The 72,089-nt window shown below is 42.2% G+C and overlaps 2 protein-coding genes across 2 annotated transcripts in view; both read right to left on the reverse strand.

Annotated features, from left to right (window-relative positions):
* Positions 1–2,788: 2,788 nt before the first annotated feature.
* On the reverse strand, positions 2,789–52,170 carry smad1 (SMAD family member 1). Its single transcript, XM_062995277.1, has 7 exons — positions 52,137–52,170; positions 21,491–22,078; positions 14,037–14,300; positions 11,527–11,628; positions 8,153–8,374; positions 4,946–5,202; positions 2,789–2,945 (listed from the first exon to the last, which is right to left on the reverse strand). Exons 2-7 carry the CDS (start codon positions 21,888–21,890, stop codon positions 2,802–2,804), a joined length of 1,389 nt encoding a protein of 462 aa, XP_062851347.1. The 5' UTR covers positions 21,891–22,078; positions 52,137–52,170; the 3' UTR covers positions 2,789–2,801.
* Positions 52,171–72,012: 19,842 nt separating this feature from the next.
* LOC134314616 (ATP-binding cassette sub-family E member 1) overlaps positions 72,013–72,089 on the reverse strand; it is a 20,457-nt gene continuing 20,380 nt past the window's right edge. The window contains exon 18 of the mRNA XM_062995278.1: positions 72,013–72,089. This exon is cut by the window's right edge and continues 190 nt beyond it. The gene's annotated coding sequence lies outside the window, so the exon portion shown is untranslated.

Here is a 72,089-nt window from a genome sequence, read left to right on the forward strand (position 1 = left end):
TGTTTAGTTTTCACGTTAAGATGCTTTTGGGTTTGAAGTGGACACTGGATCTTGCTGTGTTGTGGAAGAGATTTTCCAGAGCTAAAACCTGGCAATCATAGTAAAAGTCATGCCTGGGTTGCCAAGTGTTTAGTTTCTAAGTTGTGATGCATTTGGGCTTGGATTGTACGCGAGATCGATTTGTTCGGCAATCTGGCAACCATAGTTGTTAAAAAAAAAAAACAACAATAATAATAATAAAAAAAGACATGATTGGGTTGCCAGGTGATGAGTTTCTAAGTTTAAATGCTTTTGGGTTTGGACTGGACACTTGATCGTGCTATTGCATTAAAGAAATTTTACAGGGTTGACATCTGGCAACCATAGTAAAAGTCATCCTGAAATTCCTTACATAGGTATTTAATAAAATACTAGAATCATCATATTTACCGAGGTGTTTTAGTGTATTTACACAGAAACTGCCAGATTATAGGTTTAGAAAGCTAATAATGAATTATAAGCAATTAATGAAACATTTTCATGCATATTCAAACATATCTTGCCAGACCAAAAAAGTGGGTAATTTGAATCTATTTTTTGGGAATAGGATTACATCCTATCTGTAGAGACTTAAACATTGGACAGCACAGGCTTTAGCTTGCGGTGTGTATAATGATGTTGTCAGCAATCTGTTTATGTATGTAAATATCTTAGCTTTTTCTCCTTATGAGCATTTTCATTAATTACTTACACTTGTTTATTTGATTTTTTTATATTTTTTTCTCCCACTACACTTTGCTGCATTTTCTTGCAAAAAAGAGCATAAAAACAAATGTGATACATTCTGTGTTACTGTAATCATTACCTCTACAAAGATAAATTCATCTGAGGTGTAATACATACATCTACAGTTTTTTACTCATTCTATCTCTACGCAGTTTGACTTTAAAAATGGTTTAGAAGGAAAAAAACGCGATTTTCCATTTCATCCAAATGTAGTAAATCAGATTGGACGCTTGGTGTTCAACCAGCTAGAAATGCAACGACCGCCGGTTTGACTCGGGTTGGTACAGTTACATTAAAGATTTAACTGGAAATACTGCAAAAATACTCAAAAATCATTTGTTGACCTGCTTTCAATGTGGTGTGTAACTGGACAGTGCAGGATGAATGTTTTGAAGGGCAGATTGAGATGGTTTGGGCATGGGAAATCCAAAGAGGAGATTAACAGATGTGGTGAGGAAGGACATGCAGGTGGTTGGTGTGACCGAAGGACGTTTAGAACAAGGCAAGCTGGAAAAAGATTTTGGCCGTTTTACACAAAAAAACAGGATTCTAGCTCAATAAAAAGATTTTATTTATTTTTGTGTGGATAGATAAAACTCAATAGAGATCAGTGCATAACTCTACACACATAATACTGAGTGTGATACATGTGATCTCTGTGTGAACCTGCTTCATACAGGTGAAAAGAAGCGGTTGTCTACTACACACGTGTAGGAGGGGGTGTGTACTAGGTACAGCACTCCTGTGTCAAGTGGATACGACTAGATTGGTAGAAAAAAACAGGGAAAAAAAGTCCACTAGCACACCAGCAACGAGATTCTGAGCTCCCGGGTTTGAATCTCGGCTCTGCTACCGGTCGGCTGGGCGACCTCTACCAGGCACAATTGGCTAATACCTGTCTAGTTTGCTGGGTGGGAAAGACCAGACTAAGGGGATGGATTGCTTGCCCAGGGCGCCTGTAAAGAAAGTGGAGAAGCACAGAGATCTGGGCGTGGCTCTCCGTACGTGAAGCCGACCTCACATGCAAATCCAATGAAGTATGGGAGAATAAGAAGGGATTGGTTGACTGCGCACATGTCCGAGGGAGTGTGTGTCAGGCGTATATACACCCTCTTGGGGTTGGGGTCTCCAGCAGCTGATTGGCTAAACTAAATTGGGAGAAAAGGGGGGTAAATGCATATAAAAAATTAATTAAAATAAAAAGTGATCTGTACCTTTGTGGACAAAGCCAGAATGTATTGTTTAATACTGATTTATTTGAACGTGAAGTGTAGTGGAGTGTAGAAGGTTTATCAACGTATACAAATACAGTCTACACATAATGACTGTCGTTTATGTAATGCATGGTAATGACTGTTAATCAGGGCTTTAGTTTGTTCCCTTAAAAAGAGAGTAACACTGATTTTACTAAATACTGAGAATACACACCCATATGCTAGGTAACAAGCTTTACACTATACCACAAAGCTATATCATCTAAGTCCTAATTAAAAATTTTCTTAAATGGCTTAGATTACACACTACCTGTTAGCAATATTAGCACAATAGCTTAGTGCTATTGGCTAACTGGAGTGGACACCAAGCACGTCTCTGTTGATTTTACTACATTGTGTGGATAACCGTGTGAAACTGATTTGTTAAATCACACTATTCTAATAAGTCAGATACTCTTTTATTTAAAAATGTACAGAATAATTACTGTACCACCCTATTTTTCCCCTTATTGGAATACTGGGATGGATTTTGTCAAAAAAAACAACAACCAAAAAATAAAATAAAATTTACAATAGAAGGAAAGCGCTCGCTGCTAAGATCAGAGGAGGATACTTGCAACCTGAATGATGGCCTCATCGATGAATACACTTGGTCACACAAAGTTATCAAATCAAGTATCTTCCAGATGTTCGCTCCGGACTCCGGCCTTCACCAGTCAAATCACATGTATATACACCCTCCCCCTCCCTCAATAACCCCACCCACACCCACCCCTCTCCACCCTCCAATCCTCCGCACATCTACACGGAAACAGGACAGATTTAGGACACCGAGGAAATAGGATTGTTAGGAGAGCCCATCTGAGTCAGCACCTTGTCCAGCCACTGCAGAGGCCCATGCAGGTGGATTTCGATCCAGCACGGGGTGCTGGTCACATCCTGACGATGGTACTCCGAACCCCAACCCTAAGAAGAAAAAAAAGAAAGAAAATATTAATATTTGCGCTCCATGCAGATCTTTTGATCACCTGACAAACATTTTCAAATACAAAACCTGACTAATTTTGTTAATTTGTTGATGTATTTTTTCAATAACCAGACAATCTCATTAAGGATCATGGTGAGTCTGGTGCTACACAGAAACACTGAGCACTGGGCATAAATAGGAATGCACTTAAAACAAAGCACCAATCCATTACAGGTAAATCCATTCCATCCAATCCATTATTTGTAAAGCACCTGTCATACACAGTGCAACACCAAAAACTGAGACAGAAACATCAAAAATTGAGAACTTTAAAATTAGAGATGCATGAGTACCGATACTAGTATCGGGTATTAGCCCGATACCGCGCTCATTAACTCGTACTCGTACTCGCAAACGAGGCTCCGATACTAAACATCCGATACCTTGTGCCTAGTGCACGTTGCTGCGTTAACGCAGGGATTTTCAACCTGTGGGGCACGAGTGCCTGACCGGGGGGCGTGAGTGCCTGACCGGGGGGCGCGAGTGCCTGACCGGGGGGCGTGACATTACGAGATTTTTTTACTTCTAAAACTAAAGCAATTCATTTTTCACCCACGGGAGACAGATTGAATTATTCTCACTGACCACGCTCACACGCACGTTTAATGTTATTTAGTTCCGTTTTTTTTTTTTACAATTAGTGATGGCAACCCAAGCAACTGTTCCACTGCACTATTTTACACTAAAAACTACACTATTCCATAATGCTCCAGATTGCATCATTCTAAATAGGTATCGGTGAGTACAAAAATACATGTACTTGTACTCGTACTCGGTTGGGAAAAAATGGTATCGATGCATCCCTATTTAAAATACAGTGAAACCTCGATTTAACGGTTCCAGCATTTGGCAGTATAATGACTGACTGGTTTACATTCCGGGCACCCTAATAACAGGCAAGGTCTATTAAGTTTGTATACTTCAAGCAGATCAGCAATGTATTTTAGGCCAAGGTCGTTCTGTGATAAAGTGGCATCTATCACTTGGAAAACAGAAGTACTTAAAGGAAACCCACATGGACATGTTTAGAACATGGTCAAGATGCCAGAACCCTACACATCAGTTAAAAATGTCAACCTGTTTAACTAGTATGCATAATCAAAATAGAAACCCCAGAGAAAACACGTATTCGACCCAATTTCTACTTTTTTTTGTTTGTTCATTTTTTGTGCCAATCTACTTTCATTTCATTCTTTTTTAATTGACAGGTCTTTTGACTTCGTACTTATAAATATGAACAGTTTGCTTTTTAAGCATACATTTTTTTTTATTTTTCCCCCAATTTTCTCCCCTAATCTAGTCGTGTCCAATTACCCTGATCGCATCCTCCACTGATTCAACCCTCCACCGCTGACTGAGGACGCTTCCAACTGAAACACGCCCCCTCCGACACGTGCTCAGAACAGACTGCATTTTTCACCTGCACGAGTCGAGTTCATATACACCGATCAGCACTGTGCACTACTGTGCATTATGTGCATTATTCCCCAGCCCTGTGCAGACGCCATCAATAGGCCAGCAGGGGTCGTAATTGCACCAGTTATGAGGACCCATTATCTGACTTGTCCCTAACCCTATGAACAACAGCCAATCGTTGTTCATGCAGCCGCCCAGCCCAGCCGGATGACAGAGCTGAGATTCGATGCAATGTATTAGAAAACCCAGCTCTGGTGTGCTAGCGTATTTCACAGCTGCGCCACCTGAGCGGCAAGCATAAAAAAATGTTTAAATTATTAAAGGAAAACGGTGTTCAGACATTGCACATTCACAGGCTGTTTTTGTGATTACAGCTTAGCAACATCTACTCGAGAAAAAAAAGTATGTGTGTGTGTGTTTTTGTGTGTGCAATATTGTGTGTGTTTTTTCCCCAAACAATCTACCTTCTGCATGTGTATGGTGGGTATCAGGTCTATGCTAAAAACTGACGAGCTCACACTACCTTGACGAAGCTCATGCGGATGGTGCACATCTTGGTGAGCTCATATACAGCCTCGAAGCCGTGGTTGACGGACTGGGCGAGCAGCTCTGCGAATTCCTGGTTGTTGAAGATCTTCAGGCTGCAGCCGCTCGGGATCTTGCAGACGGTGGTCGGATGGAAACCGTGGTGGTAGTTGCAGTTCCGGCTCTGCACGAAGATGCTGCTGTCGCTCAGGCACTCGGCATACACCTCGCCCCCGACGTAGTACAAGTGCACCCCTGCGAAAAAAAGGAAAGAGAATAAGCAACGAGGTCTAATATATTGCACATCTGATTTGAGATGTTGTGCAAAGGTTTGTGTCCCTTTATGATTTTCTCTGCTTGTGCACATCACATTTATTAGTATGAGGATATGACCCATAAGTAAAAGTCCACAGGTATTTTTGTTTAATGCATTTTTCCCCCTTTATCTCCCAGTGTAGCCAATCCACTGCTGGGGACCCCGGCGACGTCCAAAGAGGGTGTATATTCGCCTGACACACACTCCCTCCGATGTGTGTGCAGTCCACCAGTCTCTTTTCATTCACTCATACTTCAGTGTGGGTTTGTCGTGTGAGGTCAGCTTTGCGTACAGAAAGCCACGCCCTGATCTCTGTACTCCTCCAATTTCTGTACAGGCAACCCTGTGCAACCAAGGTCCTTACACAGTAGGGGTGTAACGATACATCGTTTCACGATGCATCGCGATGCAAAAATGTAGCGATGTGCATCGTGGACATCTGCGCGATTGTACGAGTGCACGTACGTTCTGTAATTTATTAGTGATGGGTCGGTCGCGAACAATCCGGCTCTAAGAGTCGGCTCTTTAAAGTGAACGACGGGATCCGGAGCTGATTCGTTTTTTTTTCCGGGGTTTTTTTTTTCGTTAAAGCCGCACGTGATTGGTCAAGATGCGTGGTGACGTTTGTGTGTTTACACTGAGCAGGAGGGGCGGGGTTACATACACACACACACACGGACAGCGTGCACATGAACAGGAGGGAGAGAGAGAGAGAGAGTGAGAGAGAGAGAGCACTTGAAGTTTTACATTGCGCTTTACGTAGCCAGACATTACACGCTGGAAAGGTGAGGAAAATGAGTGACAGGAAACAGTAAAGTTTGGACACGAGGAACCACTTTAACAGAGAAGTTCAGACCCACTGAGACCCACATGTCACTGTGTATTGTAGCAACATCTGTCCCCTCAGAGAGAATCTTTTCCAAAACAGGGCAGATCATAACAGAAAGGAGAAACAGGATCAACCACTCAAAGATGAGCTCGGTTTTTCTGAATGTTAATCTTCACTAAATGCTTACAAATACTGTCACCTAGATGCTGCTTTTTCTTTTGCACATTTTCATTTGTATTTTGTTGAGTGATGCTTTGTTGATGTGTTCTTTCACTCTAGATGCAAATTTACAAGTAATTTTGTAAACAATTGAGATGGGTCTTTGTTTTTGTATTTTATAATTTATTGTTGTAGCACTCTGTTCCATGTTGAGTATATAAATAAAGCCATTTAAATAATAAACATTTGATACAATGTTTTTTTTACATTAGTAATTCATTTTACATGTAATTTGTTAATACATTAGTTCAAGCAACAAAGAAAATCTGTTTAAAGACTCAGCTCAGCTCAATGAGCTTGTTTGATTACTTTGATTTTCAATTTAAGATGGCAATAAGTAACTTAAATTTGGTAAACCTGTTAGGTTACAGTAAAGTACTCTGTTCTTGGTAATTACCTTTAATTGCAAGGGACTGAAGTTTTTTTTTTGTTTAAAAAATGTACAAGAAAATGTGCATTGTTTTGCACTGTTTACACTTAAAAAAAAAAAATCGTGAGAAAATCGAATCGTGAGCTCAGTATCGTGAATCGAATCGAATCGTGAGCAGAGTGTATCGTTACACCCCTATTACACAGCGTTGCTAACCCCACTCCTTAGTCCGGTTTTTCCCACCCAGCAGACTGAAAGCCGATTTAGTCTGCATTAGCCAACTGTGCCTGCTAGAGGGCGCCCAGATGACCGGTAGCAGAGGCGAGATTCGGACCCGGGAGCTCAGAATCTCGGCGCTGGTGTCCTAGCGGATTATCACACCACCTGGGCACCTGGATTCCTTTCAGGTCAGTGGAAGCTCAGACTAGTAATCAGAAAGTTGTCGCTTCAAGCCCCACCACCACCGAAAGGCCACTGCTGTACCCTGAGCAAGGCCCTTAAACTTAAATTCTTGAATTTTTTTTTGTCATAATAGTAAAATGTAAATGGATTTAGTGCCCACTGGTGATTAAGTGCTCAGATGTTCAAAACCTGTTGAAAATCTTTTGTTTTAAAGCAGTTTAAACATTTTAGTGCTTGCCGTTGTTCCTCTGTTTCCCCCGATAGTTACGGTTCATGATGGCAGATAAAACCGAGGTAATACGTGTTCCAGCTTAATTGATGGTATCAGACACACAACGTGTTGCTGCTTCACACACTTGTATGAATCACATCTAGTTGTCTGGAAAATGCAGTAATCTGACTCTTTTCATTCACTCATTACCAAACTTCTGTATCTATCTATTTCTGCGGCTGCTTCCGTTAGGGGTCGCCGGTGGATCGTGATCCGCATTATTGATCTGGCACGGTTTTTACGCTGGATGCCCTTCCTGACACAACCCTCCCTATTTATCCGGGCTTGGGACCGGCACTACGATGCACTGGTTTATGCATTCTAGTGGCTAGGTACCTATAGGACAATTCAGTGTCTCCAATTAGCCTGGCTGCATGTTTTTGGAAACCGGAGCACCTGGAGGAAACCCACGCAGACACGGGGAGAACATGCAAACTCCACACAGAAAGGACCCAGACCGCCCCACCTGGGGATCGAACCCGGGACCTTCTTGCTGTGAGGTGACAGTGCTACCCACTTAGCCACCGTGCCGCCCATTACCAAACTTCTGTATAAATACACATTAAAAAACTAAACTGACAGGATCACTTTCCTCTAATGTTTTTTTAAGAAGACACTGTTATCTTGTGAAAGACACAAGCAGTGCAGGTGAATCTGGAAAATGTATTCAGTACTAGATAGTAGCACTTAAACAGATCAGTGCAGTTTTATCTCTAAAATTAATACAAACTATAATAATTATTTTGTTGTTGTGGCCATGCCCCTATAAAATCATCACATCAGTGTACCATTTCATACCTTTGCCTATATGCCTGCGCGTGTTTTCGATGGTGGAGTTGCGGTTAACGTTGGACAGCAGGCCCAGACAGAAGCGGTTGCGGTTGTTAGAAGGGTCGGTAAAGCCGTCCACAAGCACGCTGGTTGAAGATGCCAGGAAAGCGTGTCCAACTCTGTTGTTTAGCTCGTAGTACATGATGGAGCACCAGTGCTCGGGTTCCTGATAGGCTACTGACTGCACATCTGTACACACGCAGACACACAGACACACACCAGTTATTGTAGGATTATACCATATCACCACTTCTGAGTTAAAGGTGCAGCACATCGACCATCTAATAAGAAATCATTTAAATATAATAGAAGTCATATTAAATATTTGGAAAAACAAACAAGCTCATCAACAGACAGACAGCCTGACAGACACACTGACAGGCAGACAGACAGACTGGCAGAAAGACAGACAGACAAACAAACAGACAGGCACACCGACAGACACACCAACAGACTAGCAGATTAATAAAAACACACTAAATGGCAGACAGAATAGCAGGCAGATGGACCAACAGGCAAAAAGACAGACAAGACAGACAGATCAACAAACACACAGAGAATGGAAGATAGAATAGCAGGCAGACAGACTGACCAACAGATCAACCAAAAGAGAGACAGGCCAAAGGAGAGAAAGACACACCGACAGACAGACACACAAAATACCAGACAGACGGACAGACATGCTGACTGCCAGAAAGGCAAACAGACAGACAGGCACACCGACAGACAGGCAGATTGACGAACGCACAGAGAATGGCAGACAGAATCGCAGGCAGATGGACCAACAGACAGACAGACAGATTGACAGACAAGCAGACAGATTGACAGACAAGCAGACAGACAGAATGACAGACAGGCAGACAGATTAACAGACAGATAGGCACACTGACAGACAGGCAGATCGACAAACACACAGACAATGGACAGACTGACAGACAGATTGACAGACAGGCAGACAGAGAGACAAACTGACAGATAGGCAGACAGATTGACAGACAAACAGACAGACTGACATGCAGAAAGACAGACAGATAGACAAGCAGACTGCAGACAGACAAATTGAATGGCAGGCAGACAGATGGACAGACAGGCAGATAGATAGAAAGACAAGCAGACAGATTGACAGACAGACAGATAGACAGGTAGGCAGACAGACAGACTGACAGACAGGCAGACAGGCACACTGATAGACAGGCAGATCGACAAACAGACAATGGCAGACAAACAGATTGACAGACAGGTAGACAGAGAGACAGACTGACAGGCAGACAGACAAACAGACAGACTGACATGCAGACAGACAGGTAGATTGACAGACAGGCAGACAGACAGATTGACAGACAGGCAGATCGACAAACACACAGGCAATGGCAGACAAACAGATTGACAGACAGGCAGACAGATTGACAGACAGACAGACAGACAAACAGATAGACTGACATGCAGACAGACAGATTGACAAACACACTGAGAATGGCAGATAGAATAGCAGGCAGACAGACTGAGAACTGGTTGAACAGATCAACCAAAAGAGAGACCAACTGACAGATAGAAACACCAACGGACAGACACAAAATGCCAGACAGACAGACAGACAGACAGGCAGAGCAACAGACAGACCAACTGACAGACCAACCAAAAGGCCAACCGAAAACACAGAGCAACAGATTATTGATCCAGAAGGACAATTTGGATTAAAATGTAACCAGTGCAAAAATGATTCACACACAAAATCCTCATTTAAATCGGAGCTGAAATCCCAGACTGAGTGTAAATATCAAAAACATATCAGATTAATTTCCTCTGTGTGCCCGTGCCTGTGCCGTGCCCTATGTTTGCACTGTGCGGGTCAGCGTGCCGGCCTGCACTCTTCCCTGAGGGATCTGAGGTTTGAGGTTTTTTTTGGTTAGCACATAGCTCATTCCAACTTCCTGCACAGGGTGGCATTTGGCTGCAGGTGTGTTTTGTCTACTCTTTTCCCATCAACACTCCCACAATGGGGCTGTGACTGCTGACACACCACAGGATGCAGCTTGAGTTGTACTGCTGTTACACTTCCAAAAATGTTTCAACAAGCCCTGAATTTGCACATGAATTGGTCTATAGGCTCCTGCTTGTAGGTCCAACAACGATCCATTTTTAATATTCTGCAAGAGACAGTCAAGAGCATTCATTTAAAATCTTCTGGTAATTCAGGAAATCCATATGTCAACAGAATTTAGGATCTTTGGAAAAAGAAAAGCCCTAAAATGTCTCAGAATTATTATAATTCTTGTGGACAGTAGGCATTAGGTTCTTATTTTTACACCAGATTTTAAGTGTATGATGCCAAAAGTTCATTTTCCAGCAACATCAAACAAAAAAATGACTGTAGTCCATCTGTTTCTCTGCATGCTTTGTTAGCCCCCTTTCACCCTGTTCTTCAATGGTCAAGACTCTCCCAGGACCACCACAGAGTAAGTATTATTTAGGTGGTGGATCATTCTCGGCACTGCAGTGACAGTGACATGGTGGTGGTGTGTTAGTGTGTGTTGTGTCCACTCACTGTCCACTCAGAGACGATCGCTCATCTATTGCTGCTGTTCGAGTTGGTCATCTCCTAGACCTTCATCAGTGGTCACAGGATGCTGCCCACAGGGCACTGTTGGCTAGAAGTTTTTGGTTGGTGGACTATTCTCAGTCCAGCAATGACAGTGAGGTGTTTATAAATTACATCAGCATTGCTGTGTCTGATCCACTCATACCAGCACAACACACACTAACACACCACCATCATGTCAGTGTCACTGCAGTGCTGAGAATGATCCACCACCTAAATAATACCTGTTCTGTAGTGGTCCTAAGAAAGTCCTGACCATTGAAGAACAACATGACAGGGGGCTAACAAAGCATTAAGAGAAACAGATTCCCTACAGTCAGTAATTGTAGAACTACAAAGTGCTTCTATATGGTAAATGGAGCTGATAAAATGGACAGTGAGTGTAAAAAACAAGGAGGTGGTTTTAATGTTGTGGTTGATTAGTGTATGTTCTTTAACAAACTTTGGTGCTTTCAACTGCAACTTTATCCCTGGAGGGAGATGTTAGCTGGCATGTTAGCGGGTTGTGCTGCCTCAGCCCGTTGGTTTGAATGGCCTGAGGCTTGGTAAGAGAAAACTGTAGTGATGTAATCGGCGTTATCACTGTCTAAGTAGTGCGTCTAAATAATCTGCCTCATGAGTTGGATGTCTTATTATAGAGGATAGGCACTAGGCAGGAAGGCAGACAGACCCACACTTAAAATAAACTATCTTCTGAGTGTGTGAGTGTGTGTGTGTGTGTGTGCATGCGTGTGGTGTTTACCTGTCAGGTTGGGAGCCAGCAGGTTGGTGTCCATTGGTTGGGGTTGGGGTTGTTCTTGTGTCATCGGCTCCTCGGGAGGCATATAGGCTGGTGGAGGAGATTCTACAGGGCCACCAAAACAAACCATAATATTTTTATTGCTGTACATAAAATATTAGCAGTGAAAAATGCTGTTTATAAATGAAAAACATTGTGAAAAAGTAACTACCCATATTCTATTCTGTCAAAAATTATTTAGTTTAGGGGCACCTAGGTGGCTCAGCAAATCTCGGCTCTGCTAACGGTCGGCTGGGCACCCACTAGCAGGCACAATTGGCTAATGCATACAAAATTGGCTTCCAGTCTGCTGGATGGGTAGGAGCAGACTTAGGGGTGGGGTTAACAACGCTGTGTAAGGCGCCTGTACAGAAAGTGGAAGAGCACAGAGATAGGGGCGTGGCTCTTCGTACGCAAAGCCGACTTCATAGTGAGAAAAGCTGGAGTACGTTGCTTTTTTATGTATCCATTTTCTCCCCTTTTTCTCCCTTTTAACGCATCATGCTTCCTCTCCACCTATGCCGATCCCTGCTCTGATTGAGGAGAACGAAGCTAACCCACGCCCCCTCCGACACATGGGCAGTAGGGTTGGGCGATATTGCCGATTTTCATACCGTCATACCGTCTTCAGGAAATACCGCGGTATACGGTATTACCGCGGCGGGGGGGGGGGGGGGGATTGGCGGGGTGATGTCGCGGACAAACTTTACAGTGTACACACTTGAGTGTAATTACAATATTTAAATGTTTTATTATAAAAAGATTTAACAATCTGAACGTCAAACATTGCTTATCTTGTCTGATCTATAATAAATACGCATAAGTATAAATGCATGTGTATCAATTACACTTTAACACAAACATTAACACACAACATTTTGGCATTGTAATCTCTCTCTGCCCACACAAAACAGAATAATAGCAGCTACACACTTCAATATATTTCAAAAGTTAACTGCTTAGTTTATAGTTACAGATATTTCTTAAAAGTGTATGAACGTGTACGATTAGTTCTGCCTGTAATCCAGAATTAAGTTCTATACCGTAACAAAAAATATGAATGTAAATGTTCATGTTGCGATGACGGTGATGTAAAGTAATGTTAAAATAATTCAAAGTCCAAACATTTGAGTGGTTAACGAGAACGCTACTTTAAATGTCACACAAGCTCAGTGCAAAACACGAGCACGGAAACGGTACAAATCCGATCTATTCCCTACACACTCGCTCCCTACGCCCTATAGTGCGCTTCACTTTCTTAAAGGGCCAGACAATATATTTTATAATTCACATTACACGACAGGTGAGACGTTCTTCTTTCTTAATATAGCGCTTTTATTTAGGAAAAAATAGTTCTTACATAGGCAGGAAAATCAATGGCAGACAAGAGTCAGAACAGCGGATTGGGCGTAACGTTATTATTACTGTTTGCTCCTTTTTCTCAACACTTGTGCTCGATTTACACTGAAGATATATTTAGTAAATAAGTACATGTCCGCACATGCACGCGCTTGTGTTCATTTCCGGTTGAACTGATAAAAAATGTTGATTTTGAAAAATTAAAAGACGAGCCGTTTTTCAGTTTCTGCTTGTTAGCTCACAGCTAACGCTAGCCAGTGTGGCTCTTCACTCGTCTCTCTGTGTTATCACCAGTGAGAACCCCACAGCCAATCAGCGAGCTCCAACCGCCTACCCCTCCCACCCCTGCCTCACTGTGGATGCGCGCATGTCCTAAAGTCTCAGTTTTCAAGGTAAACCTGAAGCAGAAATTTGGCGCTTCACATTTAAAAAATACCGTCACCATTTTTGAATACCGCGGTATACGGTAATATCGTCATACCGCCCAACCCTAATGGGCCGTATGCATCTTATCACCTACACTTTCACGAATGCAGTGCAGATCAGCACTGTGTACGGAGAGACACACCCTGAGAGCACTCTTTTCTCATCTCTGTGCAGGTGCCATCAATAAGTCAGCAGTTTTGCACCAGTCATGAGAGAGAGACCCCATCCGGCTTATTCCCACCCATATCTGAACAACAGGCCAATCGTTGTTCATGTGGCCGCTTAGCCTAGCCGGGAGGCAGAGCTGAGATCAAAACAATGTATTCGAGATCCCAGCTCTGGTTCCAGCGTGCGTTTTTACCGCTGCGCCATCTGAGCGGCCGTAGCTACCTGTTTTGCTATTAAGTTCTAGCCTGTCAGATTCAGGTAAGCACTCCATATTAAGTCCATGAATTGAAATGGGATGTGTATTGTAATTGATTTTAAAAGCTGTGGGTTCGTTTGCGTCGTGCCGATGGCTTTTCATTACTTCCAGTAGGAGAGCAGAAGTATTTCATAAAAAATTTTCACTGTATACCAAAGAAAAAAGGTTCAGTTTCAATATGAAATAGAAAGAAAAAAATGCCACAGTACCATCCGTGGTGGCAACATACTACAGTAGAGTTCATCAGCACCTTCTTTAGACTCACCTGGCAATGGAAAGGGGCTGCTGGGTTCTGAGCTGCCTGGTGAGCGTGGAAAGGTGGAGCTGCTCGCTGTTCCGCTGTTGGGTGAGCCAGGGAAGCTGTTGGAGGGCGAGTTGGGGCCGAACGGCTGCTGGGTGAACGAGGCCGGGTACGTGGCGTTCGGGGGCATGTGTGACTCCGTCTGGGTCAGCGGGTTATGGAAGCGTGGCAGCATGGTCAGTTTGGCGTTGAACTCGCTGTTCCGAGGAACGAGGACCGGCGGAAGAACTGCAGCAAACGAAAGAAACACACATCAGGTTTAGGCGTTCATGAGGTGAATGTACACCCTGGTGATTGTACGTAAAATAAATTTTTTTTATTTATTTACTTAGGATTTTAACATCATGATTTTAACGCATTGGTTACATTCATGACAGGAACAGTAGTTACTCATTACACAAGATTCATCAGCTCATAAGTTTAATACCATTTACATTTACGGCATTTAGCAGACGCTTTTATCCAAAGCAATTGAGGGTTAATGGCCTTGCTCAAGTGCCCAGCAGTGGCAACCTGGCACTGGTGAGGCTTGAACCGGCAACCTTCTGATTACTGGTCCGGTACCTTAACCACTAGGCTACAACTGCCTATTTGGATTTTAATGTCACAAGGTTATATCGAATACAGTCTTGGTCAATTTAGCGTTGCCAATTCACCTCACTTGCACGTCTTTGGACTGTGGGAAGAAATCGGAGCACCCGGAGAAAACCCACGCAGACACGGGGAGAACATACAAACTCCACACAGAACGGCCCCGGACCATCCCGCCTGGGTATCGAACCCAGGACCTTCTTGCTGTGAGGCGACAGTGCTACCGTGGGGTAGCGACCGTGGGGTAGCACAGTCATGGACAATTTTGTATCTCCAATTCACCTCACTTGCACGTCTTTGTACCGTGGGGGGAAACCGGAGCACCCGGAGGAAACCCACACAGACATGGGGAGAACATGCAAACTCCACACAGAAAGGACTTGGACCGCTGCACGTGGGAATCGAATCCAGGACCTTCTTGCTGTGAGGTGACATGCTGCCCATGTTAAACAGTAAGATGAACATAAACACTGTGAGGCCAGTATTTGCAAGCGGAGAGTCACACACTGATCTCTGTGCTCCTCCACTTTTGATGCAGACACTTCTAGCTACTAACCAGGGTCCTTGCACAGCGTCGAAGACCCCACCCATATTCAGTCCGGTCTTTTCGCACCCAGCAGACTTTAATGTCCAAATTTGTCTGCTGCAGGCATTGCCAATTATGCCCACTAGAAGGCGCATAGCCGACCGGTAGCAGAGCTGAGGTTCGAACTCGGGGAGTTCAAAATCCCAGCACTAGTGTGCTAAATTTCCTATTTTTGTGCTCTCGCAGGCCACATAAAATGACGTGGCGGGATGGATTTGGCCTGCGGGCCTTGAGTTTGACACGTGTTCTAAAGGAACTAGGTGTTGAACCTACACATCTTTAGCCTCACCTTAATCCACAAGGTGAGTTCATATGTGGATCAGCTTTGTGTACAAATCATTATCCCCACCATCAATCAACCAGCAGAGGTTATAAGTGCATCAGTTATGAGGAATCTCCTCCGGCACCCTTCCCTGGAAAAACGAGCCAATCGTTGTTTGTGTAGGTGCTCAGCCTGCCGGTAGCAGATTTTCCTCTAAATTTAGTCGCATCCAATTACCTGATCGCATTTCGCTTCCACTAATGCTGCTGACCTCCACTCCTGACTGAGAAGAGCCGTAACTAACACACTCCCCGTGTCTTTTGACCTACGCAAGACGGGTTCATATGGAGACCCGTATCGCGCACGGACAATCACACACCGATCTCCATTATCCCCCGTCCCTGTCCAGGCGCCATTGATCAGCCAGGAGAGGTTTTAACTACAGCAGTCATGAGGGAACCCCATCCTCGGAGGAGCCAATTATTGTTCGTTCTGGTAGCAGAGCTGAGATTCGAATTCTGTTTTGTGAATTTCCACACTGTGGGACTAATAAAGGTTTATCTTAGATTCGAAACTGTGAGCCACATCCACGCTAACAGGTGTATAAACTCAATTGCACATAAAAAAAACTGTGCTTCCAACTTTTAGGAGTTTTTTTTCCAAGTGCATCATCATCAAGGGCCAGTGATAGCTCAGTGGTTAAGGTACTGGACTAGTAAACAGAAGGTTGCCGGTTCAAGCCCCGCCACCACCAAGTTGCCACTGTTGGGTCCCTGAGCAAGGCCCTTAACCCTCAATTGCTCATCATGTTCCGCTCATTGTGTAAGTCGCTTTGGATAAAAGCGTCTGCTAAATGCTGAAAATGTAAATGTAAATCATGATGATAAAATCAAGATGATAAAACACAGTTGGTGTGGAGGAACTCCAGTGTCCTTTACAGATCTAGAACTTTACCCATTGAACACCTTTGGGATGAATTGGTATGTCAATTGCGAGCCAGGCCTTCTTATTCAACATGAGTGCCTGACTCTACAAATCCTCTTTTAACTAAATGTACGAATTTCTAGGGTTCTAGACACCCCCCCAAAGAAGAGTGTGTGTTTATGGGGATTAATGATCTGTTCAACTATCCCCTCCGACAATGGTCTTTTAACCTACGCGAGACGGGTTCATATGGAGATCCGTATGCGCACGGAGAATCACACACTGATCTCCATTATCCCCAGTCCCTGTCCAGATCAGCCAGAAGAGGTTTTAACTACAGCAGTCATGAGGGATCCCCATCCTCGGATGAGCCAATTATTGTTCGTACTGGTAGCAGAGCTAAGATTCGAACCTGTAAGTTTGGGAAGACTGCTGCACCACCCAAGTGCTTTGTATGTGCATTTTTATTTTATTTTTTTATTTTGTTTATGCATTTTCTCCCTTTTAGAGCGTCCAATTGCCCGATTGCGTCAGGCTTCCTCTTCACCAATGCCGATCCCTGCTCTGATTGAGGAGAACGAAGCTAACCCACGCCCCCTCCGACACGTGGGCAGCATGATGTATGAATCTTATCACCTGCACTTTGATGAGTGCAGTGCAGCTCAGCGTTGTGTACGGAGAGACACACCCTGAGAGCACTCTTTCTCATGTCTGTGCAGGCACCATCAATCAGCCAGCAGAGGTCGTAACTGCACCAGTCATGAGAGAGAGACCCTATCCGGCTTAGTCCCACCCATATCTGAACAACAGGCCAATCGTTGTTCATGTGGCCGCTCAGCCTTAGCCGGCAGGCAGAGCTGAGATTCGATACGATGTATTCAAGATCCCAGCTCTGGTTCCAGCTCTGGTGTGTTTTTACCGCTGTGCTACCTGAGCGGCCCCGTATGTGCCTTTTTCAACCCAGTCAATTTTCCCAAAAATCCCAAACCCCCCATTAAATAGTTTTTTTTTTTTCTCACAAGTGTGTGTAAACTTTATCTGTCAGCGCAGCCGGTGCACATTTAAGGTGGCTACATTTACATGTACTACCTTCATTCTAACTCTACTGCTACAATGCAGCTCGCATCATTTCATTTCATTTTTAAAACCAGTAATGAAATAAAATTCAGATCTTAGTGTTGGTATCAGATTTTGGGATCTGCTCTAGAGTGTGTCGGACAGGTGCTGGGCGAGTGTGTGTGTTTCTTGGCAGGCCTCCACTACTTCCTTCTATTGTGTGGGCTGCCTATGGGACTTCCTGCTGCACTTTTCCTCCTTAAGGCCACATGTTCGCCCGCACACGCACCAAATATACAGACACACTCATGCACACACACACACACACACACACACACACACACACTCGGCAGAACAAAGCTCTTATTCTTCCCCTCTCTGGAATTTTCTGCTCCTGCTCTCCTACAGAACACACACACACACACACATGGAGGACAGCTGTTTCTGTCTTGTCAGCTGACCCTCATCTTCTGCTTAGCCAACAAAAAGATGACTGTGTGTTTGAAGTCCTTGCACTTTTCCCAAAGTTAGCCTCGAGGCCAATACATGTTTTTTAAACGTTCTTTGATGGATTTGGAGGCTCCATCCATTTCTTCTGTACATACCGAGACCTTGCTATGGTTGATGCAACCTCATTTTTAAAACATGCTGATTAATGAGACAGACAGAATGGAATGTTCTTGACTCATGCACCCATTGCTAAAACGTATTTATTAAGAACCATCGGGTGGGTTCATGCTCAAACAGGTTCCTCATTGCTTAGTAGGTAGAGCTTTGGGCTATCAACTGAAAGGTTCGAGAGAGTTCGAATCCCAGCTCTGCCATGCAGCCACTGTTGGGCCCTTGAGCAGGGCCCTTAACCCACTCTGCTCCAGGGGCACCCTACTATTTAACAAATTTTGTTGTACGCTACGTCTGTTTGTTTAATAGAATACTTTTATATATATATATATATATATATACAGTGTATCACAAAAGTGAGTACACCCCTCACATTTCTGCAAATATTTCATTATATCTTTTCATGGGACAACACTATAGACATGAAACTTGGATATAACTTAGAGTAGTCAGTGTACAACTTGTATAGCAGTGTAGATTTACTGTCTTCTGAAAATAACTCAACACACAGCCATTAATGTCTAAATAGCTGGCAACATAAGTGAGTACACCCCACAGTGAACATGTCCAAATTGTGCCCAAATGTGTCGTTGTCCCTCCCTGGTGTCATGTGTCAAGGTCCCAGGTGTAAATGGGGAGCAGGGCTGTTAAATTTGGTGTTTTGGGTACAATTCTCTCATACTGACCACTGGATATTCAACATGGCACCTCATGGCAAAGAACTCTCTGAGGATGTGAGAAATAGAATTGTTGCTCTCCACAAAGATGGCCTGGGCTATAAGAAGATTGCTAACACCCTGAAACTGAGCTACAGCATGGTGGCCAAGGTCATACAGCGGTTTTCCAGGACAGGTTCCACTCGGAACAGGCTTCGCCAGGGTCGACCAAATAAGTTGAGTCCACGTGTTTGGCGTCATATCCAGAGGTTGGCTTTAAAAAATAGACACATGAGTGCTGCCAGCATTGCTGCAGAGGTTGAAGACGTGGGAGGTCAGCCTGTCAGTGCTCAGACCATACGCCGCACACTGCATCAACTCGGTCTGCATGGTCGTCATCCCAGAAGGAAGCTGACGCACAAGAAAGCCCGCAAACAGTTTGCTGAAGACAAGCAGTCCAAGAACATGGATTACTGGAATGCCCTGTGGTCTGACGAGACCAAGATAAACTTGTTTGGCTCAGATGGTGTCCAGCATGTGTGGCGGCGCCCTGGTGAGAAGTACCAAGACAACTGTATCTTGCCTACAGTCAAGCATGGTGGTGGTAGCATCATGGTCTTGGGCTGCATGAGTGTTGCTGGCACTGGGGAGCTGCAGTTCATTGAGGGAAACATGAATTCCAACATGTACTGTGACATTCTGAAACAGAGCATGATCCCCTCCCTTCGAAAACTGGGCCTCATGGCAGTTTTCCAACAGGATAACGACCCCAAACACAACCTCCAAGATTACAACTGCCTTGCTGAGGAAGCTGAAGGTAAAGGTGATGGACTAAACCCAATTGAGCACCTGTGGCGCATCCTCAAGTGGAAGGTGGAGGAGTTCAAGGTGTCTAACATCCACCAGCTCCGTGATGTCATCATGGAGGAGTGGAAGAGGATTCCAGTAGCAACCTGTGCAGCTCTGGTGAATTCCATGCCCAGGAGGGTTAAGGCAGTGATAATAATGGTGGTCACACAAAATATTGACACTTTGGGCACAATTTGGACATGTTCACTGTGGGGTGTACTCACTTATGTTGCCAGCTATTTAGACATTAATGGCTGTGTGTTGAGTTATTTTCAGAAGACAGTAAATCTACACTGCTATACAAGCTGTACACTGACTACTCTAAGTTATATCCAAGTTTCATGTCTATAGTGTTGTCCCATGAAAAGATATAATAAAATATTTGCAGAAATGTGAGGGGTGTACTCACTTTTGTGATACACTGTATATATAAAAGTATTCTATTAATGCTGCTAGCTGGTCTCTCCATACGCGATACTGCTCTCTGTATAAGTCTCTGGCAGGTGAAAAGAAACGGTCCAAGGCGGAGGCGTGCCTGTGTGTCGGAGGCGTGCCAGTGCTCTGCATCTCTCATTTAGAGAGGGGTCCGCAACAGCGGAGGAAGTTTCAATCTGGGAATTGGACATGACTAATGACTAAACTGGGATGAAGTGGGTGTGAAATTAGTCAAATGAAGAAGACATCACATATATTTAGACAATGCTTATTCTGTCTGTTTACCTGATCAATATAATTAAACATTTCTATCCTGACTGAAGATGTCTCTTCTAGGATGACAATGTCCTAATCCACAATCCATCAGAGTGGTTTGTAAATCTTGCTACTGCCTGGACACATTCTCCAGATTTCAAGGAAATGAAACACCTACAAACTTTCAAACAAACCTTTTATCAATATGTGTGGCTAAAGTACTTAAACCCAATGATTAGGAGAGGTGTCCACATATTTTTGACTATATACTGCACTTGTTGTATAAATGTTGTTATTATTATTACTATTACTTAATGCCTTTAGACGTGTAATTCTGGAACCTTGTTGGGCCCATGTAGTTCACAAACTGTATCTTTAAACTGCATTCACTATATGGCCAACAATTAATGGACACCTTATAGTTATTGTAAATCAGGTGGTTTAGCCACACCCACACTAACAGGTGTATAAACTCAATTCCACATAAAAAAACTATGTGCTTCCATCTTTTAGGAAAGGCTTTTTTCCAAGTGCATCATGATAAGATACTAAAACATGGTTAGACAAGTTTAGTGAGGAGGATCTCCAGCGTCCTTCACAGATCCAGAACCCTTGTCCCATTTAACCCAATTGAACATCTTGGATTGCGACCCAGAACATCTCATCCAACATGAGTGCCTGACCTTACGAATGCTCTTTTAACTAAATGCACACATTTCCGGGTCCTAGACACTCCAAAAGTTTGTCAGCAAACCCAAAAAAGAGAGTGTGTGTTTATGGGGATCAACTATCCCATGGTCTGGTGTCCACAAACTTTCGGCCATACAGAGCAGATAAAGTAATTATTTATACTCACTCACTCAAAGTGATTTATTATGATTGGCGTTGTGTTGGACCCTGCAAGTTCCTCAGAGGGCACCACGAACTTAATTATATCCTAATTAACTCACATCTTGGGGCAATTTAGAGCAGCCAATCCACCTTCTGAATGTTTGTGATGTAGGGAGAAAACCTAAGTGCCTGGAGAAACTTGCAAGCTCATAAGAAACTATGCAAAATTTTTCATGAAAACTCCTATGAACCCTGGAGCTGTGCAGCACCCACACTCTCCGCTGTGCAACCAGACCAACAAATCACTTCAGTCTTCACCTACACACACTCACACCGGTCATTCAGCACTTACCAGGACTGTCCACCCTCTTGTAGTGGTAGGGATTGATGCACACGTCCTTCTGCTTGGATCCGAAGGGGAACTGGCAGCACTCGAGCGCTTTGAGCTCGTGGTGCGACTGCAGGTCAGGCCAGCGCCACACGCGGCAGTAGATGACGTGCGGCAGTCCCTTGCGGTGCGACACCTGCAGCCGGCCGTCCAGCGAGCGCGGGATGGTCACGCAGCTGCTGGGCTGTCCGGGGCAGCTGAGCGCCCGCTCCAGCTCCTCCATAGCGCCCTTCTTTTTTTTCAGCTTCTTGACCAGCGCGTCGACCGCCTTCTCGGCCCATTTCTCCTCCTCGTCCCCCTGCTTCCAGCCCAGCAGGCGCTTCACCGCTGGGCTTGTGAAGGAGAACAGCGACGTAACGTTCATCCTGCAGGGATGAAGGACAGAAGTCCTGGGTCCGAGTGAAAGAAAAAATATCCAGCTGTGACTGTTTGCAGAATGAGGTCTTTCTCACAGGGCGACGCGGGCAGCTGGACAAAGTGCGTCAGAAGGACTCGGGTTGGAGTCAGCAAGCAGGAAGTGGTGCCAATAACGGACCCGGATATCCAGCCAACCTGCAGAGAGAAAGATATTATTCGTTATAACACTCCTGCCCAAAGGTTTTCTCACGGGAGGTCCTGAACACAATGCCAGAGCAACAGCACAACAAACAGGAGAAGCGACTGGCAGCACATCCTCCGTCCAGCTAAGTGACATCACTCGCTCGTACATCACAGCTTCTGGGAAATCACGGTCATCACAGTCACAATGCACGTTTTTCCAGTACGTCCACTCGACACCGCATTCTCCAAATGGTTTCCGGTACGGCCGAGCGTTCGCACAGAGATCTCAGATATCACCGGTCGCACAAATCTCCCGGTTATTCAGCGCGGCTTCCAATGACCCGAGTCACTACCGGCCTCATCTACACCGCCACGTCAACTCCGAGGGGTCTCGAACGCACATGGCTCGTATGATCAAACCCGGGGGAAAAAAACAACAGCACATCTGACAGATTTAAGAGCATCTGCCCTCGACAATCGGAGGAAATGCTGCTTGGATGAGGATGAAAGTGGCCGTTTAGTCAGATCCCAGGACGACTGTTCAACAGCAGCCGGCACCAAGAGGAGCACAGAAGAGAAAACACACAAAAGAATGGCATCACCATGGTGAAAATTAAGGAAGAAAAGAAAAACAGCCTTAAAAATCCCAACACGCAGCCAACACCTATTTAACATTCAGTATTTGTGTAAACCCCATTTCCAGAAAAGTTGGGACGTTTTGTAAACCAGAGTAAAAAGAAAAATCTGTGATGTGTTAATTCTCTTGAATATTTAACTGATGAAACTTCATCGCATTTTGTAAATATAAACACATTGTTTTGTTTGTTTGTTTGTTTTATGCATTTTCTCCCCATTTTCCTCCCGATTTAGAGCACTCAATTTGTCTTCCGCTGCTGAGGGATACCCGATTGCATCCGTTGAGAGCACGTCACTGTACACGCCTCTTCTCGCCCTTGCACTCTGCCAATCAGGGTCCTTACACAGCGTATGAAGATCCCACCCACACACAGTCCGGCCCCCACCCTGCAGATACGGTGGCCATTTAGTATCTGCAGCAGGCACTGGCAATTATGCCCGCTAGATGGCGCCCAGCAGACCGGAGGCAAGGCAGAGTTTCGAACCGAGGAGTTCAGAATCTCGACGTTGGTGTGCTAGTGGAATATCTCACTGCGTCACCTGGGCGCTGTTTTGTTTTATTCTTAACGCCATGTCAGCTGCTGTGGCTATTATCATGGCTAATTAATAAGTTTAAAGTCGAAAAAGTCAAAAGTTCAAAGTGGGGGTCAATTTGTTTCTTTATAGGAATTTATGAAGATACTTTATAGGGATTAGGGTGTTGTGTGCATGACTGAGGGTGTAGAGTTTAATTGATTTTTTGTTTATATTAGGGCGTTTTTAAGTCCTGCTGCTTCTAAAAATTTAAGCAGATGAACACATATAAAATGGGAAGAAACTGAGGAAGGGAAGACGGTAGGGATTCCTCATAACTGCTGCAATTACGACCTCTGCTGGCTGACCCGATGGCTTCTGCACGATAATGGGGATCAGTGCGTGACACGGATCCCCACATGAAGCCACCATGTGCAGGTGAAAAGAAGCGGTCGGTTACTGCACACGTGTCAGAGTGGGCATATCACCCTTTGTTCAGACCGATTTTACACCTTGTCGCCCGAGTTGCTAATCTCCCTGTGTTCACACCAAAAGCGTCACCATGTTTGTTTGACATGGTTTAACACAGACCTGGGCATTGTACGGAGACATCCCCAACCGGCCCGCGCGAGGTCCGTGGCAATTACAAAATCAGCCGTAAATAAATGTACAACATACATGCCATATAACAGGACTGTTTTTATTTTTAATTTTTTTATAAATTTTGACCCCTTTTTCTCCCCTTTTAGCGCATCCAATTGTTCAATTAGCATCGTGCTTCCTCTCTGTCTATGCCGAACCCTGCCCTGACGGAGGTGATTGAAGCTAACCCGTATCCCCTCCGAAACACGAGCAGCAGCCAGATGCATCTTTGCCACCCACACATTGACGAGTTTGGCGCCACCTAGCGTTGCATGCGGAGAGACACACCCTAAGGGCACCCTCTCCCATCTCTGTGTAAGCGCCTCCAATCAGCCGGCAGAGAACGCAATCGCATTCTGACAGAGAGAGACCCACATCCGGTTCTTTGTCCCACCCCCCACATGAGCAACCGGCCAATCGTTGCTCATATAGCCACTCGGCTTCGAACCGGTAAAGCAAGGCTGGATTCGATACCACGCTCTCAGAATCCAGCCCTGGTTGCAGCGCGTTTCTTTTTACCTGAGCGGCTAACAGGACTGTTTTTGACGGGACCGCTATTTCTTTAAATTTCCTTTAAGTTTTCTTTAAGTTTCGATTTAGGTGTGTGCGAGTGTATTCAGCTTCACCGTAATGTGTCGACAAACAGAATCGAGTTTGATTGACGGTCGAGTTTTAACAAGACATAAACTTTTGAAGTATTAATTTACTGAGGTCAGAAGTAAAGCTGTTTAAGGATCACAATTTAGGCTTTAAATCGCTGTTACACTATTAAACATAGAAATACAACAACATGAACGATGCGGAGCGTCACATCTAAAGCTTCGCTAACTAAACTGCAAAGCAACACGGACTTTTTATAAAGTTTAACACATTCAGGACTGGAGCAGTCAGGACCAGCTTTGTGATTTTAAAAAGAATATCCAACAATAACAAAGCACTGAAAAACAGCAAATGAGGTAATTAGACTCCAATCAAAATAGTGTAAAGTTTAAAAACCTGCACATTTTGTTCACATTTGTTTTTGAGAAATTAGTTGATTAAATAGTGAAATAATGTTGATGTTTTTACTCTGCCTACTTCTAATCTGAACAGTAACAGATTATCAGAACTGTTCATTTTACTGCTTTTTATAAAGAGATAAAATTAATATTGAGCAGAATTAGGTTCACCTTATTGGTCCGGCCCTCCACAACAGTCCCAGTTTCTTATGTGGCCCCTTGGAAAATTTAATTACCCACCCCTGGTTTAACAGATGCCAAGAAAAAAGATAATGCCATAGCAGTACAGCCTAATATACTGACTAGTATCTAAAGAGCATTTAGGAAAAACTATGTGATCAGAATTCGAATTCCTTTCCACCCAAATTTACCCACAAATCAGTTCAAATCAATAGAACTCACTCGTCTATAAATGTCATCCCTTTGCAGTTCATTACTGTCTGTGCAGTAAACTGTCATCTATTTGAGGAATTTTGAGGATGTGTTTCTCTAGCATCTCTAGTTTGGAATCAAAAACAGAGTGTACCGTTTCACGGAGGTGAAGGTAATGTATGTACCTCTTTGTTCAATGCTCAGTTCCTAATAGTAACTGCTGCATTGCTTTGCTCCTAATTAGCATAAAGTTAAACTTTGCTCACTTTTCTGCATCTTCGACTTCCACTTCACATCACTAACGTTTGCGCTGCCTCCTGTCGCCGGAAATTGCGAGCTCTAATTGAAATTGGATGATAGTCGTCACTTTGTCTCATCTCATCGCTGCTGGTCTGAACGTAGAGTTCGTTACGACCCTCCTTGGTCAAGAGTGGAGGTCTGCAGCAGTAGAAGTAAAACACGCCAGAACTGTGTCTCCCAAATTTTTTGGCACCACGGACCGGTTTCTTATAAGATATAATTTCACGGAACGTTGGGGAAGGGAGGATTTAATAATATTGCTCACAAACGATGTAAAATGAGCTTTTTTCGCTACAATGAGACGCTGCTCCCACCTAGGGGTGACAATAAGACAATAATTAGATATAGCTAGAAAAGCAGTTTTCACTGCTTCTATTTCGGGTGTTATTCATTCTTTCTGTGCAGCCCGGTAATAAATAGCCCCGGCGGTTGGGGACCACTGCGCTAGCACACCAGAGCTGACATCTAGAACTCCTCGGTTCGAATCTCAGCTCTGCTTCCAGCAGGCTGGGCGCCTACACGAACAACGGTTGGCTTGTTGTTCAGGGGGAGTGCAGAAGGGTATTCCTTAAAACTGCATAACCCTGTAGTGACGTCAACCAGGCGAGGTGAATAGCGCCAGTGCACTCTGCTGTTTTAAGTGAATATTGATTCATTATACATGTAAACTGATTTGAATCGGGACACGTGAATAGATTTTTAACTGTCTTGTGGTGCATCGTTACATCCCTAATGGGGTCTGATGAAAGCTAATGGTCGGCACACATTCAGACTTTCAAACATGCCACATTTTTACATTTTAGAATCAGTTGAAGAAAGGCAAGTATTTGCCGCTCATCACACAGTAGGGTTATCACTAAAGCTATTTGTAAAAGTCAAAACTGCAAACATGGGGTGTGTTCAAAAACCTAGTGAGCTCTCTACATAGACAGCATTTTACGTCATCCTACACTCCCGAGAAGGAGGCTGTTCGAATTCGTTGATGCCTTAAGATGCTGCCTAGTAAGGCACCTTAAATCTGAATGGTAATTTGACAGAATGACGAGGAAGCATCCGATGCTGCCTCAGTGATGAAGGCAATCCCAGCATTCAGTGCGGCACAACTTTTCTCACAGAAAAACAAAAAACCTGGTGGACGGATGCTGAGCAATAAACGGAAGGGGATTCCTCATAACTGATTCAATTACAACCTGTCCTGTTTTCAAGTTCAAATAGACAAATATTTAAAGCAAAACACAGGGTCATACAAGCTGCAAGAAGAAATGCAACAGGGGGAATTGACAACGATTAGATTGGGTAAAATATGGCAAAAATGCAAAAAAAAGAAAAAAAAGCATTTATTGTTTGTGTAACTAGGAAAGCTTTAGCTGTGTCCACTTCTGTGTGTGTGTGTGTGTGTGTGTGTGTGTGTCACTGCCCTTAGATACTTCTTAAAGCTCTGAGAGACCCACATTCTGTTCAGTTCTACATTAAAGCTTCTTTTTCAGCTCTCACGGCGGTGGTTTTGTGCCAGTGTAGCGCTGGCTTTCTCTCTGCAGCACTGTGAGCTCTTCAATAGAAACAGGTGCTGTTTATACTGATTGTGGAGAGCAGCATGACAGGAAAGCTAAAAAGTTCCTCCTATATTTAGAGTCGCCGCTCTGCCAGAAGCTAATTTAAAAGCCCGGGAACTAGTGCTGTTGTCGGGGAGGAGCGGAGGAAAGTGGGAAGCACGTCTCTCGGAGCCAACTGCAACAAAGCGGCAAACAGAGACGCTCATTTAATGTGGGGCGCAAATACTGACGGAGTTCATAGAACCACGAGAGCGATTAATCAGTGTCGGGTCAAATAGCCGAGCTTATTACAGGGGTGGGTAACGTTGCAAAATATCAAAGACGCTTTCAGGATATACTTTTTCTTCTCCAAGCTAAGAGCATTCTTGTATGGGGTCTAGGGATGTAATGATACACTCTACCCACGATGCAATGCGTTGCTGCAATGCTGGGTTCACGATACGATTTTTCCCCCGATTTGTTAAACAAAAAATTGAAGACAAATTATAACAAAGTTTTCTTTTATTATTTCTCTTTAAAAAAATTTAATTAAATACTGTATTTGTGCTTATCTTTTATTTATCTAAATAATGATTGTCCTTTTATTTCTGAGGTACAAACTATGCAAAACAATGCTGCACCTTTCCCTTTTTGTGTAAAAAAAAAACTAAAATGAAATTTAAAACAAATCCCACATTAAATAAATAAATGAATAATACAAATACAGAAAGGATCCTCACATAAATAAATTTGGCTGGAAAATTCCGAACCTGGCTAACCTGTAGTGACGTCAACCAGGCGAGGTGAATAGCACCAGTGCCCTCTGCTGTTTAAAGTGAATATCGATTCATTATACTTGTAAACCGATTTGAATCGTTACACATGTGAACAGTTTTTTAACTGTCTTGTGGTGCATCGTTACATCCCTAATGGAGGCTAATGGTCTTGGTTGGCATACATTCAGACTTTCAGACATGGTACATTTTTACATTTACACTTTCAGCATTTAGCAGCCGCTTTTAGAATCAGTTGGAGAAAGGTAAGTCTTTGCCGCTCATCACACAGTAGTGTTATCACTAAAGCTATTTATAGAAGCCAAAATTGTGCAGCTATGGGGTGTGTTGGAAAACCTAGTGAGCTCTCTACATAGATGCATTTTACGTCATCCTACGCTCGCTCCCGAGAAGGAGGCATCGAATACTTAGATGCCTTAAAATGCTGTCTACTACGGCACCTTAAATCTGAATGGTATTTTAACAGAATAATGAGGGAGCATCCGATGCTGCCTTAGCGGTGAGGGCAATCCCAGCATTCAGTGCGGAACTCACAAAAAATAAAAAACATGGCGGACAGTGCGGAGCAACAAACAGATTATTTAGAGGTACAGAGCACTTATAACTAGGGATGTCCCGATCACGTTTTTTTGTTCCCGATCCCGATCATTAAATCTGATCCCGATCCGATACCGAGTCTCAAACCGATACTTGTATTTTCTAGATATTGTCTAGATAAGAACTAGATAATAGTGTTCACACAGTGCACAGTTATTCAGAATAATCCAGTGTATATGTTTAACAACTGAATAGCTCTGCGGTGATGTAGGAAAAAAAATTGCCTGCATCCAAGCTATTGCTTAATGTTCTTTTATTTTTACAAAATAAAAGTAAACAAACTTAGTGCAGCATTGTAGTAGTAAAACTAGAACACTCAGGGTGCCGTATCAAATCGGTAGTAATTGTAGATCGTTTGGTTAAATGATATCTGGTTTGTTTCTTATGAGCCACCGTACTTGTATGTGTGTTGTAACTGTAACAAACTTTTCTGTGGTACTATTTTGACAATGGTTTGATGGACGTTTCTACGCGAAGTGAGTGTGTTTTGACCCTTTGGGGCTTCCATAGTGCATGGAATAGCGTGCTTGGCTAACGCGATGACTCTAGCTGTCCGCTATTCGGTACCGTAACAGAAGAAGTTAATAAAGTGTTCTGCTCCCGACAATTTGTGAATATACCGTGTATTTATTTCTTTATTAAGCAACGCATCACTACGTTATTTTATAAAGCGGAGTGATCCTTGACTCACACACCATATAAACAGTAAAATTCTACAGTAATGAACGCAGCTCTGCTCCCACCGCCTCGTGAAACACTCACATTGCAGACATTACACTTCACTGTTGGACTTGTTTCACTTTCCAATTTAAAGTATTTCCACACAGCGGACATGCTGACGTAAAACAAAGGATCGGGATTAGTATCGGCCTTAGTAAAGCCCATACCGATCAGTTGAAAAATGCCTTGATCGGCCCCGATTCCTATATTTGAGATCGGATCGGGACATCCCTACTTATAACCAGTAATAACGGAGAGAAATTCGAGTGTTCCTATGTAGTCGTTTTAGTACATTAAGCCCCGTTATGCTTTATTTAGGTGAAGCTTTATCAACTCTCCAGAGATTCAGAACCCCGAGCTGCAAAACCACCACACATGAAGTTCATCCAGCTAAACACAGATAAATGTGGAGCTTTTAGACTGGATTTGATGGTTGTTTCACACAGATGGATGTTCGTGTCGTGGAACTTTAGTGATGTTTTATAGCTCAAGTCGAGCGCTGAGCAAATCGGCTATTTATGCCGAGGGTCATGGTGAGAGCAAAGCGTAAAACACTTCTCACGTCAATGAACTAAAGAAAACAACAACTGCAACAAACACGTCTACGTCTTCTTATGCTCTATGCTTTTTGCATAAAAACAAACATCTGTAACAACAGCACAAATGCTCACAGGTAATCTACACACTCTGTCATCATGTTACTACACTTTACTTTCGTTGTGTACCGCCCACCGTTGATCACGCAGGCTTGGTTTCCAAAAACTGGTGGAAACGCGGGTCGGTTCTCTACAAAACACCAAGGTTTGAAGAGACATGAACCAGTTCAAGAACCAGAGTTCTTACGCTAGCTCACCAGAGTTGGGGTTCCAGATACATCATATCGAACCTCAGCTCTACCTTTCCGACTGGGTTGGGGGCGGCAGTATGAACAACGTTAATTGGACACAACTAGATTAGGGGAGAAAAATGGGGGGGGGGGATAGATCATTAAAAAAAAACAATTATAAAAAAAAAAATACAAACCAGAAATACCTGCTGCATGGATGTACCACCTGCCACATTAATTAATTGCACTCCCGTAGGTGAATCAGTACCTGTCCCAACAAACACAACACCAACAGCATATTTGCGCCGACCATTAATAAATAATGCAGCAGAAATGAGACCTGTTTTGCGAGAATGTAACCAACGTTGCATGCTAAAGAGTCGACATCACCACCTTCCAACACAAAAAACCTCTCATGCTTCATGAAAAGGGTGTCCGGCAAATAACCCATAACATGGGTCAGAAAGACCCGGCCTTTATTGTTTATTAGATCAGTAGGATATTCTTAGCTGAGCGGGGACGGGCAGTTAGCATTCAGAGGTAATGGATGAAAACTGACCTTTGCAGAGACATTCCAAACACTTCATGTAAAAAGATCACAACGAAACCGTAAGCTATAATTAGACTCCCGAAGATAAAACGTCGACCCAATACCTGCAGAAACACCTAAAGGACATGAAAAGGACACACAGACAGTAACCAGAGATAAAAATCAAATCCTGGTCCCCCGACACTCTGAAGCTTTGCCACGCCAATTGGCTACATAGGGCGGCTTATGATGTAATTGGTTTATTATAAATATGATATGATGATATTAAAACAAAAAAGAAACAATTTGAACAATGACAGCAGAGCTGCAGATCTTTGAACACCAAAACGCTAAGAGTTTCTTTTATGAGCCAGTTTCTTTCAAAACAAGCACTGCTGTTCTAATCTGAATTTTTTCGCTTTTATATTCATTAAATAAAAACGCAGGAACTATTGCACACACATCACAAACGAAAGCTATTTTTTGTCAGTATAGAGTAGTGATCGACCGATTAATCGGCCGGCCGATTAATCGGGCCGATTTTTGGCATTTTTTTAGATAATCGGCATCGGCCGATATATGTGCGCACAAGGCCGATATTTAAACATTGCCTCCGTCAGCTCAGTGACTGTATACAGTCATTGGTCTGGCTGTTGTTAGAGCGCCCCGTGTGTCCATTTTGCCACTCTCCAGGCAGACATCAGTGAATGCACAAGAACAAGGATTGTAATCCTCCAGCCTGGAGGTTTAAGCATGTTTGTTCATTCTTAAAAACAAAAAGATACTGCTATCTGCTTGTGTATGTTAAGTGCACTGAAACCTTTGAAATAATTTGTATTTTATTTAAAGTTTTTATTTTTTTTATTTAATTTTTTGAACGGCCAAAAGAGCAAACAAGAATATACAGTGATAAATAAATGTTTATTTAAGATCATTAATTCTGTTTTGTTGTATTATTATTATTATTATTATTATTATTATTGTATTTTTTAGTTGTAAAAAAATGGTATTATCGGCTTTATATATCGGCCATCGGCCACTTCTTTCGTCTAAATATCGGTATCGGCATCGGCCATTAAAAAACCCATATCGGTCGATCACTAGTATAGAGTCGGACTGCATGTTAAACCTGTGCCGTGAGCTGTGTGTGGTTATTTTTCTTTTTTTATCTTTTATAAAAATGATGTGGATGTTTTGCATCATGTTTCAGTATGAAGACGAAACTCTCATAATAACAATAGTTATGTCGTCAGAAAGAGCTTCGATACACCAACTGCATTTCTAATCATTAGTTTGCCCTTGTAATGAACTGTTTGATACCGACTGTGTATAAAATCTACATTCGGTTGCTGAACTGATTCTGTTCAAAGTGTTTAAGGTTAACTTACTATGTTACACTGTTTATTAAGCAATTAACTAATTAACTGGAAGCTTGTTGGTTATTGTTTATTATCAAACGGATAGTTCCGGTCCTAAAATCTGATTGGCTGAGCCGCGTTCGAAGCCGTTGTAAAATCCCCGATAAACGCACACCTATGACCATCTCACATCATTCCATATTAATACGCCACTGAAAAGAAAAAGTGAATGTTATGTTCGCCCTCATGTTGCCTAGCAACGCTGTTAACGAACTACCTGGGGTCGCGGAAGAATGCTTTTTGTAAGTGTTTTTGTAAATAAAAACATTAATAAATTGAACATTGTTGTATTTTATTATATTTTATGTTGACCGCAGTTTTATAAAAGCAATAAGCCACTCGAGACCGTGCGTTACTGCTATGATTTTATCACGGGGAAAGACGTTTTAGGCACTCCGCTTCGTGCCAAAACATCCTTCCCCGTGATAAAATCGCAGTAACGCACGGTCTCGAGTGGCTTATTGCTTTAAAAGAAATCTGCATCCCGATCACCCTGTTACAGGGAAATACAGGTAATCTTTATGACCTCATTTCATCATAGTTACAGTCACAAGTACAAATATGGTTAATTGTACACTATTGTGTAGAACTTTTTTTCAAGCTACCTCCATTTTGTTCATAATTTTTACTGCAACCCAGGCAACACAAACAATGCATCAAAACAAAACACAAAACAAAACTTAATTAATGGAAATGGTGGTAATCTGGTCCCATTATCTTGTGGAAATTATCTTTTGGTCTTACAGTTTTGGTCTTATAGTTCTTGGGAGCTCTGCCAAACCAACACCTACTGCTAAACTGTCTTTTATATGCGTTAGCTTTATAAATATATAGTTTCTAACAGCAAAAGCCAATGTATACTGATCAGCCATAACATAAACAGCCAAAACCACCTCCCTAATATTGTTCAGATCTCTACAACTTCTTTAACTCCTTGTCCTGAACATTTTTTGCAGTGAAGGAAAACACAGTCATTAGGGAATTGCACTGTCATAAAGGGTACAATAATCAACAATGTTTAGGTTGGTGGAACATCGCAAATGCCAGGACTTAAGGTTTCCCAGCAACATTACCCAAAGCATCCCACCTCCTCCACAGGCTTGCCTTCCTCCCCAGGTAAGCAAGAAACAAGCACCCAGCCGTCCAGGCCACCTTCCTCCGCTGCTCCATAGTCCAGCTCTGATGCTCATTTGCCTACTGTAGGCAATTTCTGCAGCTGACAGGGATCAGCATGGGCACTCTGACCGGTCTGCGGCTACACAGCCCCATACACAGCAAAGCTATGATGCGTCGTGTTCTGACACAATCATAACCAGCGTTAATCTTTTCAGCAATTTCTGCTACAGCTGCTCATCTGTGGCATCACTGAGCTTTGGCTACCCAATAGCAGTGTCACCGGATCAACAGTTGATCTTCCTTTAACCATTTCTGATAAATACTAACTACTGCATGACGGGAACACCCCACAAGTCCTGCCGTCACCATTTTCGCCCAAAGTCGGAGCATTAAAAATTCAATTCCTTCATTCTGATAGTTCACAGTCTGTGTGATCCACTGCTGCAAAAGTAAAAAGGTGCATCGGCAGCAAAGTTCTGCTGCTTTTCACCGCAACATTATATTTGTTTCTCTAATTTAGCATGTAAGTAGGATTTCCCTGTGTGGAAAAATGTCAAATAGTGGAAGAACATTTCAACACCTGTGCTGTCACAGCACTGCAGTCCACATTTATCCGACGCTGGTTTTCATTCTCAAGGTCTAAGAACCACGGCAAACCTGGACAAACATCATCCATCCAACTGTTCTCCTGGAGAAACCCGGTGAACTTCCAAACCGCTTTGAAAACACTCAGTGCTAGCATAACACGCTAACAGCAGGTGGGCTACGTAAAGCTCTGTTAACTCGTTGTGGAGCCTGTGTTGTCTATCAGGATAAGGCAAAGCTTCAGACCACCATGTCCTTCAGCACCTGCTGCTTTCGATCTTCAGTCAGTGCTCAACATCTGGCCTGCAAGACTGACAAGGACAAAGCCGGTTAGTGATCTGACAAATGTTTTGGCTCAAATGTTTTGACCATGTTTCACTCCAAACCTGAGTGCGCTAATGGCTGACCACTGTGCTGGTCAACACCTCATTGTGTTCAGGCTCTGGACCTATTACTACCAAACAGGATGTGGTAGATAATGAAGATGAATGAACGAATCAATGAACAGGCTAATATAAACAATATAAATCAACAGATTGGAAGCTGCCACTGTTACCCCTTTTCCACCGACGCGGAACAGGGGCCGTTCTGGTTCGTGAACTTGATTTTGAGGTTCCAGACAGCGAACTAGCGGGCCAATCTGGCACCACAGAATACTTGGTTTTTCAGCCCGAACCGTGACATCCATCTGTGGGCGCGTCATGTTGTACAGCATAGCGTTAGCAATAATGGCGTCCACTGGTGTCTCGTATGGAGCTAGATGCTGAATTTTTATCTTTTAAAGTTCACCTGATTACAATTTTGAGCCAGTTTGCCGCTGGTATTTTCAAAGCGCCTTTTAAAAGGTGAATTGTGTGATATGACGTAATAAAAGTGACCCGGACAGAACGGAAAATGCTTAACATGAAAAATAAAGCGCGAAGCTTTTTCGACTCCCCGAGCTGCATCAACACCACACGTGAAGTAAATCCAGTTAAACACAGATACATGTTGTATTTTAGAGTGGATTTGATGTTTATTTCACACAGATGGATGTTCGTGTTGTGGAACTTTAGTGATGTTTCACTGCTCAAGTCGAGCGCTGAGCAAATCAGCTATTTGTGCCGAGGGTCACGGTGAAACTGAAGCGCAAAACGCTTCTCACGTCAATGAACTAAAGAAAACAACAACTGAGACAAACACGTCTACGTCTTCTTATCACCAATAGTTGAGCGATGCTTTTTGCATAAAAACGAACATCTGTAACAACAGCACAAATGCTCGCATATAATCTACATGCTCCACTATGATATTACTACTCTTAACTTTTATTAAGCAACACCCACCGTTAATGACGCTGCATGGTTCTCAAAATCTGGTGGAAACGCGCGTCGGTTCTCTACAGAACACCAAGGTTCTGAGAAACCTGAACAGAACCAGTTCAAGAACCATGGTTCTTTTGGTGGAAAAGGGGTATGTATGGAGCCCCTGGAACTGAGACTGTTAAGGTCCTTGCTTAATGACCCAACAGTGACTGCATGGCAAAACCTGGATTCAAAACCACAACCTTCCGATCGATAGCTGAAATCTCTACCCATTAGGCTCCAACTGTGCCAACAGCTCAAAGGGAGCTGACATGAGAATCGGGGTGACACGGTAGCTTGGTGGGTAGTACTGTCACCTCACGACAAGAAGGTCCGGGGTTCGATTCCCAGGTTTTTCTGTAAGGAGTTTGTCTATAAACACAAGGTTTGGGAATAAAAGGATGATTGTGGGTTATTTGTACATCTGAAACCAGTGTTTAGCTTCCAATCCCATTTACACATGTGAACATGTGAATCATTTAAGCTTCTTTTATTTTAACAACAAACTGTACGGCAAAATAATACGGCACAAAACTAAATTATTATACAAATTCTCAAGTGCTCCACATTAAACTAAGTGCAACAGATCGTAACCTACACATTCACTCAAAACTTACTTTAAAAACTAGCTTTTTTGATTTGTGTCAGTCTTAAGTATTCCCAAACTTTGGATGATTTGGGTCTTGGAAAATGTTTAGCTTTTTTTTTTTTGAAAGCTCTCTACAATCGGCCTCTGACTGCTGCAGACGGCATTTTTTTAAGACTGCGCTTAATGCCACCAACCAGTGACTGGACCAAATACAACTTAGGTCATGCAGTAGTGCTGAGGGAAATCATGTGAACGCTTATATGAATGGAAACACTGTAGAAATTAAAAAGGATCATTTATAAACTTAGTTTTAAAAACGATGCATCACCTAGGTCGACTAATTGCGGCAGCCCTACAACGAAGTGCAAGCCTAATACTGAGTAAAGATTTTCTTACTCACTGTACTTTTTTAAAATTGTTCCAGGAGTCCAAGAGAGCATTTGTGGGTCTGCAATCTTGCCGAGATAAACAGCATCGTTTTCTCCCAAGTTTAAAAAAGAAAAAGTGACACTAGTGACCAGTCACACATATTTGTTAACGTGTCCTTCTCATCTGTGACGTGGCATGAGCTGCAGTTTGAAATGGCATACCGACCTGACCTGGAGGAATCAAATCTAGCTCGAATCTTTCCAGACTGGTAGCTATTATAACGTGAATACAAATTAGCTACTGAAATGGGTATCTCAGGGGCTGCTGTGAATTCAAATTAGATTACACATCTAGGGAAAGTCTTAGCAAAATTTGGCAAGGAACAGTCCTGAAGCAAGCGTGGGGATTCCTACACACCTTCTGACAGAGCTCAGACTTTTCCTAGACAAAGAAGGTCAAAATTCAGTGAACATCTTCAAATGAATGAGTTTAACCCTTTAATGGGTTGTTCATCCATTTGGTTGAGCTTACTTTGAGTCTAAATACTTGGGTAATAAGCTGTATTTAAATAATCCTGTTTGGGTCGTACCTACTCCTTGGTTGACATGTACTGGTAAATGACGACGTATTAGGGCCACTGTAAAAAAATATATTTTTAAGTTTCGATTTCGAGAATCAAGTCATAATAAATTCGAGATTAAAGTCAAAATGACGGATGTTCATGATGTGGTAAAGTATACTTTCATATCGGTTTCACAAATAAAGAAATCCCCAATCGCCTGGCACATCAGTACCAGTTTGTTATTAGCGTAAGCAAGCTGAAACGGCTTTGCAATAAACTGTGTTTATTTAAAAGAATGTGCACCACCGGAGCGCTCGGCGTCTGCGTAGGGCTGGGCGGTATATCGCAAATATTGATATATTCAATATTACTTTTTACATGATGTTGAAAATGACCATATTCGTTATATCGAGTATGTCTAGGATACACAGGTTACCATTTGAGAACATTTAAAACTGAGCACGAAAGCGTGTTTACACAGAACGCTTTCATTTGCGTATGAGCGGGTAAGCGTGTGCGCACACACACACATGCAAACTGAATCACTGAGTCAGAAATGACTCTTTTCAGACGAATTATTCATTGGAATCGAATTAGGTAGCTGTGCTCTTATCTATGGTAAAGATTCATTCGTTTTGCTCACTCTGTTTCATTATGATGTTGTGCGTAAACAACTCTAAGAATCAGTTCATTTATTAAAGAGATTCAGATGCGTAAACCAATCAGAGCTTCCGAATTCAGATTTTGGGCGGAATTTCAATCTCTCTCTTCATTGGTTGATGTATAAATGACAGCTTAATGAACGAATTATCAGTTTCAACTTTTTACCGCGAAAGCTGAGAGAATAAATGAACTAAGACGGTTTTTGTTAGTTAGGTGGACAAGTTAAATAAGGATTTTTATATTCTGGAAATATTCTGGAAACCTACAAGACGGCCTCCAAGAAGAAAAAAGTGGATTATATCTCTAATGGAACAACACACGGATATAGAGAAGCTCAGGTAGGCAGCGGTTATGATTTTATGCTGATGTGTGGTTGATCTGGGTCGTGGTGCTGTAAAAATTTTTGCTGTTTCATTTTGCGATTTCATTTTGCAATGATAGCAAAGCATTATCAAATATTGAACTTTTTCGTGATTTTTTTTATGCTCATTTATTTGAAGTAAAACAGAGCAGAAATGTGATTGTGAGATTCTGCTGGTTTGTTTGATACATATATTGTCAATATGAATACAAATAGAGCCGTGTAATAATACAAAATATAAACACTAAATCAGTCTGAATTTATCAGAATTACATTGTTTTGTGTTTTTACGGTAAGTGGTCTGCCACTGTACTTTAAGTTTACATTATATCGTATCGTATATCGCCACTTCTCAAAAGCATATCGAGATATGAATTTTTTTAGTCACATCGCCCAGCCCTAGGTTAATCGTCATGTCATGTGGATGGAAGCGTACAATACAAACAACGACCCAAAATTTTCTATTTCTATATTGATCAATATCGATAATTATCACGATAAAGATTTTGGCAACAGTCACACTTTTAAAAAAATAAAAATCAAATAGTACTGTTTTAAAATATTTTAATATTTATTATATGAACATAATATACAGTACATGCAACATGGTACACAAATCACACAAAGCAACGCAGATAGAACAAAAACGGACTTGTTGATACCTTAAGTCATGTACTTTCAGGAGGTTTTTGAAGGCTCTTTCTCCACCGTACTAATAGGCATCATGACTTTAGCCATGAAATTATATTTAAATTATAACATAAATTGGTAGCGTTTCCCGACTTAGTACTGGACGGTGACATATTTTGCATTTTGGGGTTAACTGCGCTTTGTCAGAATTAAGAAATCTGAACGACTGGCCTTTCTAGAGTACAACGTCATCAAAATCAGACGGCTCACCTTCGCCTTCTCTTCGCTGTCCATCTTCCTGTAGCTTGCTACTGTTTAAGTGCTATTCTTGTTCAATTTAGCGTGCAGCCTGATCGGCTATTGTGCCGGCTTCATGCCTAATGCCTAGTTCACACTACACGACTATTGCCCAGATTTTCGCTCAGCGACTGGTCGGTTCTAGATTTGCCGGCTCGGGAGCAACTCGGCATTCGCTCGGCGATCGAAACTTGGCTCTCAGTCGCTATGTGAGAGATCCGAGCGCTCGCCGAGTGAAACGAGATTTCTAGCATGTCAGATATCTCAATCTGAGTTGCACAACTGGCAATGAGTGCTATGTCGAACAGCCAATGAGAACGCAAGATACAGTGTGAGGGGAAACACATGGGAGGAGTGTAAAAGGTGGGACAGGGGCATAATATAGTTTATATCAGAATACACCAGCACATACACAAGTTTTACAGTATTTCTGACCTTATCGTTCTCTACAAAACATAACACCAACATTGCAAAAATATTTATTAACCTCCAACTCACTACAGAACAATCCAAACCAAATCCACTCAGATTCATTTTTCCTCTTTGATTTTACTCTGCACATCAGCGCACAAACTTTGATCGCTCGCTACTTGTTGATGTGCATTTTTGGACGTGGTATCATTGAACCTTTCGTCACTTCTCGCTTTTGTTTCTGTGACAAAACGATATTCGGGAGAGCAGAGAAGCTCACCTGTGATTCCAGTAGGTGATAGATGGTGTAGTGTGAAACCCCCTATCGCCGATCAGTCGTGTAGTGTGAAATATAGACCGACTGAAAAGACTCCCAAGTGCAGGAGATTCAGTCGTACAGCGACCCGTGTGAACTTGGCATAACCTACGTGCTGCGTGATTAGGTGCTTTCTGCGTTTTTCTGCGCTAGTGAGGAGGAAAAATAGAATCGATAATATGCCCAAAGCTTATCATCATAATCGAGGAAAAGTTTATCACGATACATATCGACATCGTTTTATCGCCCAGCTCTACATTAAATAGGCTTATCGTTTGATTCAGTTTTCGCATGTGTTATTTTTGCATTTTTTAAGGGTAACATGGGCTGTCTTAATATCACAATCGTGTCAGGCCTGCATACAGAGTCAACCTGATTAGTGTAAGAGTATCTGCTGCTAATGTAAATAACAGGATTGTGCATTGGTCATTATTAGTACCCGTCTGTGTACTTGTCAGTGAAAATGATCCTTCAGATGGCAATAATGGTACCAATGCGGTCTACTTTGAAGCTCTTAATCAATTATAAAGACAGTAATGTGGATTTAAAAAAAAGGAATTCCTAATTGGACAGCTGATGCAGAATGATGTATTGGCCACCCTGCAAACCACCAGTTGAAGAATTGCCCAAATGAGCGAAATGGCAGTCTCAGATGCCCCGTCTTGAGTGCCGGGATCCCATAAAAGCCCAATCATCTTGGCCAAATCACTCTGAGCTTGAGTGCATGTAAATATTAGCAGTGCCCGAGCTAATGTGGCACCCATCAAACGCCTCGGCCGAGCCCGACCCCCGCATCATCTCAATGTATCATTCTGCGCTGCTTTAATGCCATTAATCAATTTAGGAGGCAGTAATGATGCACTCTCGACCATCTCCAGGGACTTTGCATTATGAAGAACGTACATTATTTATCAAAGCCTGAAGCCGGGTGCTTCCATTATGCCTGAACTGAGATGTTCACTCAGTGACTCAGTGAGTGGAGGGAAGGAAGGAGAGCTGGAATGCAACACAGACAGGGAAGCACCACTGGTTTTCTACACAGAAAACGTCTCTATAAAGGGATGTCGATCGTATTCACGGTTTAAATCACTGCGCGTATGTTGAGCTGAGCTGTGCAGATAGTGGCGCAGATGTTGAGTCAAGTCACGCCAGATGATCCAAACAGCACAGATGCAAAGCAAACGTTAGGCATGGCAAATTAACAGTCATCTGGGGGTGGAGGTGGGGGTTAGAAAGGAAAAAAGATGTGGACATGGACACACACAAAACAATCTGGTCTTTAATTTAAACGTCTCTTACATTTTAAGCGCATTAAAAAAAGTTTGCACGACCAGATGCAAATAAATACTCTACATGTAGACTCCTGATCATAAGCTGTTTAGACATTCTATTCCAAAACTATGTGCATTAATATGGCATCGGTCCCCATTTGCAACTTAAACATCCTTTAATCTTCTGGTAAGACTTTTTACAAGATTTTGGAGTGTGTCTGTTGGAATCTGTGCTAAGAAAAGGCCAGTCGTAGAATCAATTCATTCCAAATGTGTTCACTGGAGTCGAGCTCAGGGATCTATGCAGGCCGTTAGAGTTCCCAGGTATGGACTTTAAGCTTTGTGCAGAGAGACACAGTAATGCTGAGAAGCACAGGAAAGCCTGAATTGGCTGAAACACCTGAACTCAATAATTAGGGCAGGCGTTCACATAGTTCTGGGCATATACAGTAGTTAATGTTTGCCGCTTGCACCACCCCTGCCGTGACTGAGAAGAGCTAAAGACTAGAGATGGAACGATCTATCGGCTATAAGTTGATATCGGCTGATTTTTTTATCAAAATATGCTATCGGCGATCGGCGATATTTCCCAAATGTAGCCGATCCGATCGTGTGATATATAAAGACCGTGTTAAGCTTAACAGCTCAGTGGATTGATCCAGACTTTGAGCTACAAAGCACCAACCATCACATCACCATTCATCAACCATCGTACAGAAACCATCGTGAAAGCTCTTCACGACCTAAAATAACATCATTAACGTTGTGCATCATACATAGTTCAGGATCATCTGCTCTTACTGACAGAAAACTTTTAGCGCCACAGACGGAACGAGTCTGACTCGGTTACAGATCTGTGGTAATAGCAGTTTAATGAAGCTTTTTAATGTAAGAGAGTCACACAAAATGTTCTGTAGTAGCTGGTGTTTATTTAAAACCACGACATTAATTAATAACAGTAAACACGGAGAGATAACTGAGAAGAGAAACTTACGCTTCGCATAAAATGAATCGACTCATGAATCACTTATATCGATACTGTGAACAGAGCGTCTCTCTTAAAGACACACACACACGTCAATGCTTCCGTCACCGGTTTATCTTCACTGTTCGTCCTATTTTTAAGGTTTTTTCAGACTGAACTGTATAACATCTAACCTGCGTGCGTGTGTGCGTGGTCAGTTAGACTAATGAGATATGTCTCACGTGGGTGAAAAATTAATTGCTTTGGTTTTAGAAGTAAAAAAATCTCGCAATGCCGCCACACCCCCTGGTCAGTGTTGTGAAAGTAAGGGGTTAATGTTTTGAAAACACATTGCATTATGGGTACTGTATTGCATGTTGTTGTAGTCGCTGCGTGCTGTAGCCGGGGGCAGCACGTGAAACTTTCTTCTCTCGCTCCTTCACTCTGTTTATATTTATTTTCTTTTATTTAACGCAGCCACTCAGTTTTATTTTCGGTGTTATAACCAAGCTGTTATAATAAACACAATGTGCTTCGAGTGAATCCTGCTTTTGACTCATCTTTGCTGTGAAAAATGAACTGAAAGTTGGGTATTACCCCAGAACGGGTGGAAAGTAAAACAGGTTGAAACTGTAGCGACCCCTAAATATGGGACCAACCCAAAAGAAAAAAGTCACTCATTTTACTAATGCGCTGATGCTGTAATGTAGGTTAGTAGATGCTGTAATAGATGTTGTTGAGTGTATATGAACATGCATGTGTGTTTGTGAGTATACACGCTTGTATTATTGTTTTTCGTTTGTTCTTTAAACATTATTATTTTATTATAAATTTTTGCTTGTTTCGGTTTTATCTTTACAGTTTACTTCCTTATACATGTATCTGCAAAAGTGTTTGTCCTGTTTTCCATTGTGAAATGAAGTAAGGAAAAACTACATGCCCATAAATTCTGAAACCTTTTAAACTGCCCAATTCGACACATTATTTATTGTTTATATTTTAGGGGTGGGGCGACGCGTCGACGTAATCGAAAATACACCGATTTGCAAAAACGTGCTTCGGCGCGTCACAAAGATGGCCACGCCCACTAAAAACATGGATTTCTCTGGGGAAGCTCCGGCAAAAAAACTCGCACACGAGCATCTAAAGTGTGGAAGTGTTTTTGACAGAGAACCATCAATGTGGTGCTCTGTAAACTTCGCAAAGTGAACCTGGTTTATGACAGCAGTACGAGCACATGAAGCGCACATGAAGCCCAAGCCTCCCGGAGCGCATTTTCAACACGTCAGCAAAACACGACAGTAAGTTCTGTTTACATTTACTTCTCCATGCTAGCATTATATATTAGGGTTATTAACACATGTAGCTAAGATGCTTGTTAGTAGTAGTTAGTAGTCGCTATAAAGTTGATTTATGTTTCCATCGCCCCATGTTAGTGAAATAAATTTAACAATTAAGATAGCAATTTCTGCACCGTTGCTGTTGCGGTAACGTAACGTAGCACCAGGCGTTTCATATTTTTCTGTTTACTTTAATGGCGCGTTGGAGGAAGAGAATAGTTTAATCTAACATTACAGCCTGTTGCTACAGCCTGTACATCGTTTTATTTATTTTCTTTGCATTTTGTCACATAGTCCGGTCCCCCACCCTGCAGATACGGTGGCCAATTAGTATCTTCTGCAGGCACTGCCAATTATGCCCGCCAGATGGTGCCCAGCCGAGCGGTGGCAACACCGAGTTTCGAACCGGGGGGGTTCAGAAACTCAGTGCTGGTGTGCAAGCGGAATATCCTGCTGCGCCACCTGGGCGCTAAGTTTAGTTTTTAAGTAGAATATTGATACTATATTTCAGGTAAAGAGTTGATGTGGTATACAATAATAAAATAAAACTGTCACAGCAATTTAAATTTGAGATCGAGTGTATTTCTTATAGGACATCTGATAACACAGTAGTGATTAAGCCACTGTCATTGTAATTCTTAAATGATTTATGTTTCTCTTTTTAAAGGTCAGGCAAAGAAGTGTGGAGGACTTTTCAAACAAGAAAGAATTCCTGTATATGTATACATCACAAATACACACACTCTATATTCCTTTACTTGAATTTTACAAGCTCTTGCTTTAATTTTAGGGAGATGTTATGTTTGACATTACAATAAATAAGTTTAGACTAATCGATTAATCGGAAAAATAATCGTCAGATTAATCGATAAAATAATAATAATAATAATAATAATCGTTAGGTGCAGCACTATAATATTTAGAAATATTTTATATTAGATATTATATATATAAGAAATTCATCATACAGTCCGTGTTCTGCGCATTGCAGATTAACAGGGTTCAACACCAAGCATACTTCAGAAACTGAAGCACACTGTAACACTCCCAAAAATACTGGATACATATAAAGAAAACTTTATACCAGAAATAGCTAGAGAGAAAGTACCACATTCTAGAAATTTATTTATGGCCAAATAAAAGAGATCAGCAATAAACGGTGTAGCTTATTTTAACAAGGACTGACAGGAATGATTTGTACTGCTGTGTCGTAAACAACACATTTAAGGTCCTCATCACAAATCCTGTTCTTACAGTAAGTCCTATACTGTAAAACTATTATGAATCACCTACTACAAAATGATTGGGACTTTTTTTAATAGTAAACTGACCGACAGATCATCAATAATCAACACTGCTTATTCTGACCAGATCTGCACAGATGCTGCACAGGAACGCTTTACACCAAACCACCCGTCTCAATCACGGACAAGGACAAATTCTTGTCCTTTGAGTAATCTGATATGTCATCCTCAATGATGTCAGGAACACTGGCTCTGGACTGTTAGCTACTGCATCCATCTGCACTTACGCACCAACCTTTGACCAGCATACAAGTATAATCAAAAAATCACTGTCTAGTACACGCTCCTTTAGCCCTACAGTCAGAGATTCAATTATTAGATGTACATTATTAAATTGTGACATGCAATATGTGTAAATAAATTCGTAATGGACGGTCTGGATCGTCATCGTGATTAGATTTGTACTGCATATTTTGCTGATTTCTTTTAATATACCACAATATTCAACACGCTTATAATTGAATACATTTTTAAAACATAAGGCTAGGCATTTTATTCAGTTCTCCTGGGGGTGTTTCAATGCATGGTTGCACTTCTTTGCATCCTTTCTTGTGGGTAATTGAACACTGCTTTGTCCTCCTACACCATTATTCACTGTTAAATATATCATACTGTAACTGCAAAAATGTTACAGTATGTAGGCACTGTGGCATGAAAAAAAGCCATATGTACACGTAAGTGCACCGAGCACGGCCACACGTTTAAAGCGGCATCACGGCAGCGTGTCAGCGACGGAACCGAAAACCAAGACACAACCCGAGACACAACAGCAGCCTCTTACCACGGCATTTAAGCCATCCTTCGCTGCAGAATCAGAGAAGGCTAACGTTATTACCAAATCTATTGGGATGTTTATTGCTGCAGACATGAGGCCATACTACCGTTGTGGAAAACAAAGGGTTTAAAAATAAGGTGAGAGTGCTTGAGCCACACTATGAAATCCCCTCATGCGGACATGTCAGTATGAAGATTGTGCTAAAGATCACTGTTGTTTAAAGGAAGAAGGTTATCATCATGCCTCATTCTGCAGTATGAGTATTTTTAAGATTTTCTTTAAACATTAAACATCTTTACTGTTGTTTTTATTTAAGATCAGAACAAAAAATCCACGCTTTGTTTTCTTTTGTCTTACTTTTTAGGCCGTTTCGATCAGTAAGATCTGTGATCACCCTATAATCCTAAATCACCAGAGATTTTGCAGACTTTAAATCAATCTCCTACAGAAAAACAAACTAGATTACTTGAGAATGGATGTTTAGCTGATCGTTCTGATGAATGACCATGCACTTACTTATCTATTTATTTTTATCATGTTTTTGATGTTGTTATTTTAACACAATTTTCTAACGTACAACTTAGTGATGCAAATTTAAAACAAGCTTATAGCGTCCCATTATAATATAAAACATGTCACAGAGCTTCACATCAACATGTCTTTATACTTTATTCAATGAAACTTAGTGTAGCGTAGTGAATGTAGCATTGATGTAGAACAGTAAGATGAACATAAACACTGTTAGCAGAACCAGTTCAACACCGGAACGTAGGATTTAAATGGTTGAAAGACTCAATACAAGCGCTAATTAAACACGCTGATCATAACTGGATGGATGGATGGATGGATGGATGGATACGTAAGATACATCAACCTTGACTACAAGAACCTATAAATATGAAGACTGTTTATGCAGAATACAAATAATTCACAGTGCAATGTTGATCTTGAATAAATAAATTAAAATGCAATGGGTATATTAAAGCCCCCTCTGACAACAACCTGGCTGTAGCTAAGCTTGAACCAGCAACCTTTTGATTACTAGTCCAGTACACTAATTGTTGAGCGACCACTCACTTTGGTTACGTATGTGTCAGGACGGGTAGTTACTGGTTACACAAGATTCATCAGTTTACAAGTTTAATATCAAAAACAGTCATGGACAATTTTGTATCTCCAATTCACCTCACTTGCACGTCTCTGGACTGTGGGAGGAAACCGGAGCTCCTGGAAGAAACCCACGCAGACACAGGGAGAACATGCAAACTCCACACAGAAAGGACCCGGACTGCTCCACCTGGGAATCGACCCCAGGCCTTCTTGCTGTGAGGCGACAGTGCTACCCACCGAGCAACCGTGCCACCCTGTCCTTGTGCGTAAGCACAGAATGGGTCTAAAAATCAGTGCTCACGGTACACACATGTAATTTTGTCACTGGCATGGAGAAGTAATGTACCCAGTGCACCAGCTAACTAAACAATAAAACCTGTCAGGCAGAAAAAGAAACCCTTCCTAACCAGTAGCTTGTTGGACATCCAGTTCCAAAAACATTAGCATTAGCAAAAGTTAAAAAAAAATAAACTAAATGTGATGTTTTAAAATCTGAGAATCTTATGAGAACAGCTCAAATTCTGCTTAGCCGCCCAGATTATTGGCAAAGACCTTTTGGTTATTAAAGACCTGTACTCATCAGGAATCATGAAACTGGCAACTAAAGCTGTCACAGCCCCCTCACAGGCAGGACATACCTTTCTACTAGATGCTTTAGGTCACTGAGTGCCAAAACAAACTGACGCAAGAACCTTCTTTATCCAACAGACCATCTAAATGCTGCAGTGGTAGCTCAGTGGTTAAGGTACTGGACTAGTAATCAGAAGGTTCCTGGTTCAAGTCTTACCACCACCAGGTTTCCACTGTTGGGCCCCTGAGCAAGCCCCTTAACCATCAGTTGATTGAATTGTACTCAGTCATAACTGTAAGTCGCTTTGGATAAAAGCTTCTGCTAAATGCAGCGAATGTAAATGTAATGCTGTAAAATGTACACTATGCATAAAACATGTAAACACCCTTCCTACCATAGTGGAACCTATCCTGTTGCATCATGACTGCAATGGCAATGTTCAGGACGATGGTGTGGAGGAACTTCATTGGCCGAGTCCTGACCTCAACTACACTGAACTTCTTTGGAATGAATTGGAACAATTATTTTGAAATTTAAATGGGTATGTTTTCCATAGCCACACATTACACAGAAGAGTAAAGGGTGAAGTTAACACAGATCGAGAAATCACCTTTATATTATTTAAAATTTTTTCAAAGGCCAAATAAAGCTGACTTGATTGATTTATTATTTGATTTATTCCTCTAAACATTTGGCAAATATATAAACAGCCTCAGTCATTGAAAAACAATGTAAACTGATGAACCATGCCTGTCCTTGCTTGGTCTTGGAAGACTTCCGTTGTCAGTCAGCACTGAGCTCCTGCCCTGCCTTGAACTTAAGAATAGCTGTTATTACTGCAGGGATATTAAGTTTATTTGTGTACTACATTGTGCTTTATACAGTGCTTAAGAAACGTCTACACACCCGTTACAATGCCAGGTTATTGTGCTATATAAAAAATGAGACCAAGATAAATTCTTTTAAACTTTTTTGTGACCTTTAATCTGTTCAATTCAATAGTAAAAAAAAAAAACTAAATCCTTTTAGAGAGGAATAAACTTTTATATATTTTTACATCACAAAAACCTGCAATTTTAACTTGGGTGTGTAGATCTTTTATCCACTGGCATGTTGGCTTTGCAGGCTGCCGTGAACTACAGTATCATGCCCACTTGCCATGCCACTAATGGACAACAGGGTTGGTATTGAGACGCTGATGACTGACACTGCCAGTTCCTTTAACAGGCAGTCTCTGCACCTCATCAAGTGTTAGTTTTGGCATCTTTATAATCAAGGCTTCTGTGCCATACAGTTGATGGCTTCCGTTTTAACCTGTTTGATCCCGTACTACACTGTTTCTGAGGCCGTAATGCCAGACTCAGTCTGGGCATAATTTTATATTTCTTTGTATATGTATATTTTCTGGCAAACAGCTGTGGTGACTCCGGGCCATTATGTTGAAACCACAGGTGGCGTGACATCATTTCTATGAGCAGACCACACACCTGCATCTCTGTACACTGGTCACAGACAGGGTCAGTTGGTGGAGTGGCTGTCCGCTCCTTTTATAGCAGCTCCCGGTTTTGACCAAGTTCCTCTCTTTATTCTTTTTTTTTCGAGAACTTGAGTTGTAACAAGCTGGGGGACTGAGCAGCTGCCACTTTTTGTGACAAATAGTTCCTGTGTATGTTTTATTTGTACTTTGTGTGCTCTCAGTGCCGGTCCCAAGCCCTTATGAAAATAAGGAACGGCCTCCAACATAAAAACTGTGCAAAAGTAAGAAAACAGACCAAAATGATCTGGAGAGGTGACAACTAAATACAGGAGCTGGCAAACAAGGAAAAAAACTGTGGAAAAACAAGTGCACCTCTTTTATTTACCTCGCCTTTCTGTCACCCTTTTCAATGGCGAGACTGTGGACACTGAGCCTGTAGTTGGTCAGGCTGTAGCTCTGAATCTCCGACAGTGAAGAGATACTCTGCCAATCTGGATTCTTACTTGATACAACTTCATCTTACTCTGAAGTGCAGTACCAATGTTGTAAATATGTTTTTATTTTTTGATGATCTGATTTGTATTTATATGTGATTGTTGAGCAGCACAATAATAAGAATAATAACAATAATAATAATATATATAATAATAAATCAAACTGTAATCACATAGTAATAATTAATTGTAATATTATTAATGATAAGTAATAATAATGATACTACTACTAATAATAATTATAATAACAATAATAATGACAATTATAATACAATAAGCAGATTAGCTAACGATTGCTACAAAACTTAGCTTATATATATATATATATATATATTTTGTCTTTTTCTCCCGACTTTAGTGCGTCCAATCGCCCGACTGCATCGTGCTTCCTCTCTACTAATGCCGACCTCGGAGAACGAAGCTAACCCACACCCCCTCCGACACGTGGGCAGAAGCCATATGCATTTTGTCACCTACATCTAACAAGTGCATATGCAGATCAGCACTGTGTACAGAGAGACACACCCTAATCAACACACTCTTTCCTCGCCTTTGTGCAGGCACCATAAATCAGCCAGCAGAGGTCGCAGTTGCATTAGTTATGAGAGAGTCCCTATCCGGCTTAATATCCCACCCCTATATGAACAACAGGCCAATCGTTGTTCATGTGGCTGCTCGACTCGATGCAATGTATTCGAGATCCCAGCTCTGGTGTTCTAGCGTGTGTTTTACCGCTGCGCCACCTGAGCGGCTTTGTCATTTGGTTTTTACTGTGCCAGTAGCTACATTTACATGCAGCCTGACAATCAGTTAATGATCAGAATAGAATATGTCCACTTGTACAGCTCAATCAGAACAGACGAGTCCTATTGATGCCCTTCCGAATACAATTTCTATCTGATTGTTTTACGAGGTGGATAAACCATTAAATAGAACAATAACAGCCATGTAAACACCTGTGTCCATTTACATTCTTAATCAGAAAGTTTAAGTACATTCTGCGCATGGGCATTTGCATCATAGTGGAAGTGAACAAAATTCAACATGGTGTTAGAGCAGAACTGGCCTGCAGAAGAGACAGAGTTTAAAAGATCTAAAAATAGTTAGCAGGATGGACAGTCGTAAAGCGCACAATAACAAATTGTTCAGACAAGTATTTTAGCAAATGAAGGGCAGTGGGTTCACACGAACTACAGCGCAAATTAAAAACAGATGGAAGTTTTAAAAGTCAGTGTTACCAAATTGAGAAAACATTAGTCTGAGTCCACCATAATCTAAAACAATTAAACACACACACACACACACACACACACACACACACACCAGCTCAGGTAACGGACTTATTAACGTAAGGTTTTCGACTTGACTCATGTGATGCTTGTTGTCATGGTAACACATATTAAGTGGTACTCTACACACGTGCATCATTTTGAATGGGATTACTGTAGCATGAATGTAAACAGAGATTTTCATCCAACTTTTGAGTGGAGTGTACATATACACCTCAATCTTCATCTATAATCAGTATTAATTCAAGCGGATTTAAGAAAATCTTTGCATGTAAACATTGGCATTGTTTCTTAAGGGCATTCACCTTGCGCTACCTTGACCATAGGCAAAATTGATGACCCCCAAAACTGAGCACTTGGTATGGGGAGGTTTTTCATTGGACTGTCAGTAAGCCTTGTAGTAGAAAATGTGTTTGTATCATCAGTACACACACACACACACACCTGAATAACAGCCAACCGACCACCTACACAGACAACAACTGGCTAGTACCGAGAAGAAAGGGCAGTAGGGATTCCTTATAACTGCTGCAATTACAACCTCTGCCCGCTAAACAATGGCACCTGCACAGAGATGGGGGATAATGGATATCTGTGTGACTCTCCGTGCACGATACAGATCTCCATATGAATGTCTCATGCAGGTGAAAAGAAGCAGCCGGCTACTGCACACGTGTTAGTTACGGTCCTCATCAGTCAGGAGTGGAGGTCTGCAGCAGAAGAGGCAGAAATACTAACAAAGTAATTGGATAACTAGATTAGGAAGGATGGGTAAGTGCATAAAAATACAAAATAATCTATATGATTATTTGAATTGAGGAGAACGAAGCTACCCCACGCCCCCTCCGACACGTGGGCAGCAGCCGTATGCATTTTGTCACCTACATCTGACGAGTGCATATGCGGATCAGCACTGTGTACGGAGAGACACACCCTGGCTGATCAATGGCACCTGCACAGAGACGAGGGATAACGGAGATCGGTGTGTGACTCTCCATGCACGATACAGATCTCCATATGAATGTCTCATGCAGGTGAAAAGAAGCAGCCGGCTACTGCACACGTGTTAGTTACGGTCCTCCTCAGTCAGAGGAGGTCTGCAGCAGTACAGGCAGAAATACTAACAGGGTAATTGGATATAACTAGATTGAGAGGAAAAATTAATGGGTAGGTGCATATAAAAATACAAAATAATCTATATGAACAGTACACACAAGGTAAACAAGTGTGTCTCCTTATGCCAATTTGGACTCTCGATCCAGCCATTGCAGTGAAATGTGGGTTTGTATGGATTACACTTGAAACAGAGACTTGCAGCTACACTTGTCACCCAATAAACAATGAAAATACTACACAATCCCTGACTAAACTGAATCACATCTGCAAATGCAAAGCACATTTCTACAAAACAATCTATGTGTACTGCAAAACCACATTAAACAATGTATTTTATTATTCCTAAACAGCTTATAATTAGTGTTCAGATTAAGATGCATGGTGTCATTAGTCACACAACAGAAAACAAATGTTGTTATTGAAGTGAAAATAGTTTTGTGCATGGAAAAGGTCATAAAAGCCCCATAAAATAATATGCATACAAGGAAATTGAAGGGTACCTGCACAAAATACAAGCAAATAAGAGCCTCATATAGAAGAACATTCAAGTCTACCATAAGAGAGGACAGAGGAAATTGGGTTTGTCTGGAAAACTGACAAACCTACAAGATAATCTTACATTACATTAAAATGATATGTCATGCATTCATCCTGAATATAACATTAAAGAAGATTTGGTTCTGTTTACCCAAAGTTTTGTATTGCCTTTAGATTTCTTACTGTTCACACAACTAATATGCAATCTTACTTGTCACAGCAATGAATAAGTGGTCTAAAACACTACATAACCTTCCAAAAATGATTAAGAAAATAATACAGTAACAATGAAGCCAGTGGATCACCTAAGTGAGCTCTCAAAGCCTGTCACACTGCAATACTGGAAATGTGTTTGTGCATGGAAAACCGACTAACCAGAGAAAAATGCAAAATCAAACACACCCAATAAATATCAAATATGTTCATAGACCACAGAAATATTACAGAATTATGCAGATATAACTATCAGTGAGCAAACCTGGTGGCAACTCATCCACCATCACATCCATTAATCAGCCATTCACTTAGATCAGTACAACTTCTAACACTACTAAACATGACATTTTAAGCGGACTGGGAGCATTTTGTCTCCCGAAAACATCCTAACCTAGATATTCCGCTCATATACCATCACATAAAGACATAAACAGCACACACATGCAGTAAATCTGTGTTTTAAACACGAAAATAAAGTTTACTTTACCTCCTCTGTGACTCTCCGAGCTTGAGCGTTCAACCCCAAATGCCCGGATCTGCTTTCCACTGGCGTCAGGGTGTCGCGCACCGCATCACCCTTCCGCGCCCTCCGCCTATTACTCCGCTACAGAAAGCTAGAGCCGTTTGGAGGAGAACCGATCTTTTTTGTGTATTTTCACATATTCACTCAAAAATTCGTAATTTATTTATTTTACTTTAATCCGGTCAGTGACACGGTGGACCCAGAGACAACCGGAAATTCTAGGAGCAAATTAGGAATACACATCGGACAGTGTAACAGTCCATCACAATGCATTAAAGACACACTCAGACATTCAGCATACAGTCAGTCCACCTTCTGCATGTTTTTTAAATGTAGACGTATTCTGGATTAAAACCAGCATCCCAGTAACTTCAACCACTTTTGAGGTTGTAGTGGTAACAGCTTAAAGCTGTGTGTGTTTTCCTTGCAATAATAAATGATAAGATGCTAATCATTAGGCAAAAGAGTCTGCCATGTTTTCAGTTGTGTGCAGTAAAGCTCATGGTGGAGTGTAGGGCCTCTGGGGCATGTCTTTACTGTGATTTGAAAAAGGAAGGTAAACAAGTCTATGCTGTAAACAATAAACAAATCAGTTTTTACTTTTTATTGCTGTAGGATTATTTTAGCATTTTTTTTGTTATAATAAATTGATTAAAACACTGGGTGCAGATGAGAAATACCCTAAGGGGGTCTGTTGATGCATGCTCAATAATCCAGGTATACAAATCCACAAAGTTGAATCAGTTCATCTGGACACAAGTTTGTTGTAGAGATACATTTCGTACCCTAAGGGGGGCAATCCATTGCAAGGCTCCTGAAAGCAGGACCCCAGGACCATAGTGTTGTAATGCATTGAGCTCTTTGCTGTGTCAACAGCATGTGAGCATCATGCAAAGCAAACAGCTATTTCCAAAACCTATTAAAGAAGTAAATAGTAAATCTTTACAGCTTTTCATTTATGCACATACCAATTTTAGCAGCAATAATACATACTTATACAAACCTATTGTTGATTTTATTAAAAAATATGTCGTTATTCCAGTTTATACATTATTCATGTTTATTTGAATGTTTTGTGAAGGTGTATGGGGTTTAATTCTCAGTGACTACCAGAACAGATTGTGTTTTTCTCCACACTCAGAATATTCTTGCCATTTAGCAAGCGAGTCTGCCATTTTTATTTTTATTAAAAGAAAAGATTGTGCTGAGTTAAGGGCTTGTCTATAGCATGACTGAACTAGGAATCTAAACAAAAAACTAAAATGTAAATGTGCCAGGATTGGCTCTGGATTTACTGAAACCCTTATCAACTTAAAGTAACTAATAAAATGAATTAATAAAAAATGATTAATACAATTATTTAATAAAATAATATTTTTCAAACCATCAGGGTTTATTATGGTTTATTTCTAGCTCTATTCATAATAACTGATTTGTATACGGCAAATAATGAGCTTTTTCAAATTCTGTTATTCTGAATGTTGGTTTTACAATGCTGTAAATGCTGAAGATAAAAATGATCTGGAGGGTTAATGTGTAAAATGGAAAGGCAGCAGAAAATGATCCCTCAAGTTCATTATTTATTCTGCATCTGTCAAAGTGAGAAAAAATTGCACTGATGCTCAAGATCTATCCATCCTGCCTTTAGTGCACCATTTCTGATTTTCTTATTGTATGCCAAGATAATAACATATACATACAGTATGTAGCTCTGAAATTAAAGTGTAATGTTCATGTTTCAAACACCAGTAAAAAAAAGCACATCATGCAAAATATGCAGTAAAAATGGAATTCCTGTCATGGTCATGGCCAAGTTTCAGCAGGAATAAAAATTGTCGTTTTGCGGGTCATCAACACATGACGGTGTATTAGGGCCACTGTAAAGAATAAAATCAAAATAAGCTCAAGAATGAAGTTATATAAGCTTTGATTTCAAGAATAATTTTAAAGAATAAAGTTTTAACAAAGTCAAAAAGTCATATGCTATGATTTCGCGAATACAGTCAAAATAATTTGAAGAATAAAGTTAAAATAATTTTTAAAGTCTCTGGGTTTACTCTGGGTGCTCTGGTTTCCTCCCACAGTCCAAAGACATGCAAGTGAGGTGAATTGGAGATACAAAGTGGTCCATGACTGGTTACAATTATGGCAAGAATGGTAGTTACTCATTACACAAGGTTCATCAGTTCACAAGGTTACATCTAACACAGTCATGGACAATTTAGTGTCTCCAGTTCACCTCACTTGCATGTTTTTGGACTGTGGGAGGAAACCGGAGCACCCGGAGTAAACCCACGCAGACGAGGGGAGAACATACAAACTCCACACAGAAAGGACCCGGACCGCTCCACCTGGGAATCAAACCCAGGACCTTCTTGCTGTGAGGTGACAGTGCTACCCGCTGAGCCACTGTGCCGCCCAACTTGCAAATGTAAAAACAGATAATCGATATTGGATTTGGTCATAAATTTACATTTGATTTTTTTTTACAGTTAAAGTCATGTATCATTGATATGAAAATATCATCGCATTTCATTTCACAAGTTATTGAACTACACGCTTAACGTGTGGTGGGCAATATAATAATCACTTTGTTGTAAATTCAATTCTGAATGCAACAGTAAAAGTATTTTTAAATATTTATCAGCATTTGTCAAATTTATAGGCAAAGTATTGCATGTCCCTTTATTATTCAAGAGTAGATTATGGCCATAACAACCTACTAGTGTTAATCAGTTTGTTATTAGTATAAACACACTGAAACAGCCTTGCAAAAAAAACGTTTATTCAGAATAAAGAACCAGACGGACTTTGAGGAAAACTCATAACGAGCTGCCTTTCATCCGGGCTTCTTTTAACTGGCAACCCTACGATGGTCGACGCAGCACAGCCTTCGGCCATAATACCAAGATTTTTTTCTCGAAACTTTTACTGTTAAAAAAAACAAAAACAATAATGATAATAATAACAATAATAGTAACCCTGACACGCCCTCGTATCGCTCTGGCATGTGAGCTTTTTCGGAACTAGTTTAATATTCAGCGCCAGGGCGGAGTGATACACTCTAAAGCGGGAGCTTGCGCGCCTGACGTCAGGCAACTGGCGACAGAATGTCTGAGTCGGTGTATACTAGCCTACTAATCAGTATGTGCTCTAGTATTATACTTCACTATAGTGTTCTAAAGAAAGATAGTTTTAACATACTGTGTAGTAGAGTAGTGTAGTATGCTTTTGGGACGCCAGCCGAGTACAGCGCTGTAGTGTGAATGTAAAGTCTGGAGAAAATACTGAGTGTGTGTCTGTGTGTGTGTTAAGGTATTTGTGAGAACGACAGACTTTTCAGTCTTTTTCGAGTGTGTGAGAGCCATTGCAGTTTTAAAAAACTCATTCAATAATAAAAATGTCCTTCATTTTTACACACCGGTACGAAAAAGAAATACACTCTTAGACAGAACACCCATTCGCACACTCACCCGTTTCCTAACTCACACCTAGGAGAAGTTTAGAGCGGCCAGTCTACCTTTCACGTTTACATTTTCAGCATTTAGCAGACGCTTTTATCCAAAGGGAGTACTGTGTGAGTACACTGTCTAAGCTACTGAGGGTTAAGGGCCTTGCTCAGGGGCCCAACACCGGCAACCTGGCAGACCTTTCGATTACTAGTTCATTACCTAAACCGCTAGACGACAACTGTCCCGAAACTTTCACGTTTTGGAAGGTGGAGTACTCATAGGTAACCAATGTGGACACAGGGAAATCATGCCACACTCCTCACAGACACTAGTGGAGAGGAGGATTAAATTTAAAATATCAATGCTTCTGCAAAATCTTGTGAAAAGCCTTACCAAAGCTGCTTAAGGAAGCTTCATATTAATGTCCAGCAAACTTGTGGTCAGGTGTCCTCATACCTTTGGCCATGTGTGTGTGTGTGTGTGTGTGTGTGTGTGTGTGTGTGTGTGTGTGTTTTGATTTCTCATTACGAACTGCTGTACTTCACTTGACGTTTTAGTTTAAAAATGAATTCAACAATGTAATTTGGCTGCCACATCTTGGTCAGGGTCACAGCGTTTATTTAAACTGCTGAAAATCTCATGGTGGAAGATGATGATCACTGAGTAAGTTTACAAGATGGCCAGGACAGAAAAATGGGCTACTGAACCACATTAAGTCCCACAAGTTACATAACTTTGGGTGTGTGATGATGCACCCGCATGACAACATTGACTCAGTATTTAACACATTCTATTTCCTCGGCTGTTTTACGCCGGATGCCCTTCCTGACACAACCCTCCCTATTTATCCGGGCTTGGGACCGGCACTACAATGCACTGGTTTATGCATCCTAGCGGCTAGGTACCTTTAGGGCAATTCAGTGTCTCCAATTAGCCTGGCTGCATGTTTTTGGACTGTGGGAGGAAACTGGAGCACCCAGAGGAAACCCATGCAGACACGGGGAGAACATGCAAACTCCGCACAGAAAGGGCCCGGACCGCCGCAAATGGGGATCGAACCCAGGAACTTCTTGCTGTGCGGCGACCGTGCTACCCACTTAGCCACTATGCCGCCCTGAGTATTTAACGAGTTATTTGGTATAATTGATGACATTTGGAACAAGGTTCGAATTCCCAGCAGTGCTGTTGGCCATTTGGGCATCTACATACAGACATGATTGTCTGTGTGTCTGAGTATGGCCAATGCTCTGCGATGGATTGGGGTCCTTTCCGGGTGTGTTATTGCATTGTGCATTGTGACTGTGAAGAAATTGGAAGCACTGTAACCTTGACCGGGGTAAAGGGGTGGTAAGAATGTAAATGAAATTAATATTATGTGCTAGTGATTCTCCTTATACATTCCATTAGTTTTATATTGCCATATCTGTTTTTTTCGCTCTTAACTTGCTCAAGCTGAAGTGAGGGCTTCCAGCCAGGGCTATGGAATCTAGCAGACCCCCCCTTACCACGTCTTAGGTGGTGTGAGGTCTCCTCCAGTGACGCCTACATCTGCCTCAGGTAGGGATGGTGTTCAAATAAAAGATGCTGACTTGAAATGAGACACTGATGCTATTCATTCATTTATCGTCTGTTTTACCCCCGCCTCGTCTCGGCCAGGGCAGTGGCAGGTCCAACTTTCGGAATAATTCCCAGTTCAATATGTGATCAGGGATTCATTAATGATCCAGGATCATAGGGAATTTGGTGCCACCTGGAATCATTGGGCATAAGGTAGACATGAGGCCATCACTGGGCACCACACACTCACATACACCGATCAGCCATAACATCCACCTCCTTGTTTCTACACTCACTTTTATCAGCTCCACTTACCATATAGAAGCATTTTGTAGTTCTACAATTACTGACTGTAGTCCATCTGTTTCTCTGCATGCCTTGTTAGCCCCTTTTCATGCTGTTCTTCAATGGTCAGGACCCCCACAGAGCAGGTATTATTTAGGCGGTGGATCATTCTCAGCACTGCAGTGACACTGACATGGTGGTGGTGTGTTAGTGTGTGTTGTGCTGGTATGAGTAGATCAGACACAGCAGCCCTGCTGGAGTTTTTAAATACCATGTCCACTCACTGTCCACTCTATTAGACACTCCTACCTAGTTGGTCCACCCTGTAGATGTAAAGTCAGAGACGATCGCTCATCTATTGCTACTGTTTGAGTCGGTCATCATCTAGACCTTCATCAGTAGTCACAGGACGCTGCCCATGGGGCGCTGTTGGCTGGATATTCGTGGTTGGTGGACTATTCTCAGTCCAGCAGTGACAGTGAGGTGTTTAAAAACTACAGCAGCATTGCTGTGTCTTATCCACTCATACCAGCACAACACACACTAACACACCACAAAATAATACCTGCTCTGTGGTGGTCCTGGGAGAGTCCTGACCATTGAAGAACAGCATTAAAGGGGGCTAACAAAGCATGCAGAGAAACAGATGGACTACAGTCAGTAATTGTAGAACTACAAAGTGCTTCTATATGGTAAGTGGAGCTGATAAAATGGACAGTGAGTGTAGAAACAAGGAGATGGTTTTAATGTTATGGTTTATTTATGTATTTACTTACTCACACCGAACGGCAAGTTATGCCAAGTTCACACTACATGACTTTCCAAGTGGTCAGGTCGCTGTACAGTTCACACTATACGACTGAATCTCTTGCACTCGGGAGTCTTTCAGTCAGTGTATATTTCACACTACACGACTGATCGGCGATAGGGGGCTTTCACACTACACGATCCATCACCAACTGGAATCGCAGGCGAGCTTCTCTGGTCTCCCTTTTTTTTTTCTTTCTTTTTTTTTCTTTTTTTTTACAAAAACACACGTGAGAAGTGACGAGAAGTTTAATGATACCACGTCCAAAAAAATGAACGTCAACAAGTAGCGAGAGATCTAAGGGTTTGTGCGGCTGATGTGCAGCGTAATATCAAGGAGGAAAAATAAATGAATCTGAGTGGATTTGGCAACACGAACAGTATATGGCTTGTTCTGTAGTAAGTTTTGCAATGCAGCGTGGGTATTATGTTTTGTAGAGGACGATCAAATCAGAGATACTGTAAAACGTGTGTGTGTCGGTGTATCCTGATATAAACTATATTAATTAAGCCCCTGTCCCCTGTCCTCTCCTGCATTTCCCCTCACGCTGTATCCTGTGTTCTCATTGGCTGTTCGACATGTCACTCATTCCCAGTCGCACATCTGAGATCAGATATCTGACGTGCTAGAAAACTCAATCCAGTCGCCGAGCGGTCGGCGAGCCGGTCGGGTCGAGTTGTTGGATAGTTCACACTGAGTTGCTCCCGACCCGGAAAATCAATCGCCGACCAGTCGCCGAGCGAAAATCAGGGCAAAAATCGTGTAGTGTGAACTAGGCATTAGACAAGTCAGTGCACACATTCATTTAGTGTATTTCTTATTTTTTTGTATATTAATTATATTAAAGGGTTATTTAGTCTAAAAGTATTATCAAGATTTAGTTTTACATTTGAATCATACAAGTTGTTTTCAATGGAATTATTTACCATCTGTTTTATATAAATAATGACTGAATACCATTTGGCAAAGAGGAACCCTTGGACATCCCTGTACTATCACTATCTTCTTCCTGCCCCTGGCAACACTGGTTCCATTTCATAAGCTGGTGCTGCCTCGGATTTTTGGCGAAGCGTCAGAGTTTTCAGTAAAGCCAAACATGGCAGCAGAGCAGCAGACAGCTCGCATTACTACCACAGTGCAGGGCCAACAATCCCATCTCGAAATAATATCAGGAGTCATTTTTAAATCCTGTCTCCAAGGCCTTTTTTCAGACCACACAGAAGCTACAGCGATTCATAATACCTCATCCTTTCAGAACCTGTATGGTCTTTCAATTCATTCACACACACACACACACACACACACACACACACACACACACACACACACACTCTCAATTCAGAGCAGCCAATCTGTGCGTTTTGCCCAGAGAAAATCCACCAAGATGTGGAGAAAACATGCAACACTGGGCAACGGCAGCACAGCAGATAAAATAGTGGGCTCATGATCAAAAGGTCAGCGGTTCATGCCCCATGTCTACCAGCTGTTGGGCCCCTACGCAAGGCCCTTAATTGCTCAATTGCTTGCATTGTATCCAGCAAATAGCTGAGCCACTGTGCTGCCCTTTAAATGTCATCTCAGTTCACATGGACTGGAGCCCTGCCTACTATTATTTCATTACAGGGCATTCTCTACATACAGTCCACCTACTGGCAGGTTCTGGGAAAAAAAGTCAGACGCAGACACTTCTGGCATTAATGGCAGTAAGCAGACTACATAAACAATTACCAGAGCTCAGGAATAAACCCAAAACCCTGAACTGTGAATGATTGAATAACCTTTTTATTTTTGTTATTTATTTTCACTAATTATGTGACGCAGTGGCCACTACTGCTAAGATTTGAGGATACAGGGATTGAAACTCAGATGTGCTATCGGCCAGTCGGGCCCCAAGGGGGTGCTCTTTCAGTGCCCCTTTCCAGACCCACTTAAAAATAGAAGGGTTGTGTCTAGAAGGGCATCCGGCATAAAAAAACGTGCCAAGTCTGGTATCTGGTTCCACTGTAACAACCCCTAAAATGACTGATTTTTATCCTGGTCAGGGTTACAGTGAGTACATTGTTACCCAGAAATGCTGGGTGCAAGGCAGGAATAAATCCTGGACAGGCTACAGATCCATTCCAAGGCAGCATACAGTACACTCAGTCACTTATGCACTTACTTATACTCACACCTGGGGCATTCCACCTTCTGCATATTTTTGGAAAACAGAGTACTTAGGAGGAACAAACATGAACACAGGGAGAAATCTGAAACTTCATCCGGAGCTGAGGATCACACCCAGCAACCCGGGACCCCAAAGTGACCCTGGTCATGATAAAGCAACTTCTTTAAATAAATTAATGAATACGTTAATACATAAACAAATGAATGAATGAATACGAATGTGATACACCCAGTTCTTTACAGTAGTCTGCCCCTTACAGCTTCACTTCTTGACACATAACAATTTAGGTTGGAACTGGGGTGTTCCAGTGGTGCAGTAGTGTGGATGCTGCACAGCTTCAGTGTTCTGGGGACCTGGGTTTGGTTCATTCCTACATTCAATGGGTTTTGGACCCACATTATCTAGATAAAGTGGTTACATAAGATGTGTGTGTATTTGCTAATTGGACACAAGTGTTCGGGTTTAGCAGTTGTCTCTAAAGACACAGTTGTCTTCCTCCAACTCCCCTTTTCCACACAATCCACACACACACACACACACACACAAGGAGGGTGGTCTGTCCTGCCCTGCCAGCCCCCAAGTGCAAAAGAGGTGTGAGGGACAATTTGTTGGACTTTGTACAGGAACTGATGAGAACAGCTGCCGCTTCACTTAGTGAAGTGATCTAAATGCAATGTTGCATGTTATTGCTAGTGATAGCACAGTAGCATAGCAGGTATGTTGGTATTGCACAGCCTTAAATGGCAAGTTTGATTCTTGCCTTTGGTTTGTGTTTGTATGGAGTTTGACATCTTAGCATGTGTACTGTATTTTCTAAATTGCTCCTAGGTGTGTCATACCCTGCACTGAACCATGGCCCTGTTGGGGTGTATTTGCACCCTGCACTGGTGTTTCCAAGACCCACCATGACTCTGAACATTTACATAAAACATTTACTTCAGTTAACTGAACCAGGTTCAATCTGAAGTTTAACATGTTCTTTCTTTGTCCTCTCTTCTCCATGTACTCCAGTTTTGGTTTACCTTTCAAAAATATGCCAGTAGAGTGTGCTACACTTACTAGGCCCTAGGTGTGAGTAAATGAGTTAATGATTTAGATAAATGTGTGATGTCCCATGATAAACTGGTGCCCTTTTTCAGGCTGTGTGTCCGGAAAATGCTCTGTACCCACTGCATCTCTAACCAGAATGAAGCCATTACTGAAGATGAATAAATGAGTCTGTATTTACTAAAGGTTCAAGCCTCACCTCCAGACACTGTCTGAGTGTGTTATTTATCAGTGTTTTCTGGTGGTGCCGACCCACCATGGCCCTGACCAGGTTAGTAAAAATAAACACAGGTTGGTTAAGGTACTGGTCCAGTAATCAGAAGGTTGCCGGTTCAAGCCTCACCACTGCCAGGTTGCCACTGTTAGGCCCTTGAGCAAGGCCCTTATCCCTCAATTGCTTAGACTGTATACTGTCACAGTACTGTAAGTCGCTTTGGATAAAAGCGTCTGCTAAATGCTGAAAATGTAAATGTAAATGAATAGAGACTGTTAAAAGGTAGGGAAACTGGGATTTGCTGCTATAACATCCACCCTTTCAAAAAGGTCAAAAGATTTTGAGTGTTGTAACGGTCCCTTTAAGTGGTATGAGTATGCGCATTATTGTGTGAGAGATCGTTCAGACTTTGATGGATGGGCACGCATGGTGACTGGCTCGGGTTGTGGCCTGACTGTTCTACTCTATTGCTGCTATCCTGGATTGTGATGAGTGGAGGTGTGGGTGCTCCAATGCCTAGTGGGTGCTCTCCATTGCCCTGCACTGGTCGTCTCCAGTGTGTGTTTTCTTCAGAGGATGGGGCGAATGACAAGGTGCCGTTGGTCTCTTTTCAAGGGAGCTTCCCCACGCTAACCAGTCATTCCAGTGTGTGTGTGTGAACTTGTGCCCATTAAGTGAAACAACCGTTTGTAAGGTCAGACTTGAAGTTCCATTTCATCTCGAAGATGTTTAATGGGGTAATGGTCAAGGCTTTGTGAGACCAGTGGAGTTTCTCCAAATCAAACTTGTCAAACCATGGCTTTAAGGATCAAGCTGGAAGAGGAAATGGCCTTCCTGAAATTTTTGCTACACACTTAAAATTATATATGTACAGTATATATCTTTTTACCATACAATTGATTTTATACACCTGTTAGATGTGGGTGTGGCTGAAATACCTGGATTTTGTAATTAGATGGGGTGTTCAAATACATTTGGCTATACACCGAGCAGGCATAACATTATGACCACTGACAGGTGAAGTGAATAACACTGATTATCTCTATCACGGCACCTGTTAGTGGGTGGGTTATATTATGCAGCAAGTGAACATTTTATTCTCAAAGTTGATGTTATAAGCAGGAAAAATGGACAAGCGTGAGAATTTGAGCGAGTTTGACGAGGGCCAAATTGTGATGGCTAGACGACTGGGTCAGAGCATCTCCAAAACTGCTGCTCTTGTGGGGTGTTCCCGGTCTGCAGTGGTCAGTATCTATTAAAACAGTGGTAAACTGGCGACAGGGTCATGGGCGGCCAAGGCTCATTGATGGACGTGGGGAGCGAAGGCAACAGACCAGCTACTGTAGCTCAAATTGCTGAAGAAGTTAATGCTGGCTCTGATAGAAAAGTGTCAGAATACACAGTGCATCACAGTTGCAGGGCTGTTTTGGCAGCAAAAGGGGTCCAAGACAATATTAGGAAGGTGGTCATAATGCCTGATCTGACACTGCGCATTACATTTCTCGATACTGGCCCCAGATTGAGATCATGATGATGTACTGTACAACTGACAGATGTTGCTCGATCGCTAGCCAGTGAGGTCATTTCTCTGGAGATGAGCAACAATCGGAGTGTGTGTTTGTGAGTAAGTGTGAATAAGTGAGTGGGGGAGGGCTGCATCTGGAGATAGTGGAAGTGATAGGACACTGACATCACCCGTTTCCTGGATTGGAAACACAGCTTGGTGGGATGAAAAAAGCAGCTTGTATCTGATGTGTTCAGGCTCAAGAGGATAGGACAATAGGACAATAGCACAGATGAGATCATCACCTATATATAAAGCGTCCATTACTAACAGTGTAAACACAGATCACAGGTGTGGAGGTGCTGAAATGTACATAGATTAGAGACTGTGGAGAAACATAATATACTGGACAGAGTGCTGATGAAAGAATAAATAAGTGGAGAAACAAACCATCTTTGGATGCTTCCAGAAAGATCAGCAATTAACCATCTACCATGCAAAGATTTGGGTATCTCTGTCCAAATTACGAGGGTTCTTCAAAAAGTGTCCGCACTTTTTAAACTTAATTTATTTATTTATCTATTTCAATGCATTTTCTCCCCATTTTCCTCCCGATTTAGCACACTCAATTTTGTCAGAGAAACCTGATTGCATCCGAGGAGAGCACGTCACTGTACACGCGTCTCTTCCAACACGTGCTTTCTGCACAGGCGTCTCTTCGCCAATCAGGGTCCTTACACAGTGTATGAAGACCCACCCACCCACACACAGTCCAGCCCCCACCCTGCAGATACGGTGGCTAGCCACTGCCAATTATGCCCGCTAGATGGCGCCCAACCGACCGGAGACAACACAGACGGTGTGTTCGAAAACCTAGGGAGCTGCCTTGCTGTCTTACTGTCTACATAGGCAGCTGACTTAGTAGAGAGGATTCTAATAAGTTAGTGACTTAAAAGGCAGGTTATTCGAACTCGCTACTTAGATAGCGATTCCATCGGGTTTAGCATTTCGCCATTAAAACCAAAAAACTGAGGTAGCATAGCACGCTAACGTCAATAACATCTCCCTTCGTGTACCGATAACGGTTAAATTTCCTGACAAGCCCGAACTTGCAAATAAAAACACTCGGTACAAGTTTACACAAGTTAAAAATCAGTAATATTTTATTTACGTTTGAAAATAACTCCATTCGTTTCTCCGCCCCGTCAGCCATGAATGCTGGGATTGTCTTGATCACTAAGGCAGCGTCCGATGCTCACTCGTTCTTGAGCCAAAATAACATTGAAATAATAAGATGCCTCAGAAGTGTGGATTTTAAGGCATCTAGGATTTCGAACAGCCTCCTTCTCGGGAGCGCGCACAGGATGACGTAAAATGCTGCCTATGTAGAGAGCACACTAGCTTTTCGAACACACCCAGAGTTTCGAACCGAGGAGTTCAGAAACTCGGTGCTGGTGTGCAAGCGGAATATCCTGCTGCGCCGCCTGGGCGCCTAAACTTTATTTATTAAGAATTTTAAAAGACAAATAAAATCACTTTTGTACATAATCACCTTCCAATGCATTTTTCCCAGCATCTTACCAAATTGTTAATGCCATCAGCAATAAATGAGCATGTAGCCACTGATGCAGCGCTGCTTTCACATCATCACATGAAAATCTTCTTCCCCAAAAAGTTGGCAATCAGATGGCGCTAAATCCGGACTGTGAGCGTCTCTCAGTATCTCAGACACGACCAATTACTACTCCTCCCACCCTCATTGTTCCCAACCAAAATATTAAAGTGCTGAAACTTTTTGAAAAGCCCTCGTATATTTTGTTTTACGCATGTCCGGCCTTTCCATCCCATCTAATCTAGACTCTGTGCAGACCACCGTTCCCAGACACCAAAATGTATTGAGTGAATACTTAAAATAAAAAGAAATGAAGAATTATGTACACTATATTATTTTATATTGTACAGTATATACACCGCTCAGTCACATGTGCCACTAATGAATGTAAACAGTCAGTTCTTGAAGTGAGCAAGTGTAAGGGATCTGAGCGTCTTTAACAGGGGCTGAATTGTGATGGCTACAGTGATGTGTGTGGGAAGTGAAGGCTAGCCCGTCTGGTCCTGTCTCACAGAAGAGCTACTGTAGCAAAGAATGTAAGCTAGGTATGATAGGAAGGTGTTGAAACACAGTTCATCGCAGCTTGCTGCATGGCTACAGAAAGCTCCAATGCTGACCCCATCATATGGACGGCTCTTGCTGGGAAACATGGGTCCTTGCATTCATGTGGCTGCCACATGGTTTAATGAGTTTGGTGTGGGGCAACTCCAGTGGTCAGTACAGAGTCCTGACTCAGTGCTGATTTAATCACTTACTTAAATGTTGTTGATTATTTTTAGGGCTGTCGAAGTTAACGCGATAATAACGCATTAACGCAATCTCAATTTAACGCGATTAAAAAAAATAGTGCCGTTAACGCAAATTCTAGTTCATGTTGAGACTTGACTGGTAGAACCAACGTTTTAATGTCGGACATGCCACCGTTGTTCATTTGCGGTTTGTTAAAATAATATAACTGAGCGTCGTAGGGATGCTTGCATAATAAAGAAATAAATACACGGTATATTCACAAGTTGTCGGGAGCAAAACACTTTATTAACTTAATCTGTTACGGCACTGAATACCGGAGTCAAGCACGCTAGTCCATGAACTATGGAAGCCCCAAAAGGGTCAAAACACACTCACTTCGTGTAGAAACGTCCACTTTTCACATTTCACTTAAAAAACCTTGTTTTCTATAACATTTACACAGATTTTATTTAATGTGATTAATCGCGATTAACTATATGAAATTCTGAGATTAATCGCGATTAAAATTTTTAATCGTTTGACAGCCCTAATTATTTTACATCCCTATGTTGGCAACAGTATTCCGTAATGGCAGTGGCCTCTTTCAGTAGGGTAATGTGCCCTGCCACCCTAAAAATAGCTTAAGAAAAGTTTGAGCCTCCAAATTCCTCAGATTTCAATTAAGGATCTAATCAAACATCTGTAGTAGTTGATGGACAAATAAGTCTGACCTATACACCGATCAGCCATAACATTAAAACCCCCTCCTTGTTTCTATACACGTTGTCCATTTTATCAGCTCCACTTACTCATTAAAGCACTTTGTAGTTCTACAATTACTGACTGTAGTCCATCTGTTCCTCTGCATGCTTTGTTTGACCCCTTTCATCCTGTTCTTCAATGGTCAGGACCACCACAGAGCAGGTATTATTTAGATGGTGGATCATTCTCAGCACTGCAGTGACACTGACATGGTGCTGGTATGAGTGAATCAGACACAGCAATGTTGATGGAGTTTTTAAACACCTCACTGTCACTGCTGGACTGAGAATAGTCCACCAACCAAAAATAAATCCAGTCAACAGTGCCCCGTGGGCAGCGTCCTGTGACCACTGATGAAGGTCTACAAGATGACCAACTCAAACAGCAGCAATAGATGAGCGATCGTCTCTGACTTTACATCTACAAGGTGGACCAGCTAGGTAGGAGTGTCTAATAGAGTGGACAGTGAGTGGACACGGTATTTAAAAACCCCAGCAGCGCTGCTGTGTCTGATCCACTCATACCAGCACAACACACACTAACACACCACCACCATGTCAGTGTCACTGCAGTGCTGAGAGCGATCCACCACCTAAATAATACCTGCTCTGTGGTGGTCCTGTGGGGGTCCTGACCATTGAAGAACAGGGTGAAAGCAGGCTAAAAAATAGAGTATGTATGTAGTATGTAGAGAAACAGATGGACTACAGTCAGTAATTGTAGAACTACAAAGTGCTTCTATATGGTAAGTGGAGCTGATAAAATGGACAGTGAGCGTAGAAACAAGGAGGTGGTTTTAATGTATAGGACTTGTAGGATCATGACATATAGAATCTGCTACTGACATCTTGGTGCCAGATACCACATGTCTCTCTTGAGAGTCCACGCCTCAACAGGTTCATTGTTTTGGAGGCATGATATTATGCAGGTGGTTTTAAATTTATGGCTGATCAGTGTATACTGCACTTACTAATAAATCACAAAAATGTCCCAAATCCAAAATAACACCCATGACTTGAAAAGGTTTTGAAAAGGCCGTTGTCTGATTGGTGACCGGTGCACGTGGTGGGTCTGTCTCAGTGTCCTGAGTGCTGTGGTTAATTGCCTCTGATCGATGGTGCTCGTCTGCTAGAAACAGAGCAACGTGAGGGGGAGGATGAGTAAACCTGATACCCACAAGCCCTGTTGGAAACGAGCCTGTTCGATGAAGGCAGTTTACCGGGCTAACTGCATGACCTTCGACCCCCGCTGCTATAGTTAGACCACTTTAGTGGTTGTGGTAGCAAAGGGAAGATCAATGTAGCGCTGGGTGATGACATCATCAACGTATGGCCAAAAGTATGTGGACACCTGATCTGGAAAGGCAACAGCAAGAAAACCCCCCAAAATTACTGGTTTTGCAGGTGGTGACTCTCTCCTTATCCTTGCTGACTCATTCTCCTCAGTCAAGTATCACCGTTTGTTTGTTTATTCGGATTTTAACGTCATGTTTTACACTTTGGTTACATTCATGACAGGAACGGTAGCCACTCACCACACAAGATTCATCAGTTCACAAGACCATATCGAACACAGTGCTGGACAATTAAGTTTCCCCAATTCACCTCACTTGCATGTCTTTGTAAATCGGAGCACCCGGAGGAAACCCACGCGGACACGGATAGAACATTCAAACTCCACACAGAAAGGACCCGGACCGCCCCACCTGGGGATCGAACCCAGGACCTTCTTGCTGTGAGGCGACAGTGCTACCCACTTAGCCACCGTGCCGCCCGCCAAGTATCACCACAGAGTGTCAGGGAGCTTAGTGATGCCCATATCCAAATCTGGGAGGAGATCCTCCAGGACACCATCCGCTGTCTCATCAGAAGCATGTCCAAACAATGCTGAGAATGGCATGTGGGAGCCATACACACGGCTGAGTCACATTATGAGTAGCCGTGATGAAACGTACACATATTGGATCATGCTGTAAGTTAAATCCACAATGTGTTGATTATTTTGGTTTTTACTGACTGACTATTAGTTATTAGTTATCGTGCAGTGTACAAAGATACAAACACAGTGATACAGAAAGAGACAGAATGACAGACAGACAAAAAGAGGCAGAGAGACAATAAAAAAAACCAGGCACAGACGGACAGATATGAACAGGGCAGTTGTAGCCTAGTGGTGAAGATACAGGACTAGTAATCAAAAGGTTGCTGGTTTAAGCCCCACCACTGCCAGGCTGCCACTGTTGGGCCCTTGAGCAAGGCCCTTAACCCTTAATTGCTCAGACAATATAATGTCACAGTACTGTAAATCACTTTGGATAAAAAGCATCTGCTAAATGCCAAAAATGTAAATGCACAGAGAGAGACACGCACACAGAATAAGACGAAGAGACAGAAAAAAAAGAAACAGACAGAGAGACAGAAACAGCAGACAGTCGAAGACAGGCTGTATTTTTTATGTGCATTTCGACACTGTAAAAGAAAGCAAGAACAGTTTCTCATTCACTCACTTCTACATTTTAATTCTGTTATTAATAGAAGACAGTTTAGAGCTGTAACATTAATACAGGTTGTACATCAGTACAGAGGGTCTGGCGCCCTCTGGTGGTAACACACTGAAAATGCATGAACATGAATCAAGTACTTCCATTAAAACACTGAGAGATAAGGGCTGTGTTCAAAATGCCACTCTGCAGCTTTGCTTAAAGATTTTAGACCAAGTACAACCCCTAAACAAGTCAAATCCTTTAAATACCTCCTTTGTCATACCACAGGCCTGTATGTCCAGTCAACAGTTGAACTAATTCACTAATTACCTGAAACTAGGACAGAGGAACAGATCAAGACCACAATACTAAATTCTAAACTTTAATAAATTGAACTCAGTTGGATGTATGTCTCCATATCCATATAGTGTCTCCAATTAACCCGACTGCATGTTTTTGTACTGTAGGAGGAAACCGGAGCTCACGGAGGAAACCCATACAGACACGGAGAGAACGTGCAAACTCCACACAGAAAGATCCGGACCGCCCCGCCTGGGGATCGAACCCAGGACCTTCTTGCTGTGAGGTGACAGTGCTACCCACCGTGTCGCCTGTGTCTGATCAATCAACACTAATTAATTTCTTTCTTTTTTTGGTATTTTTTCAGCAAAAGACTTGCAATACAGTCAGCATGTGACATATATACATGAAGTACAGTGTTTGTACTTCATCTGACGAGTATCTGGAAGGCTTTGCATACACCCAATTGTACTAGTAACAGTTTGACAACCCTTGACATCTCATATGACGTTCTATGACATACTGCTCCCATACTAGTACGCAGTGAAGCAGCGTTTTTTCAACACACCTGATCCGGCTTCTGAAGCTCAGAATTAGCTTATGAGCCAATTCACTGCTGTGCTACATTTTCAATAAACTACCAGGTACGTCCAGATTTCCAAATTGATGAGATTGATTAAGATTGGCATTTAGAATTTAGAATGCTCTGTGAATTGAGCTGTCGCTAGCACCCTCCTGTTACAACAGTGCTGCATTGTGGGATGCAGTTAACCATGCTTAGGCTGAGCCAGTATGCATTTGTTCTTTTAGTTATTTTCCCGTTTTACCACGTTTAATTCTGGACAGTGTCATGGTGGGTCTGGTTGCACGGAGTCACTGGGCACGGTGCACTAACAAACCCAGGACAGGACAGCAATCCATTGTGGGACCTCTGCCACCCCCACACAGACAAAGCCAATCATGTCTGTATGTAGATGTCTGACTGCTGGGGAATCAAACCCTGGATCCCAGTGTTAGTGGGCTAGCGTGGTTTATCGCTGCACCACCTGAGCACCCTGGGCCGAGCTGTACAACAACCTGTCACCTTTGTTGTACTGAAATTTCATATTCATGCTTTTCTCATATTGATCAGTGCATGTTGCTTTTGAGTGTGATTTGGTTGTTGGGCCCTTGAGCAAGGCCCTTAACCCTGTCTGCTCCAGGGGCACTGTGCAATGGCTGACCCTGTGCTCTGACCCCAGCTTTCAAACAAGCTGAGATATGCGAAGAAAGAATATCGTTTTACTGTACACCTGAATATGTACAGTGTATCACAAAAGTGAGTACACCCCTCACATTTCTGCAAATATTTCATTATATCTTTTCATGGGACAACACTATAGACATGAAACTTGGATATAACTTAGAGTAGTCAGTGTACAACTTGTATAGCAGTGTAGATTTACTGTCTTCTGAAAATAACTCAACACACAGCCATTAATGTCTAAATAGCTGGCAACATAAGTGAGTACACCCCACAGTGAACATGTCCAAATTGTGCCCAAATGTGTCGTTGTCCCTCCCTGGTGTCATGTGTCAAGGTCCCAGGTGTAAATGGGGAGCAGGGCTGTTAAATTTGGTGTTTTGGGTACAATTCTCTCATACTGGCCACTGGATATTCAACATGGCACCTCATGGCAAAGAACTCTCTGAGGATGTGAGAAATAGAATTGTTGCTCTCCACAAAGATGGCCTGGGCTATAAGAAGATTGCTAACACCCTGAAACTGAGCTACAGCATGGTGGCCAAGGTCATACAGCGGTTTTCCAGGACAGGTTCCACTCGGAACAGGCTTCGCCAGGGTCGACCAAAGAAGTTGCGTCCACGTGTTCGGCGTCATATCCAGAGGTTGGCTTTAAAAAATAGACACATGAGTACTGCCAGCATTGCTGCAGAGGTTGAAGACGTGGGAGGTCAGCCTGTCAGTGCTCAGACCATACGCCGCACACTGCATCAACTCGGTCTGCATGGTCGTCATCCCAGAAGGAAGCTGACGCACAAGAAAGCCAGCAAACAGTTTGCTGAAGACAATCAGTCCAAGAACATGGATTACTGGAATGCCCTGTGGTCTGACGAGACCAAGATAAACTTGTTTGGCTCAGATGGTGTCCAGCATGTGTGGCGGCGCCCTGGTGAGAAGTACCAAGACAACTGTATCTTGCCTACAGTCAAGCATGGTGGTGGTAGCATCATGGTCTTGGGCTGCATGAGTGTTGCTGGCACTGGGGAGCTGCAGTTCATTGAGGGAAACATGAATTCCAACATGTACTGTGACATTCTGAAACAGAGCATGATCCCCTCCCTTCGAAAACTGGGCCTCATGGAAGTTTTCCAACAGGATAACGACCCCAAACACAACCTCCAAGATGACAACTGCCTTGCTGAGGAAGCTGAAGGTAAAGGTGATGGACTAAACCCAATTGAGGACCTGTGGCGCATCCTCAAGTGGAAGGTGGAGGAGTTCAAGGTGTCTAACATCCACCAGCTCCGTGATGTCATCATGGAGGAGTGGAAGAGGATTCCAGTAGCAACCTGTGCAGCTCTGGTGAATTCCATGCCCAGGAGGGTTAAGGCAGTGCTGGATAATAATGGTGGTAACACAAAATATTGACACTTTGGGCACAATTTGGACATGTTCACTGTGGGGTGTACTCACTTATGTTGCCAGCTATTTAGACATTAATGGCTGTGTGTTGAGTTATTTTCAGAAGACAGTAAATCTACACTGCTATACAAGCTGTACACTGACTACACTAAGTTATATCCAAGTTTTATTTCTATAGTGTTGTCCCATGAAAAGATATAATGAAATATTTGCAGAAATGTGAGGGGTGTACTCACTTTTGTGATACACTGTATATATGACAAATAAAGGCGTTCTATGTTTTATTCTATAAATAGTATGCCATTTGGAACACAGCCAATCACGGTTTGGAGATTTTTTTGCAGACAATGGAAG

This window comes from Trichomycterus rosablanca, chromosome 5, assembly GCF_030014385.1.
Source record: "Trichomycterus rosablanca isolate fTriRos1 chromosome 5, fTriRos1.hap1, whole genome shotgun sequence".
NCBI classification, from domain to species: domain Eukaryota; kingdom Metazoa; phylum Chordata; class Actinopteri; order Siluriformes; family Trichomycteridae; genus Trichomycterus; species Trichomycterus rosablanca.

Excerpts from the sequence above, each read along its gene's own strand:
- smad1 (XM_062995277.1), bottom strand. The coding sequence starts at position 21,890 with ATGAACGTTACGTCGCTGTTCTCCTTCACAAGCCCAGCGGTGAAGCGC. Across the intron at positions 14,301-21,490 it reads CAAGAGGGTGGACAGTCCTG|TTCTTCCGCCGGTCCTCGTT; the intron begins GTAAGTGCTGAA and ends CGTTTGCTGCAG. Across the intron at positions 2,946-4,945 it reads TCCGCATGAGCTTCGTCAAG|GGTTGGGGTTCGGAGTACCA; the intron begins GTAGTGTGAGCT and ends TTTTCTTCTTAG.